Here is a 72,089-nt window from a genome sequence, read left to right as displayed (position 1 = left end):
CAGTACCATGCTGTTTTTATCACAGTAGCTTTGTAGTAGAGTTGCAGGTTGGAGATTGTGATATCCCCTGCCATGTCTCTGTTACCTAGGATTACTTTTGCTATTCTGGGTCTCTTTTTGCTCCAAATGAATTTCTGGATTGTTTTCTCGAGGTCTATGAAGTATGCTGCTGGGATCTCAATTGGAATTGCATTAAATCTATATAGCAGTTTTGGAAGTATGGCCATTTTCACTATATTAATCCTTCCTACCCAGAAGCAGGGGATGTCTGTCCATTTTCTGATATCATCTTCAATCTCTTTTCAGAGTGCCATAGTTTTCAGTGAAGAGGTCTTTGATTTCTTTCATTAGGATGATTCGTAGGTATTTCAGTTTTTTTGATGCTATTGTGAAAGGAATTATTTGTCCTATTTCTCTCTCAGTGACTCTGTCATTTGTGCAGAGGAAAGCTATTGATTTTTGTGTGTTGACCTTGTAAGCAGCTACTTGACTGAATTGGGTTATTAAGTCTAGAAGACTTTTGGTGGAGTTCTTGGGGTCTTCTATATAGAGTATCATGTCATCTGCAAATAATGACAATTTGACTTCTTCATTTCCTATCTTTATTCCTTTTATTTCTTTCTCTTGTCTAATTGCAGTGGCTAATGTTCCAAAATCTATATTGAACAAGGGTGGTGATAGTGGACATCCTTGTCTTGTTCCTGATTTTAGTGTGAAAGATTTCAGATTTTGACTATTTAGTATGATACTGGCTGTTGGTTTTTCATAGATGGCTTTTATCAGTTTGAGGTAGAGACCATCTATTCCAATTTTTTGTAGGGTTTTTATCATAAATGCATGTTGGATTTTGTCAAATGCTTTTTCTGCATCTATGGAAATAATCATATGGTTTTTGTCCTTGGCTCTATTGTTATAGTGTATTGCATTGATTGATTTGCGTATGTTGAATCATCCCTGGATCCCTGGGATGAATCCCACTTGATCAGGGTGTATGATCTTCTTGATGATCTTCTGCATTCAATTTGTCATTATCTTATCAAGGATTTTTGCATCCATGTTCATTAGTGAGATTGGCCTATAGTGCTCCTTTTTGGTTGGGCCTTTCTGTGCTTAGGGGATCAAGGTGATGCTTGCTTCCAGGAATGAATTTGGGAGTATTGCTTCCCTTTCAATTTCATTGAAGAGTTTAAACTGTAGTGGCAGCAGTTCCTCTCTAAATGTCTTGTAGAATTCAGCAGTGAAGCCATCAGGGCCCAGGCTTTTCTTAGTTGATAAGTTTTTAATTACATTTTCAATTTCATTGCTTGATATTGGGTTGTTCAGAATTTTTAGGTCTTCTTCGTTCAACTTTGCTAATTCATATGTATCTAGGAATCTGTCCATTTCTTCTGAGCTTTCCATCTTATTGGCATATAGGTTCTGGAAGTAGGTATTGATGATCCTCTAGATTTCTGCTGAGCCCGTTGTAATTTCACCCTTTTCATTCCTAATTGCATGAATTTGAGCCTTTTCTTTCCTTTTTCTGATAAGGTTGGCTAAGGGTTTGTCAATTTTGTTGATTCTTTCGAAGAACCAACTCTTGGCTTCATTGATTTTTTGTATTGTTCTCTTAGTCTCCATTGCATTGATTTCTCCTCTGATCTTTATAATTTCCTCCCTTGTATGAGCTCTGGGGTTGTCCTGTTCTTTTTCTAGAAGCTTGAGGTTCAGCATCAGGCTGTTTAATTGGGCTCATTCTGTTTTCCTAATATGTGTATTCACTGCTATGAATTTCCCTCATAAGACTGCTTTCATTGTGTCTCATAGATTCTGATATGTTGTATTGTCATTGTCATTTAATTGAAGGAACTGTCTGATTTCTTCTTTAATTTCCTCTGTGACCCATTGGTTATTCAGAAGTGTGTTGTTCAATTTCCACATGTTTTTGAAATTTTTTGAGTTTCTTTTGCTATGGATCTCCAATTTCACCCGCTATGGTCTGATAATATACAGGGGATAACTTCAGTTCCTTTGCACTTAATTAAACATGTTCTATGTGTGAGTATGTGGTCTATTTTTGAGAATGACCCATGTGCATCTGAGAAGAATGTGTATTCTGATTTTGTGGGGTGGAAGACTCTGTAAACATCTGTTAAGTTCATTTGTTCAAGAGTTCGATTGAGTTCTAGTATTTCATTACTTATTTTTAGTCTAGTTGATCTATCTATTTGTGACAGTGGGGTGTTGAGGTCCCCCACTACAATTGTATTAGTGTATATATGACTTTTCATGTCCATTAGTATTTGTTTTATATAGTAGGGCACACTAGTGTTTGGTGCATAGATATTTATGATTGTCATCTCTTCCTCTTGGATTCTTCCCTTTACAAGGATATAGTATCCTTCTTCATCTCTCTTAATCAGTGTTGGTTTGAAATCTACTTGATCTGCCAAGAGGATTGCTACTCCTGCTTTATTTTGGGTTTCTGTTGCATGGAGTATTGTTTTCCACCCTTTAACTTTCAGTCTATGAGTTTCCTTTCGAATTAAGTGTGTTTCTTGTATGCAGCATATTGTTGGCTTGTGCTTCTTGACCCATTCTGCCAGTCTATTTCTTTTGATTGGTGAATTGAGACCATTAACTTTGATGGTTAGAACTGAAACATGTTGACTTATCATTGCCATGACTTTTTCTTTTTGTTGGGTTCTCCCCCTTTACATTTAATTTCTTGTCATGCCAGATGGGTACATTCTGTTTTGTTTCCTGGGGTTGTGATCCTCAATGTCTGTTCCTAGGATATTGTGTAAAATTCTTTGTAGTGCTGGTTTGGTATTCACGAAGTTCCTAAGGTGCTCTTTGTCATGAAAGTATCTTACTTCTCCATCCATTTTGAAAGATAGTTTTGCAGGGTACATCAATCTGGGTTGGAGGCTGTTTTCTTTTAGGGCTTGAAATATGTCACTCCAAGCTCTCTTCTTGCCTTGATGGTTTGTGTTGAGAAGTCTGCTGTGATTCTGATGGGCTTTCCTTTGTATGTGATTTGTTTCTTTTCTCTGACTGCTTGGAGAACTTTGTTCTTCTGTTGAGTTTCTGGAATCTTAACAATTATATGCCTATGTGTAGATTTTTTTTGATCAAGGCTATTTGGAGTCCTATATGCCTCACTTATCTGTATGTCAAGCTCTTTTCTCCTGCTTGGGAAGTTTTCTGCCATTATTTCTGTGAAGAGATTTTTTATGTCATCTGCACTCTCTCCTGTTTCTTCATTGACTCCAATAAGCCTTATGTTGTTTTTCTTTGCATCATATAGTGTAGGGGACAGGGGAAGGGGATGTTACCAGAACCTCTGCAGTGAGTCCTGGTCTCCTGCAAGCCACAGCAGCACATGGTGAATTGCAGGAAAGGTAGAAAAATGAGACTGAGAAGAAGGTGAGCTTTGGGTCTGATCAGTGCTGCTCTGGGAGGCAAAGACAAAAGCCCCCAGCTTACCACACCTTTCATTCAGTACCTTGTAACAAATGACTTGCAGAGAATTCAGTACATCAGGAGAAACAAATGTAACAAATGACTTGCAGAGAGTTCAGTAGTTCACATTGGGATAAACAACGTGTAACAGAAGGCTTGCAGAGAGTTCAGTACATCTTGGGCAAACAAGATGTTAACAGTCCAAGAACAACGAGGAACTGAGCAGATGTTTGTTCTCCCAGGATGTTTCTTGTCCTGGAGAATCACAGCATCACTGGATCATTGAAGTCTCAGTTGTGACCGGAGGCCAAACTGGAGTTATTCTGTAGCTGGGCTGTAGGCAAGAGAACTAGGCTAACCAAATGATTTTTCCCTAGAATTATGTAGCATTGCTCCCAACAATGTAGCAGATGCTGGATTGATTTCTCATGTTCCCTTATAATTTTGAAGCAATTTTTCTTTTCCTGGTCATTAATTCCCATCTTATCTTCTATAGCGGACATTCTGTCCTCACATTGGCTCATTCTGCTGTGTAGACTTTCAGTGGAGTTTTTCATGTCCTGGAAATCTATTTGCTCTGTTTTATGGATTCCATTTGTTTCTTATGTTGGGATTCTATCATGTTCCTCAGCTCCTCTCTAGATTTATTAATCATGTCTTGCACTAGGGGCACAATTTCTCCTGTTATCTGAGAAATTATTTGTGATTTCATTTTTTCCAGATCCCCTTTTGTTGCCAATTCAGTGGGTCCAGGTGGTTGAGTATCAGAGTGTTCCATCTCATTTCCCTTTGGGGTTGCTGTAGGTGATCTAGAAGTCTGGTTTTGAGACTTATTTACATGTTTTCTCATTTCAACTGGGGTGGGGGGCTGTTAGCGCCTGCACTGACTACCTCCTCTGAGCTGGGAGAGGTGGGACAGGGGCCGGGAGCAGCAGTAGAGATGGTGGCCCAAACGTCCTTTCCTGTGGACTGGGAGCAATGGGAGGGATGGTGGCTGGGAAGCCCCTTCCTCTGGACCAGGAGCAGTGGGATGGTGGCTCAGAAGCCCCTACCTCTGGGCCAAGAGTGGTGGGAGGGATGGTGGCTGGGAAGCCCCTTCCTCTGGGCCAGGAGCAGAGGGACAGAAGGTGGCCCAAAAGCCCTATCCTCTTTGCTGGGAGCAGTGGGAGGGTTGGTGGCCAGGAAGCCCCTTCCTCTGGACCAGGAGCACTGGGAAGGTGGCTCAGAAGCCCCTACCTCTGGGCTGGGAGCAGCCAGACTCAGTACCGTGGTCTGGTGGTCTGGTGTCCTCTGAGTCTTTATAGTGTGGAACCAGGTGGATGTACAGAGGAGTGGGGGTGGGTGTCCAGTGGATTGTTGCCAGGGTGTGGGCTGATTCTTCATGTTCTGCTTGACTCGGGACCTCGGTCGGGCATCTCTCCTTCTTTCTTTTTCCTTGCTTCCTGCTACCCTCATACAACGTTGAGTAATTTTCCTTTGCCATCCTTTTCTGCCATATTTCTGCCTTGGAGCTGGCCAAGCCATTGACTGAAAGTTCTGAAACTGTGCGCTTCCTCTTTTAAGCTATGTATTGCAGATATATTGTCCCAATGATAAAAAGGTGACTGTATTAGTTACCTTTTATTGCTGAGACCCAGTGCATGATACCTACAACTGAAAGGAGTCTTAGCTGGGCTTATGGTTTATAGAGTTCAGTCAGTTGTCAGCTGATTCCAGTGCAGAAATGGCTTAATAGAAGGGCCTTGTAGAGGAAGGATAATAATTTCATGGTGACTGAGAAGCAGAGGAGCAGTGCCAGAGAAGAAAAGTCTAGGGACCAGATGTGGACTCCTAAAGCCACTCCTCCATGACCTACTCAGATACACCCAGAAATATACTTTAGTAATCTCCTACATGACTCTGAAGCCAATCAAGTTGACAAGCAATCTTAACTGTTACAGTGATTAATATGGAAAATTGGTACCAAGACATAGGATTATTGTATGGCTGTACTTGACCACATTGTTCACAAGCCTTTGGAACAATTTTGTGGGAAGGGTTTAGAAACATTGTGAGATGCAGGCTAGAGTAACTCTGAATGCTATAAGCAGATCTTGATTGGCTGTTCTGGTGAGACAGAAGAACAGAATATTGATAGGAAAATGGCCAGTAGATGCTGTACTTCTGAAGTTTCAGATGGAAAGGAAGATTCTACTGGAAATTGGAAAAGAAGCCATTCTTGTTACATTCTGGCAAGGAATTTGCCTACATTTTGCCTATGCTCTTACAACTTTTTGTGAAGCTGAGTTTATAGGTTAAGGACTAATTGATCTGGTGGAGGAAATAGCAGAGCAGGCTAACATTTAAGCTGTGGTGTGACTACTGCTGGCTGCTTTTAATTTGATTTATAGTAATAAAAGGCATAGCAAAGTGAACAGCAAAAGTTTTGAAAAACTTTCAGTTGGGCCAGAAAAGAAGCACAGTTAAAGTTGGGCCAAAGGAGGTGTGGTCACTGAAGAGCTTAATGCCATCAGAAAGAAACCAAATACTTTGAAATTGGACCAGAAAAAGGGTTTTTTTGAGGGCAATTTAGAAATTAGCAAGACCTCCTCGATGCAGATCAAGGATACAAAAGTGTAAATCTTTCATTTGAGGAAATAGCCCTGGACTCCTGTTCAACAAAGGCCATGAAGAGAATTCAGTCCTCAGGATTCATTTTACTATGCTCAGCCATCCAGGAACTCAGTGGATGTTGTAATCATGATTCAAGGGTTCCCAGCTACTGATCAAGCTGACAGCAAACTTTGGAGTCATCCATTTGATCCTGATTTTATTCAGGCATGTGGAATGTATGAATTGTGGGATTAAGGAGGTTTCCATTGAGATGTGAAAGGAAGGCCTGGGAGGATAAAATGTTACAGGACCTGAATGTCTGCATGGAGCTCCTAAGAGAGAAATGTGTAAAGCTATGAAAGGCTGAAATTGCAGTGGAGACCCCAGCAAGTTAAAGATGCTAGGAATGTGAAATGTTTGCTGAAGCAAAATGTAGGCAGTGAACAGAGAGTGCAGAGGAGTGGCCCTGTGTGCCACAGCATTATTTGTGTTCACAACATTATTTGTGTGGCCATAGATTTAGAGGACTTAATTTTTGCCTTACTGTGTTTTAGTCTTTCTTTGGTCTAATTCCTTTTCATGCTCACCACCTATTTGAAATGGGAATGTTTTTCCAGTAACACTGTATTGTGGGAATATCCTATTTGCCTTTTATTTTTATAAGAGATTCACAAGTAGGAGTTAGATTTGAATCTCAGAGGCTATTGGGTACTTGAACTTTTGAGAAACGTTGGAATTGTGGAGACTTTGGGACTCTTGGAGGTTAACTGAATTCAATTAGCCAAAGGAGAGAGACCCAGCATTTTGGGGCAAGGAACACAATAGCATATTCACTATTAGAATAGTGTATTTCTCATGTATTCAGAGGTAGAGCTTTTGAAATATGATTAGATTATATTTGCAATAACCTCAGTGATGCCTTAATATGCTCATTTGATCATAATTAAATATGCTGTTAGGAGGTGTGGCCCAGTTGGAGGAAGTAGTTCAGGGTTTGTGCCTTTGAAGAATATATTTCTTCTATTTTCTCAGGTCCTCCCCTGCTCTGTCATTCTTGACTGTCATAGGTGAGCAACTTTTCACTTCCATTCATTTCTGCCTTTGTTCAAGCCAACCATGAACTGAAACCTCTGCAAACATGAGGCAAAGAAAACTTTTCTTCTGAAAGTTATATCTGCCAGTATTTTGACCCTGCAACAGAAAGGCAACCAACATAGCTTTGATAAAGTTAATTTCTAAAAGCACAGTAAGAAAATAACAAGCATATATAATACTAAGACAAACAATTAGGTGAATAAGTATTATAAGTTTGCACTTGGGGCCATTATCAAGTAAAATAAGGTTTTCTTGCAAACAAGCACTTTGCTAGTGGGACAATCTGGTAAGCAACTGAGAGGTTATTAAATGACTTGACAGGGTGATAGCATTAGAGTGTGAATAGACAAAGGGATGATTCATCATTAATACTCAGAACGCCATGTGATTTAAAAATTATGAGTTACTTATTTCTGATATTTTACACTTAATAGTTTTTAAATTGTGGCTGACTGCAGATGGCTAAAAGCATGAAAAATGAAAGTCTAGAAAAAGTGATACTACTATATTCAAAATATACATATTGATTTAAATCCCCAAACATTCCATAGTTCTTAATTGCCAGCAGAGTTAATCATATTGTATTAATCTTAAATTCATCCTATTGGTTCTTACTATGGTAATAAAAACTATGGTCTTGTCATAACCCACGTGGCCCTTGTTCATCCAGTCCCTGGTACCTTTTTAAATCTCAGGTTATTGTATTTCTCCTTCACTTCATTTTCATTATTGCCTCATGATCACTGAGGAAGCTGCTGTAAGGCCCTTGGCCATAGGGACTTTCCAGTCTTTACTCTTTGTACAATCAAACACTCAAATTATCTTCTCATTGCCAATTCTGACTCATTTTTGGCATAGCAGTCACTTATTTGGCACCTCTTTTGGTTCTTACTCTATCTCTTTTTTAATCCCTTTTTATTTTCTTCATATCATGTCTCAGTCCTGTCTCATACCTGTTACCCATGGTCAGAAAATTTTCTTCATTACTTTGCTTATTTGTTTTCTTCTGATAAACCTATCTCTTGTCCCTACCACATTTGGTTGAATAAAAAAAAAATGAATGGATACATCATACAGTGAAGGAGGAAAATTGTGATTAAGCAATATGGCTTGACATCAACTTACCTAGCCAGTCACATATTAACCTTAAGCTAGTTGCCTAACTGATATTTAAACTTCATTATAATTTAATACAAAGGCTTTTAAAAGGGTAATACTGGTGATGGTTAATTTACTCAACAAGTTAGTAGTAAATCTGAAAGTGTGGTGTTATAGAAGTCAGGAGCAGTGATTCCAAAAAGAGAACACATTCAACAACTGGTCAGACTAAGTTGTCAAGTTGGACAAGAAATGAGAAGGGTCCCCAGTAGAAACTAAAGTACAAAAAGAGAACAACTGAGTTCATTTATATTATTGCAATTTTTATTTCTGGAAAAAATATAGAAAAATGATGACGTGTAAGTGGGGAGGAATTTGTACTCTGAGCATTTCATTGTATACTTGAAGAATAGTTACCATTTTGGGATGGAGGAACTGCTACCAAATTTGTTCAATGTAATAAGTCTTAGTCTCTGAGTCCAGAGATTAACATTATATAAGACTTTTTATTAAACTTTCAGGTAACCTCCATTTCCAAGACTGGCTTTTCCAGGATGTGGGTTCCTTTTTTTTTTTTTTTTTTTTTAAATCAATTTCTATCTACTTTTTAAAATTATCTAAGCATCTATATTTTGCTAGTAAATTGCACTTTATATTTAGTTTTTGATATCATGTACTTTGATTATTTTTCTATGTATGTATATACTTCAGTAGGAAGGCTACATAAATGATTATAATCTGAAACCATATTAATTTAGAAGTTTACAAAGATTCTCTTAAGGTGTTTGTATTCTCTGATACTGAGGTTCTTCCAATAGATCATGCCATGATCAAATGTATGAATCATATTTTCTTTTAGTTTTGCAGAAATAAAATTTTTGTTTCCATGTTTGTGGAAGAATAGAGATACTCATTTGTTCAGGGGATGGCAATATTGATTATGGCCAAAGAAGACTGTAAGCAGTGCAGGCTGTAAAGTGTTAATCCCTCATTTGGCTTATTTTAAGAAGGGAGTCTGACTGAAGCTATGTGACTCACAGAAGCACCTCATGAGCATCGCAGTATTTTGCAGGTTGGCATGACCTTCTCAATAACAGCCATAGCTAAGACCAGAGAAATAGCCTGTGAAGCTATGGGGCTCAATATGAGATAACATAGTAACTGAGGTTAGAGGAGCTAGCACCCAAATTCCATTCTCATGACTAAAACCTTCTTGACTAGAAGAATAGAATTTAATTATAACCATATATTTCATCTATTCAGTTCCTAATTTAAGAGTGCTTTTGTCTTTTCCCTTTACACATCTTGCCTGCGTTAATTTCCATAGAAACTGCACAACTGCATGTCCTTGGACATAGTCTCATCCTCGAATGTAGCTTGCCCTTACCCCAATTGATTACTTATAAAAATCAGTGTCTTGGACTGAGCAGTGCCTTTGCTGGATGAGCAACATTAGTCGTCTTGGCTTCCCAGTTTCTCTATCTCTTTAATTTTGTCTTTTAGTTTTTTTCTCTCAGACTTGTGCTGTAGCACCAAGCAGAGCATCAGAAACTACTGCAGAGGTCTGTGATACATTTGACTAACTTTTCTGTGACCTCTGTAGAATATTTAATAAATTCATTTGCAAATACTATGTAATCTACTCGATAATAATAGTTAAGAACTGAAAAAGTACATGGGAGTACAAAGGAGTACATGGGAAGTAGGACATTTAATAGTGCCTCAAGAGTAATTTTTTTTTTTTGTACCAGGGATCAAACGTGGGACCTTGCACTTGCAAGGCAGGCAGCAGAACCACTGAGCTAAATCCCTGGCCCCTAATAGAGATTCTTTTTAACTTTCATCCAGCAACTATGTAATAGCTCTGCATAAGAATTTGGATCAATGTTGACATAATGGAAATCAAAGGAGAGCTGCATAAAATTATTTATCTTAGTCATTTTGAATGAATTGTCTCACCTCCTTTCTGGGGACAGAGGCACATTTTAAAATATCTAGTAACATGTTATTAGGATAATTTTAAAAAAATGTATATAATCCTCACTCATTATTTTGAGTTCAATTATCCTTAATTAATACATTTTAGTCCCTACTTTGATAATTTTATAGATATTTTATAACAATATTATTAGAAGATATGAGACCAAATTGTTAATGGAATAATTGGGTATGAACATAACTGGGTATGAATTGGGACAAAAGAAGAAAATAACCCACCTTGCAGAGTAAGGTCTTTGTAAGCTTTTTTATTATTAAAGCTTTAGCCAATATTTGTTTAAAGATTAGCTTACTTAAATCTCTTTTAAAATTTAAACACATAATTTACTTGTATTTTCAAAAATCTACACATCCTTTTATAATAATTTTTTTAAAATTTTGAAATATATTGCTATTTTTTTTTTATTCCAAGAAACCTTGGATAAACCCAGAAATTAATTGTATTAAACAAATACCAGATGCCTGGTAACAACTTCACTAGTATTTCAATGCTTTTTATTAATTCCAATTTTAGTTATTCTGATTCATATTTATTCAATTTCTGTGCTACTTAATTGGCTAGAAAAATTGGCTGGATGTATATTTTATATATATGGAAAATATTTTTATGAATAATATTAAACTTTAACTTTTAAATAATTTAATGAACTAAGAATTTCTTGTATGTCATTCTCATTGAATGGAAAAATAATTCAAAAATGATATGCTACCATTGTTTATTCTGTTTGTCCCAGATTTCTTTCAAATCAGTTTTAAGAATGAGAAAATTTTTCTTGAGTCTATTAAGTCATAGTATTAAATAGAAAGGAATAAAACTGAAATAGCACATACAGAAATTATTATAAAAATAATATATTTCAAAGAGTAAAATGTAGAAAATTAACTTTTACAACTTAAACAGTGTAACTACAAATACTCTAGATTATCCTCACTATGTGCAGCTCCATGATTCGAGTTTAATATAAGACTATGAGATCTAAACACTGTGAGGTAATATTTTAAATATGTTTACTCTATATCCATTATTAAGGAGTCATACTAATATAAAAACTAAAAGTTTCACAAAATAAATATTCTTTAATTATCAGGATATTAGAAAATAATCCAATTATTTTACTGTGTGGGCACACTATACTAAACAAGCTTCTCAGAGGAGATTACTAATTTCTTACCTGAAACAGAAGCTACTGGTTCTTTGAAGTGCTTGGCTTTCCTTTCCTAGAAAAATACATTCACTTTTCCTTGACATTAAAATGCAAATACCTGAGATTTGTATTATTTAAATTTTAATCTCTTACCACAAGTCTAGTGTTGGTCATTAAAGTCACTTTAATAAATACTAAAATAAGGGCCAGAGATGTAGCTCAGTGGTGCCGTGCCTGCCTAGCAAGCGCAAGGTCCTGTGTTTGACCCCTGGTACTGACCAAAAAAAAAAAAAAGAAAAAGAAAAAAGAAACTCATAAAGTAAATGAGCAGTTTCCTTAGAAAGTGATGATTAAAATAATTAGAAGCCAGATTTCGCACAGGATGACATTAAATATTACAAATCATTATAATAATAGTTTAATAAAAAAGTAATAGTTCTAGGTGATGTAAAATGAGAACAATGATTTAGTTTTGTTAAATAAGAGGACAAAAGAGAGCAATATTTTAATCTAGACCTCTTGTCATGTATTTAATTTATGACAATTATAAAACTATTATAGAAACATTTTTAGTGAACTTTATGTAGAAGAAATGTTAATTCTCATCAAAGACCGACACTCAGTGATCACAGAGCTTGTGTACTACTGTATATGCTGTTCAAGAGACAGGTAAAGATGGGGACAATTGCCTTACAATGTTCTAAATTGAATTATAGAGAGAGTAGTAGGTCTGGCCAGACTGGACTGGAAATGAGGACTAAGTCAGGGTCTTCCTAGAGATCTATGTCTGGAGCCCATTTGTTTCAGAGAGGCATCAGGACTCTCCACAGAGGACAGTCAATCCCTTTCCTGTTTCTGGCTCAAGTGAGGGCAAATCTCCTAATTGGTCATCTGTCATGGCTGATACATCTATTTAAGGACAGTGTGTGTATGTGAGTCTTCCATATAACAAACTTTTAAAAGTTATACTGGGGGCCTAGTGAGAAAAAATTTAGTGAATCCCACCAGTCTCTTCACAGAACACAGCCTCTCTGCAACATTGTTGTAATATTGAAGAGCATAGGTTTCCTTCAGAAAATTTGAACTTCAGGAAGCATATCTTTACAAAAAAGCAAAAAACATGCTGCTATTAAAACGCATGTGGCAATCAGTTCTCTGGAGATTTAGTGGCACTCATTTCTTTCAAAATAAATTCACATTACTACACAGCAAACACTATCTGTTTTCCATATGAAAAAAGAAAACCTTCTGCTTGTGAACAGAATGTCTTTAAAATGTCCTTAGAACAGTTTATATATTTTATTTAATTTCATTTCACTTTAATAAACATTTTTTATAGCACTTATTTTGTGTCAGGCACCTTTATTTGTAAATCCCGCATTATTTAATTCATATGAATTAAATGACATAGCCACATTTCTTCAGGGAAGATCGAGAACTGCAGCCTAGCTCTGTGTCTGGCAGTTCAGAAAAATAGAGCATTTTATTTGATAGAAATTGTTATGGCTTGTATCTAGGTGTCCTCCCAAAGCCTCATGCACTAATAGCTGGGGCTTTTTGGAGGTGTCTGGATCTAGAGTGTATGATATTGGGATTAAGAAAGTTATGGTGGAATTGATTTATGGTGGAATGTTAGGATTAAGGGTATGTGTGCTATCTGCCCTAAGCATGGGTAGCCTGGATAAAATATGAGACTGAAAGAAGGCTGCTGTTTTTGTCACTTGTGGCTTGTAGCTTGCTTACTTGCTGCTTGCTGCTTTCTTCTGCCTTCCCTGCTTTGCCATGGACCATTTTCCTCTGAAATGGCCCTCTGCCATGCCACCCTGCCTTGGAGCCAGCTGACTATAGACTGAAACCTCTACAAAGTGTGAGCCAAATAAATCTTCCCTCCTTTTAAAAAAAAAGAAATATGAAATGCAAATCTGTATTTTAAAATGTTTATAAAAGATAACAATTCAATTGCTAATCCCAAATGGAAATAACAATTACTAATTTTGTTGTGTCTTTGCTCTACTGTTCATGTTAGAGTTTGTGATATAAAATAAACAAACAATACACTTTTATCCTTTTCTACTAAATTTTCAAGTTTCTAATATTCCAGACTATTTCAACTGAAATATAATGCTCAATATAATATAGTCAGAATAAGGCAATATTATTTTATTCATTACAAACATGATTTTTTTTTACCCAGTGAAGGTCTCATAAATGAGTACATTAACTCAGCCTTGTAACCACTTTTCAAGAATTTTGCAAAGATATTCTGTTCAGTTGTATCTTCTATACTAGATGATTTGTATAAAAGACCCAAAAATTATTAATTTTGCTGTGGTATAGGAATAAATCCTCTAAAACTTTCACTTTTTCAATGAGAATCTGTTGTGTTTTATTTAAATGTTTGTCACTAATTACATAATGTACTACAAAGATAGAAGAAACAGTCAATTTTTTGTAAAAATCCCACCTTTATACAGAGATAGTACATATGTAGATTCATCCATCCTAGATTTGATGAAATATGACCAACCCTTGGATCCTCCATAAAGATTTGCAATTAAGCAGATATAGTCATGAGTCTATCCTTTTCTTTAAGCTCTTGAATGCAGACAAGATATAATTAATACATTTCAGACAGACAGAAGTAATAATACTCACAGGTTTTTAATCCCTTCTACAGTTTAATTTCCTATAAATGATAGTCCTACATCTTGCACTCTGAGCTTCAATGATCATGGGGAATCAGAAAAAAAATGATTTTACAAGTAATATTTCATAATATTATTCTGTCACAAGTTAAGATCTTCATGCCCTACCCCGGCTCTTTTATTTCTGAAAATTAGTAGAAACAAGGCTTTTCCTCTAGAGCACTGTTGCCCTAACACCCATTTAATTCTGTATTTTCCTGCACTTCATGTGTTTCAGGGTCAAGCAGTGTGCTCTTGAGGTGATAGGGTTCAGCTATTATCTTTCCAACTTCTTGCAGAGGTCTTGCTGTTTAAGAATTCAGGGCATTCATATCAGAATTTTAAAGTGGATACTGATATAACAAGACATAATTGATACTATTTTTCAAACCAGATAGCAAAGATGGGAATTTTCAAACTACATAAAACCAGTTACTCATTCACTTTAAGGGTATGGAAGAATTGAGAGTGAAGAGGATTGATAAAAATGACAGTGTCTTTGTATTTACAGTTGGCAAGCGGTTTTTGTTGTTGTTGTTGTTGTTAAATTGTTTTTTAAGAATATTAATTTAAGATTCACCAGATAAGTCATGAGACCAATATGATTTTTCATTGGGAGACAGTTGAAATAGCCCTGTGATTAGATGTAAAGAAACAGCAAGAAAAAACCAAGAACAAACAAACACCCCTTCCAAAGTTTTATGCTTTCAACTCCCAAGCTATAATTTTGTCACTATCAACTGCAAAGTTCCTCATCCAGCTCATTCACTGAAGAAATGACATAGTTTTCAAATTCTTCCTTTCCTCATTAATTCCTGCCACCCTTATGGGTTACTTACCCTCCACTGGATTAATGCAGCCAGTACTCAAGCAATTCATTACCTTATCTCTGCTGACCATCTCACCTCCACCTTTTAGATTCCCTTCTCAGCGGTAGCACTTAATGCAATGAGGTCAGTCAAAACTGCTCCACCTTTTAAAAGTTAATTGTATTATCTTACCACGACTTTCTATTGTTCTTTTTAATTTAAAGAAAAAATCCATTTTACTATATATTTATAATCTTCAAAATCATCTTATTGCTCCATAGAAGATCTCTCATCAGAGGTTTTTAAAAAATCTCTTCCAAAATTTTTAAAAATTAATTTTATTGGTACATTTTAGGTATACAATATAATGACATTGATCATTGGAAATGTGCACCTTTACATAATATATTTTGCTTCTTATTTTTTCCCCGTTCCGCTGCCCTCCCTTAAACCCCTCCACCCCTCCCTATTTACAAGGACTTTGTTTCCATTTTTCCTTTTCTCATATTAATTCTATTCCCTTCTTTCCTTTCCCCATCTTCCAAAAATTTTGATTTTTCATCCCATTCAAACACCCTGTTCGTAATGTCTTCATGTTCTTTGTCCTTTGGAGCATTCCTCTCTATTAAAGTGTCCATTTTAGTTGGTGTTCAAAGGTCTCATTTCCACATCTGAACCTGTACCTTTATGGTAAGTGATCACAAGATCATGCAAACTCATAGTCAATACATTCATTGGCCCTCTTTATAACTAGTTTCTTTCCCCTTCCTTTAAAGTATTCATTTCAAATATCCCCATCCTGAACTCTTCCATCTTCCCTTATTTTAGCAGATGATTTCATCTTCCTACTTCACAGATAAAATAGGTATTTACTTTCTTAACTTCCTTTAACCAACTGTGTAATTTCATGTGCTCCCATTTCTGGCTACTCCCTTTTAATAAGGCATCTTTCAACCTGTCTACAGCAGCTACTTTTACCTTTTCTTTGGATAACTTGAAATGTCTCAGACTACAGCAATTTATTCTTCTCTGTTTTTTCCTTTAATCCTTCCTCTTTATTGATTTTATTCTAATTTTCTTTTAATGAGAAACAAGAGGGAGGAAAATCTCCTTCAGCCATGTATTTCCTTTCAGTTTTGCCTTATATTTTTCTTCTCTGGCAGAGACAAATTTCTGTGAGTATTTGTCTTCTCCCATCCACTTTCTATTGACACCAAATTCTACTGCATTTTGCCTCACTTGTCTCACTGTCCCTGAAACTCCTTGTGGCTAGGCCACAGTGATCTCTTTGCTGCTATGTCAGTCTGGCACTTTAGAATATACAAATTATTTTCACTTATTTTATTTCATTTTAGCAATATTTTTCAGCCTTATAGCATAATACTTTTTTTTTCTGAATGAGAAACTGGTATTCTGAAACCTAATTTGCTCACAACCACAAAGCTTATAGTTAGTAAGTGTTGACCTTGGATAGAAGGTCTCTGACTCAGATCCTATACTAAACTATAGTTATATTCTTGTATTCATTATTCTATGGATATTTATAATTTAATCTGATTTAAGTTCATATATTTCCATGGCTTATATTGAGATCAGAGGATCTAATGTCTGAAGTTATTAATAACATAAGGTAACCCAGAAATTTCTAGGGATAAGGAAAGTTAATGAGAGAAGTTTGCCTTGTTAATATCCAAGTAAAAGTAAGGAGAGTAACCATTTTAAAGACATATTATTTTTCTAAGTAATATGTATTAACTCAAACAAGAGTATAAATGGAAATATGAAAAGAGTAAAATATCACCTGTTATTAAGCACTAGCTTGGTTGGCTTAAAAAGCCAAATGCTAAGTGATAGATCTCTGATGTATCTTTGATTTGAAAACAATTTCAAGTGTTTCTCTTTCCCTTCATAACTTTTTTTCCTATTGAAGAACTTACTTTTGTGTTAAAAAATCATGCAGAAAAGTTATAATCTATAATAATTTTCAGCTAATTGATATGTTAGCTATATTACAGAATGTGTAAAATGAATTGACAGCAGAAGGAAATAAGTTCTCAAGGATGTGTTTTCCAGAAGAGATGCCACTTGAACTGACTTGATGGATTTTAGATGTTTTTGAGATGAAGGAGGAAGGGGTAAATAAAAGGAAGAATCAGCATGTACAAAATGCTGAGACATGGAGAGTGTGTTTGAGAACTACAAACAGTTCCAGTGAAGTACTAAGCAAGGCTTTTAAGATTGTAATTATTGGGGAGATAATTCAAAATAGTTTGGAGGAATAAAAACAGTAGAGTTCATTTATTGTTCATTGAATGGAAAAGGATAGAGTAGCAGGTTTTAAGCACAGATGGATCTGATGGTTTAAAAGATGTCACTAGTTCTGTTCTCCTACCTTTCTGTTTCCTGTTTTCTTTCTCCTCTTGCTCCATTTTTCCTTTTCTCCTTTTCTTCCATGGTTGCCAATAAATAGACAGTCCCTTACCAGATACTAAGTTAGCCATCTGCAGTATTGGGCTAAAATCGTCCCCATATTACTGGATCACAAAATGTGCATAGATCTGATGACTAATCTCCTTTTCAGGGAATGAAAAATTTTTGAGAACATGTGCCCCATTGCCTGCCTCATCTCATTTTCTGTTTCCTACGTATATGTCAGTCACATACCCACCAAGTTAATCAACTCTACTCTAGATGAACGAGGAGCCTTTGATAAGAGTGTAATGACATATGAGGAATATAAAATAACTCTAGTAATTATAGGAGTGGAGACTGTGATAAGTTATACATTTTGATAAAGGCAGAGAAGGTTCTCTATATTTTATTGTTTTATGCAATAATTTATTTAACCAATTATATTAACAAATGTAAAGGATTTTTTCATTACTATCAAATACTGCAATACGATGCTTGCATATACACAAAACAAAAGATACTTATTATATTGTAATTTTAAATTCTAGCTATATATTTTAGAGATGAAGCAAAAAAGAACACATAATATTTATTTTAAAATTCGTCAATAGCCTTTGAGGAAAATTTTAGCAATTTTTACTTTTTATTTTAGTTGTTACCACTTTCTAGCATAAGGGACTCTGAAATTATCTATGCTTATCATTGCCAAGATGATAATGAAATTATATTGGAAGATAATTTTTTGTGCACATGTAGACAAAGTAAGATCTATCTGTATTTGTCTTCTGTGTCCATTCATATTTTCCTTAGTAAAGGGTGGCAGAGATGGTTGTTTAAACCTGATTAGTACCTTGTGAGTTAATTTCTAATCATAATATATATTGTTGTACCTACCTGAAGCAACATCACAGGGATGAGAGAATTGATAAGTCCTCCAGTTTAAATAAGCACAATAGATTAATAGTGCAGATAAAATAGGAGCCAAAATGAAGATGGCATATGTTATAGATTATGGGCATCATGTCTCAGATATAATGGTCAGAAAAACAAATGAGAGAACCATTTGGATGTAATTAGAGAGCAGGAGGCAGAGAAAAGAAAGAGAAAGTCTGTAAAATAAGGAACAGATGATGCTTCAGTCATCCAATCTCCCCAAACCTTTCTGTTTGCCTTTCCTGCCTGTTCTGCTGTAACAATACATGTGGACACTAGCTGAAATGTACTCAGCTTTGAGATTATTAATAATTTTGAAATTGAAACCAGCTGCACACAAAATATTGTAAACCACATGCTTGAGTTGATTCTTTTGGCTTTATTCATCCCCGATTAAGACATTTTTCCCACTAAATTGTAGCTTTATTCACAGTGTCCTTAACTAAACTCTCAGCTTCAAAGAAGAGTTCATTTGCACATTTTAAAAGTATCTCTGTGTAGTCTATATACTTCGTGATTAGTGATAAGTTTTAATGGATTCAAGAATCAATTTTTACATCTTGATAAGTTTTTCACCTTCATTCAAAGCAATTACAGTCCAAAATATTATCCGATACCTTTACTATTTATCCATTCAGCAGTGTTATGGTCTGCAGATGCAAAAATTGACAATGGAAATTTCTATGCCTTTAGTATTCATATACCTTTAAGCAGGGTGGGACAGGAAAAAGAGAAAGTGAGAAGTTTGAACAGTTGTATAACTCAAACAAGGTATAGTGCTAGGTACATTATATGGATTGCCTGTTGTCTTAAGTATATCTCCAGGGTGATCCCACTTGGACTTTTAGGGAAAATGTGACTCAAATATTTATGAAGTTTCTCAAAATTTTAATACCAGTAGTTGGAGTGTTTAGAATGTGAATATGTGATTTTATTACCTTGTTGGATATGTCTGGTCTTTCCTTATTTTTTCATCAATTAATGCAATACTGTTCTTATTCTTCTCAATCATGTAAAAATAACAGGACGAGTAGTGGGACTCATCAACACAACTTTCATTCCTAACAATTACAATTAGTAGTAATTCTATTTTTGTTTACTTGAGGTTTTCATGTCTTGAATATGCTTTTCTAAAGTTTTAAAAAATATTTTCCTCCTTCTATATTTTATAGTCTTCCTCCTTTGTAGGTACTTAGCATACTGATAGTTGATACACAGTTTATAATTTCTGACATGAAAGCCTCTTAAATAATTATATCCTTTCCCCCAATAGCCATACCTGAAACTTCTGTCTTCCATTCTCTCACTTGAGTCCTATGGACCATATGGACTGTCTACAGGAGCACTAAGGATATGTAAATGATAAGGCAGATGGACTAGTTTTCTTTGCAGGTCCTCCTCAGAGCCACATGTTCAGGCTCAGCTTCAAAATTCTATGACTATGCCTTAAAGGTCAAGATACAATGGTTTCCTTGTAAAGTACACAACTATTCTAATTTGTCTCTTAAAACTACCTGTCATTTATACATTCTTTCATTCACCCGATACATATTTTTATGGTACCAGATCTTTTATTTACCAGGCATATATCTATGTTTGGAAATTGCAGAAGAAGATGGAGAAGAGGGTTAAGATAGAGAAGAGGAAGAATTGGAAGTAGAGGAAAGTGAAGAAAATAATGATGACAGTGACTGTGCCTTTCAGTATTATATTTTAATAACTGTCCTAGAATAAAATATCCATAAAGTAGAAACAGATACTCTGATTACCATTCTGGTTATTTTTTTCTACTTTTGGTGATGGTGAGACAAGTCTTATAACAATGGGAAAAAGAAATATCATATTCATGCCAATTTATTTGTTCAGTCTTTAGATCATATTTTAAATATGTCTTATTTTGTAGTAGGATGGAAGTCCATGCCAAGTTGGCTATATGCTAGAGTAGCAAGTGAAGGTGTCAAATCACAGAATAATAACACTCTAAACTGGTAATTTCCAAACTTTGCTACATGGTTGAATCACCACTTCAGGTGTTTTTTAAAAATTCTGATTTTCATTTAATACTTAATACCAGTTAATTAGAAAGTCTGGAGGAGGAACCTAGTCATCCAGTGTTTTTGTTTGTTTTGTTTTGTTCTATTTTTAACTCCCTAGGTTACTTTAACACAGAGACAAACTTGACAGTGCTTCCAACACATTTCTCTCAAATTTTAATGCATGTGCAAATCACATAGGACTCTTATTAAACACATGTGCTGGTTTAATAGATCTGAGGTGGGTCCTAGATTTTTCAAGTCTAAGCACTTTTCACATGCTGCTGCTGCTATAAATGTGCACAGCACACATTGGGTAGCAAGGGTCTAAACATTTTTCACCTTGTTGAGATTGTAAAAGATATGCTCTCTTCTGAGTAGTGGTTATCTGTAACCACCTTCAGGATCTGGAAGCATCTGAGTGCTCCAGGCCCACGGAAAGCTTAGAGAAGAGAATTTTCAATGTAGCTTTCTTAGAAATTTGAAAATAATTCCTGGCATGATCCAAATGTCTGTCTTCCTCCAAAATCTAACTTTGAAATCCTGGTCCTATGAGAGGTGGGGCCTTTTGGGAAGTAATTAGGTCCAGGTGGGCTAAGCCAGCACAAGTGACCTTGTCAAACATAGCCAGTTTCCATCTGGGAAAACAGGCTGTCACCAAACAGTGAATCTGCTAGCACCTTCATCTTAGACTTTCCAGCCTCCAAAACTGAAAAGTTTTGTTCTTTGTAAGTTGTCTAGTTAATGGTATTTTTTCATAGCAGCCTAAATATACTAAGACACTCGCCTTTCCAATGCAAACATGACTTCTGAGACTTATAGCTGGGGACACTGGTGTTCTTTCATGTTCTTCAGGAAGCACCACCACCACATATTTGGTCATAGTTAATCCATGGCTAAACTTCTGGGAACAGAAGAAAAAGCCAGGTATCATCTCTTTGTGAAACCCCAGTCTTATAATTTCTTCATATTCCAGATATATTTTATAAATGAATAACCTGAGTACAGGTTGTTCTTCTGTCTAGTGAGTGATTAAACAAATGATGAGAGGGCCGGGGATTTAGCTCAGTGATTCTGGCACCTGCCTCAGAACCGCAAGGTCCCAAGCTAGATCCCCAGTACTAAAAAAAAAAAAAAAATGAGAAAGAAGTGTGTGTGTGTGTGTGTGTGTGTGTGTGTGTACAGGAGATGTCTAGGAATACAATATCTACCTCTATACGTGACTACACAGACTTCCCTTTCTCCATTTCTGTTGTCTTTATTAATTCTGAGAAATTTTTCTTTTTGAAATATATTTTCCTGATTAGATTTTAAATTTGTTTTAGTCAATGTCTTTAGGTTTTTTTCATAGACTAGAATTTAGGACAAAGATTTATAGTAATCAAAAACAACTGACATATACAATGAAATAAAATGCATGTTTAAGAAAGAAACTTGTTTTTCTGCAAAATGAAGAAAAGTAAAAAAGTATTGTAGCAATTCAGTTGGAAGAGTTCTGATATGAATTGAAAACATTTGACTGCACTTGCCAAGTGACATTATACTATTACAAAATATATTCTGTAATATAGTCTTATGTATTATGTATTGGATATGCTAATACCTAAATGGCCAGTAGAAAGTCAGGGCATACTAAATCAATATTGGAATGAATTTCATCTTTTGTGAATTTGTTGGATAGAGTGAGGTGGCTTTTGAATTGAAGTTGAATTGGTGAGAGTAGAACAAGAATTTTTTAAAAATTCCCCAAAGTGTTTGTTTTCAGAGAATTAAACATTGTGAGTCACTTTAAATGATCCATTGATTAAGGAAAGTAATCCATTAGAAAGTCTGTTTTGTCTGCAATAACCTAAAAAAAAAGATACAATTTAACGTCTTTTTCTTATCCAAGCAGCCTTTTATGTAGGCAGTCACAATACATCCATCTAAGTTGTCTCAATTACAAATATTGGTCATTCACTTTATTTCAGCCCAAATTGGGTCTGAGATGAATTTAACATTTCAATACTATTCATTCCAGCTCTAGTCAACCAATAAAGTCTTTTAGAAATATAAATACCTCTATTTTTCTCTTCATTTCTATGACTTTGTTAGTAAAAATAAAATGAACATAGAGTTGAACAGGCAGTTTGGCAGTGTCTGGAACACAGCGGGCTCATAATACGTGACTTTATTTTTCACTTATATTCAATCTAAGATCTGTGTTATTTCCCTTACTTAGCAAGTAATTGGATATGTGTCTAACACCCTTGTTTTGGAAAGAAACATTCAAATATATACTGTAAAGTTTAGTCAAATAAAACAATGCTTTGTTATAATGAGTCAGTTAATCTTGGTCTCCAACGATGCTTAATATATATTTCAGAATAATGTAATAATTTCTATTATTGCTGTTTACAAATTGCCACAAATTTAGCAGCTCAAAATAACATCCACTTACTAACTACCAATCTTGTAGTGGAAGTTTAGTTGAAGGGACTCACCAGGTCCTCTGCTTAGTTTTGTAATGCAGAAGTCACAGTGTCAGCAGGGCTGTGTTTTTAGTTTCCTTTTTCCTTTCTTTTCTTCTTATTTCCTTTTACTTTATCTCTGTGTCTGTGAATGAGTCCATTCCAAGCTCATTCAGATCACTGACTGAGCTGGGAGACTTTCTTAGTTCCCTGAATCTGGAAAATCGCCCTAGTTAAGGTCTGTATGCTAATAACATTTGCAAGGTAAATGTAATTAATTTCCCTTTTTCATGTGGTTTACCATAATCACAGTTGCATGTATTAAAAGATGGACATCTTTGGGGAAATACTCTGCCTTGCCTTCCAATTAGACTGATAGATGGTTTCTGAGAATACTGAGTTTACCCAGTAAAGGGCTAACAGCATGGTAAATAGGCATTCTCAAAGAAGCAGAAAGTGGAAGTATTAGTATTTTAGAATCCTTTCTAGTTCCACGAGACAGATGTTTTGTACATTTCAGACATTTTTACCTTTCTTTTTCATTATTTGCTTTTATTACTAAAATCTTTGAAAAATCTCCAATCAACTAAGTAGCATTTCCCCCCAGTCTTTAGTGGGAAATTTTGTTATGTCCTGGCACTTCAAACAATGTATATTGAGTTAAACATAAAGTAAAGTAAAAGGAATTAATTTGCTTCAAAAGGTTCTATCTCTTATTTGAAAGAATCTTGTAGGCCAATATATATTCAGTTATTCTTCAAGAAAGCTGTACATATGTGTACTACCTGTATTTATAAATGAGTATGGGTATATTCTACAGTTTTTGTAAGAAAATAATCTTTTGAAGGACTAGTTTGAAATATCAAAGATATGTGGGATAGTTGGCCTTGCCAAATGTGAATACTTACATCATTCATGGTAAGTATTTTAGAGGTAAGCTAAATACAAGTTACTAAAATGCTTCTTACAAATGAAACTGTATACTATTGAAAACATGATTGAAAAAATTAAAAAATGGAAAATGATCTCAACATAATGCAATACTGACTTTCTAGCACCTGGTCTATAATTAACATTAGGCACATTCATTTGAATTTTAAAATGTTTAGGATTCTATACTTTAACTACAAAAACGTGATGGAAACTAGTGTCCCAATTTAATAGAGCCATAGGATAAGGGTGGGAAGTTGATGAACAATGTTTTTTTGGGGGGTGTCTTTAGAATAATCGTACTTACTTTTAGAATGTTTAAGGTGTTATTTTTCTTTCTTTGCTTTACCTTACCTTTAAAATACATTTTTCTTATGAAATATCTAGCATTACCTTTTTGGAGTAATTTTTTTCTTCATAATGAGAACATATGCAGTAATTTTGTATGTTAAAAGTAAAATTTCCTTTCATAATACATTTCATCAGATTTTGCAACATTGAAAAATAGCAATTGATAAAATTATATGAAAGCATTACATAACAATTCCCAAAGTCCATTTTACGCTCTTATTAAATCAAAACCTCACACTGCCAAGAAATCGTATTAAGAAAAAACTAAATTTGAAATGGTGTAATGAACGTATATTTGCAAAATAAAAATTAGTGTTATTTTTAAATGCAGTGGTATCTTGGGTCACCAACTTAATTTGTTCCACAATTCTGAGGTAAATGACCATATTTGTGTTTGTGTGGCAAAGATAGGTGCAATCGTCTTCATCACCCAATGCAGAGTCCACAAACAAAAATAAAATTTTCCAAAACACTTTGGTTTGGGAACCAAACTGTTCACCAGCAAAAGCATTCATGACCGAATGCACCACTATATATAGTAAAAGTGTTATTTATGCATAGATATAATCAATAAATACAATCATTATACTTTAAATGAAATGTAAATTTGTTATTTTTGGGAGAGGAGTAGCTGATTCACTGCTGGCTCACTGCCCACTACATGGATGGATGTATAGATAGATAGATAGACAGACAGATAGAAAGACATTGTTTAAGAAATGTTAGGCTTGGGAGCTACAGGGAATTCTAATTTTCTGAATGAATGGAAGATATACATGTTATAAAAAAATCTTTAAATTTTCCCTTTCATATATATTGTAAAGATTATAATCTCCCACAATTTTAATCTCCTTTACTAGTTTCCCATATGTATTACATATATCTAGGTAGCATTTTTATCTGTCATAATGATCTGACCTTTCCTCAGTTGCGTGTTCATGTAGAGTTTCAGGTGGAGAAGACACAGGAGGCAAGAAATATTCCACCTTATATCCAGGTATGGTGGCACTAAGGAGGATGAAGAAGGAAAATCGCTACAAATTCTAGGCCAATCTGAGCTCATAGTGAGTTTAAGTCCAGCCTGAACTACATTGCAAGACCCTATCAAAAAAAAAAATAGTCCACCTTATATATGACCATTTTCATTGGTTCTTCCAAACTGGAGGATAATTCTTTTAAAAATGTAGGGAAGCTTATGCCTATACCTAGCATAATGACTTGCTTGCAATAAGCATGGGGTACAGTAAATATATTTAATAAATTGTTGGTTAATGTATATAGTATTTATCTTTGTTGAAGTTTCAGAGTATTACACCCTACACTGTAAGGAATAAGATAATGTTCTCAAGTTGTTTTGATTTTGAGAACTCCTATTACTTAGTGAATCCCTCCTAACATTTGTCATTCTGGGTTTACTTTCATTTTCCTTACTACTCATAAGCCTGATCAGTTTTTTTCCTTTTTTTACATTTAATATATTTTACTAACTTTTATTTCCTATATAATTATTCCCAATTTGCTAATAACTAATGTGTTTTCATTTTTCTTCTTTGTTCTTCCATTTAATTCCATCGGCCAAAGTTTCTCTATTGTCATTTTCAAACAAATCACATGATGATGAGGTCAGCCTCATAATTGGATATCTACCACATGGGCATGCAGTAATGTTTAGTAAATTGAATAGAATTGACAGTCATAAAGTTGAAATAAACTGGGTAAATTAGCATTGTTATAATTCCATCTGTTTCATAAAATCCAAAATTACAGAAAGTGGTTATTGGTCCAATTCTTTTATGGTTGTTTTAATGTTTACTGAATGAGTTTCTTATCTTTTAAAAATTTGTAAGAATGGTTCAAAAACAAATTACAGGAGCTATACACTTTCTGATCATCATTTGTAGATCAATTCTATATTATCACACATTTTTTATCAGTTATACATTATTTACCTCCTATACTATGCTATAATATATCTAATATTCTGATTTAAAGTTCTATTTTTCACTTGAAGTGACATCAAACCTACTAACCACTATCCTCTCAACACAAATTCCAGACATGAGTAATTGGTCTTTGAAAACACAGACTCCTTGGTCAAAACACTTTTATTTATTTATTTATTTATTTATTTATTCATACTGGGGACTGAACTCAGGTCCTTGCGCTTGCGAGGCAGGTGGTGGAACCACTGAGCTAAATCCCCAGCCCATGTCAAAACATTTTTAAATCTCTACATCATGTCTCTGAGTTTGCTGTTAATAATCTATTTTATTCTTTCTATCCCTTCAGCCATGAAGAACCATAGTACTTGCGGTTTTTCAAGCATGACAGCGTAACTCCTACATGTGTGTCATGGACACTATTTATGCTTCAAATACCCTTCTTTCCTCTCTGCTGATTTCCCCAGCTAATGTTTCTGCTTAAAGACTCAATTTGGACATCACCTCCTCTGAGGATTCAAAACAGAAATCACCTCCAGTGGGAAGCATTTTCTGGCCTTCTAAGATTGGACTAGATACTGTTTACGTGGCATCCTGGGGATAGGTATTTATTATATACATTGTTTTGACATTTTGTTTTCTTATTGGGCTTCCACACCAAAACAGAAGTTTATTAAGAGTTTCTTTTTTTGGTTTTCAGTTAAATCTCTGTTAATTATGGACACTAAAATATACATGGAATCAATCAATGAATTTTTCATATCACCATAGTGTTACTTCTGAACAATAGGGTTATTTTGAAATTCACTCATCTTGTTTTATACTCTTAAAAGAAGGCATTCCTAATTTAGAAGTTTGTTTATTTATTTATTCACTTATTTATTTGAGACAGTCTTGGCCATTCTAGCCTTGAACTTGCCAGGATCCTTCTGCATCAGCCTCCCCAGTACTGGGATTACAGGCATTAGCCACCATACCTGGTTTAGGAGTTTGTGAGAAAAATGTTAATACTCTGAGAACTATTGTGAATAAGTGACATTTAAAAATGTTTATATAGTATATGTATTTATCTATATATTAGTTTTAAAATGTACATGATCTTTTCTTATCAATGATAGAAATAAGTAGAGAAAACCTTATGGTGGATCTTTTTTGCTCCGAAAGTAGGAAGGATTTTAATTGATTTCTTTTCTGCTCTGAATGCACTGGCATGACTGTTAGTTCTCTTTCTTTCAGTAATATCTGTTGACTCTTTGCATGTGAAGGCAGAGATTGTACAAGTCAGCAATGTGGCATTTTGTACAACAGACTGCTATTTTGCCATGAGAAAATCTAGCTGAGAGAGAGAAGAAAATGCTCAGATGTGCATGTCTCTGGCCTCCGTGAAGTGAGGCTGCCAAGTGCTCATGAACAACACCGTGTGGCCACTGCTGCTCTTGCATTGCATTACCCATCGTCTGCCAAACATCAAGGGTCCAAAGTCCTCACCTCACTAAGGAGAGCTGAGAACCCGAGTCTCCAAAAGACAAGATTTCTTCAATCCTCTTTTTACAATTGCTAGTTTAGATATTTTCTGGAAGCACAAATTACCATCCTTCTGAGAGATCTTTCTGCAATCAAGGTACCTTCATGCACTATACTTAACACTGCTTCTAGAGATGTTATTTCATGGTACAATCATGCCTGGTATTTTCATAAAATGCATACAAAGTCATCTAAAACATTAAGTATTTGAATGTTTTAAAATACACCAACACTATAAAACTTTTAAGCAAGTGTTGATCTTTTTTCCTTTTCTTTTTTACCATTATTGATAAAAGCATGACTATAAGGATATTTCTTTTAAAGATTCAATAAATCTACTTTAAAGAGTCAAATAATGTTATGATATGTAAATTGTTTTTCCCCTGTAGTTGAAATTACTATGTTGGATTTAAATTTCCCAGTTCAAAGTAAACGAACATTTTTGTCTGTAGCATAAAGATGTATTTGGTATTACAAAGATCAGAGCAATCTCTTCTTCATTAAATCAGGCAAGGAGAACTCACTGGATCTCAAACTGTTAAATGGATATTAGGATTTTTAATGAATGGAACATTTATTTTTGTGCCAGCTCAACTAACATTGACATGATTAGCATACATTTTGGCAGCTGTTCTAGCACAAGGTGTTAGTAAAAAGGGGCTTTTATTTTTCAGCTTAATTTACTTTAGCTTTCCCTGTTATTAATGTTTTTAATGTGAATGAGATGTTTTTATAAAGAAAATCCTGTCACAAGAAGTTATTCAGAAATACAACTTTTTATTAAGGTTACAGATATTACTCATGCTAGAGATGAAGTTCAATCCCAAAACACATGAACCGTCTTCAAATTTAGAAATGAATAGAATATTTACTTTTGAAATTTATACTGAAGGTAAAGGTCATTGCATTTATGGAAGATTTAGTTTTTTAAAAAAATTAATTACTTGTATCTTATGTAGTATCTTCTTTTAAAAAGGAAAAACAAGTATAATCTGAGTGGAAAAGGATGGTTTCCTCCAATGCTCTACATCTCTGATGAACAAAAAGTTTTGGGGGTTAAATTATCTTAGTCTCTTAGCTCAAATGCCTTTCCTACCAAAAGAATTTACAATAAAAATAAATTTATTTTTGCAACAGATACTGTTGCCAATATGCCTATTATTTTATTCAAATTCTCAAATTGAAGAAAACAAGAAAAGAGAATTAATACAAATAAAAATGATCTTGGATGTTTTCACTTGATTCATTTTTTGGAGTGTATTTTTACTTTTAAAACATAGGAAAGAATTTGTTATATGTGGTAAGAAGGAATGTTCATAATTGATAGTAAATCTATAATAAATTAATATATTTATATATGCACATGCATAAGTGCAAATTTTCATATGAATTTATATTCAACATATAAGTATACAATATTTCTATCTTTATGTCAGTAGCTACCTATATACATAATTTACCCACTGTTTAGTTGAGTAATAAATTAGTTTAATATAAACTTCAGCACAGAAGAATGCTACAGTTTGCCCACATTTAACCCTAAAAACAAACAGATGCCAATAACAGGCACTTCAGTGAATGAATAAGTCCATGTTTAAATATAAAATGGTAAAAATGAGAAAAAAATTATGAAAATATATACCTTTAATTTGCAGACATATAAACACTTTTGGTACAGTACAGACGCATGATGCCAAAAAAGTAAAATGATCCAGTTTAAGCTACCACATTTCTTGTTTATACAGATAATTTTGCTGTTGTTCTCATGTAAAATAAAATTTTTACCTCACACAACAAAGTAAAAATGATAAATCACTGATGAACTAGTTTTCTTCACTGCAAAAGATTCAGTAAAAGTTAAATTTTCAGAGGAATCTACTGCTGGGCTTAGAAATACTCTTGAACCGAAGCCATAGCCAAAAAAAGGAAGCCAGAAATGGTAGCCAAGAAACCTAAACAATGACAAGAATGTGTAACTTTTATATAAAATTTCCAACTAAAACAACCAGTAGTATACACTAGCTTCTAGAATAATTCAATTGTAATGTGATTTTTAAATTTTTCTTATATGACAGATGGGTTTAAGCATAGAGAAATCTATTAAATAACCTAATTTCAAAATAGTGCTAAGATAGTGTGAAAGCACTCAATTGTCATGAACACCTATGAAACAACTAAGGATTGAAACATTTATTTGCTCCTGGCTGTTTTTCTTGGGCACAATTTCTAGTTACATATTCTTTAAGGAAGACTATATATATTTCCCCTGTAATCATAGCAAGTGCAATGGTAAAGCAAACAGAATGCAATTTGCATATACAGAAAGTAAAATACTCTTCAGCAGGTTAAATTAATAACAGAGAGCAATGTTTTAATCCTTACTAAAAAGGAATTGCACTTCTTTTTAATGCCTTCTCTTTCAAACTATACATAATGTACCTATGAGGTAATAAACATTTTGCATTTTATCATAAGTTTAAGTAGGGCAAAATTCAATTTAATTTCATATTTGCTTAATGTTAAAAACAATATATTTAAAATATACTCTCATTAATTTCATGTACAACAACTATCATGTATAATACTTCAAACATTTCCCTGCAAAGGAGCAGCTGATGCCCTCTTGTGGTGAAAGAACTTTTAGACCCAAAAAGGACCATTTTCTTACCTTATTCTCAGGTTTTGTCAATCATCTGCTTGGTGTATGAAAGCTGCAAATCATGTCCAAGCTTCTTTTTTTTTTATAAATAACAATTCTATTTCTGTTAGTACTAATTTTCATTTAAAAATGCTGTACACATTATATAATCTCTGAATTTGAATTTAAAAACCCATAAACAGCTATTTACAATGTACTACAAGTTATAAATTAGTTGTCCTTCATTGGATCTGCATCAACACACTTGTTTGGGGGATGAAGACTATCCAAAGTCATCTGAGACATCTCTATGCATAAATCCACAATAAAATATCAAATATTAGAAATATCTATTGGTTTCCTCTCTCTTATATGCAAGTCAATTTTTCCTTTTAGTGGGATTTGCACTTCCAGATTTTCATCTTCCCTGTGATGTTTTTTCCCTTTTCGTAAGCAGATGTATATGCCCAGCCCTGTTACTAGTGTGATGGAACCCAAGCTTATTACAGACAGAGCTACTAATGTGGGCATACAGGACACAGATTCAACTTTCCTATGAGTTGGTTCTATGGAGATCTGTGGTTCTTTCTCCTCTACATTAATTTCTGGTTCTTTTCTTAGAAGACTCTCAATATAGCTCTCGTTACTGACTGTGTCATTGACAAACAGATTCACCATGACTGTAGAGTGGAGGGGCTCAGGATAACCATGATCACTCACTTTCACCAGCAAGCGATGCAGTCCATAATCTGTCTGCAGCAATGCCTCTTCCAAAGTAATATTACCGGTTTTAGGGTCAATCCTAAAGGATTCAGGCCTGGGACCTCTTCTTCCTATGATGCTGTAAGCTATAACAGCATTCATGCCTGTGTCTTTATCAACAGCATAAACCTCTGTGACTGGGGAGCCAGGGAGAGTAGAAGGCAGTACCAATAGATAAGACATATTAGACTGAGGAAATAAGACAAGAGGAGGGTTGTCATTGATATCAAGAAGAAGAATTGTGATTTTTGTGGAAGAGGAGAGGGCAGGCTCACCCCCATCAACTGCTTCAACCCACAAAGTATAGGAGCTTTGCTGCTCTCTGTCTAAGGAGACTTTAGCTCTCAACATGCCCTTTCCTGTATCTATGACAAAAATGTCACTCTGGTTCACCACTGAGAGTGCCACCCATCCATTTTGCCCAGCATCAGCATCTGTCACACTAATTACACCAATTTCGCCATATCCTGGGAAGTTTTCTGGGACAAAAAAGCTGAAGTCCTTGTTGATAAACCTAGGACTATTGTCATTTTTATCCAACACAGTGAGAGCCACAGTGGCTACTGATTCTCTGGGCGGCTTTCCACAGTCAACAGCTCTCACTGTATACCTGTACTTTTCTTTCTCTTCTCGGTCCAGCTGAGTGGAAACTGTCAGAATTCCTGTGACACTGTCTAAGGAAAAATATGATGGAGCATCAGGTCCCAGGAAATATGAGACCTGGCCTCTCTCTCCACTGTCAGCATCTGTAGCGTACAGCTTAGTCAAAAAAGCATTGGGAGCATTGTTTTCTTCAATGGTTAGTTCTACCAAGGGCTGAAGGAAAACAGGAGCATTATCATTGTCATCTAGAAGTTGCACTTTAATGACTCTTTTGACATGAAATCCCTCTGAGTTCCAGGCTACCACAGCTAGTTCATAGGACTGCTGTAGCTCATAGTCCATAGGTTTTGTGGTCTCCAGCAGATACTCATTATTGTATGGTTTGTAGGGTGATAACCTAAATGGCCCTTCACCGTCCAGGTAGCAGTTAACCTTGTATTTTCCTTCTGGATCTCGTATGGTAAAGAACGCAATTGGAGTGTTAACAGGTTCCAGTTCTTTCAGATAAACAACATCATCTATCTCATTTGCTATATAACGTGGGACTATTTCAGGTGGTCTGAAAATGACTTTGATAATGGACACCAGAGCAGTAATCACAGCAGGGATGCAGCCTGGTCCATTAGCAAGGATAGTAAGCTTGTGTGTTTGTAGAACATTTCCTCCAATTTTATTGAAGAGTTTAATGACTCCAGTAGTTTCATCTAGGTGGAATAAATCCTTGGATGCTTGTGGAACTTTCTGGCTGTAAGTGTAGGTGATCAGAGCATTGGTTCCCAAGTCTCTATCCACAGCTTGGACAGCTGCAATTGGAGTGCCCACTGTAGCATTCCCATACACAGTCACATTGATTTGTGAGTCTATGAAAAGAGGGCAATTGTCATTAATGTCACTTATGCTAATGGTGAGGGTGGCACTGCCCGACAGTGGTGGAGACCCACCATCCTCCGCTATGATGATGCTGACGTACTGGTCTTGGGTTTCCCTGTCCAATGCACCCATGACAATTAGGTAGGGGGTGCGCTCTCCATTCTCATTCTCCTCCACATCCAAGGTGAACATGCCCTGGTAGTCCAGTAAGCGATAGGTCTGCACCCCATTAGTGCCTATATCTGGGTCCACAGCAGGATGCTCTATGGCCATCCTCGTGTTCACAGGTGCATTTTCTGGGACCCAGACTGAGATCTGGGAAATAGGGAACTGTGGAGCATTGTCATTGATGTCCCTGATGGCAATTTTCACCTTCACAAACCTAAAATATTCCTGAGGTAGGACCAGAACATCCAGAAGCAAAAGGCAAGAGTCCGAGGAAGGAGAGGAGGAAATAGAAATGCTGCTGCTCCAGGCAGCCCCTCCACCTCCTTCAAGACATAGGGCCTCTCTGTCGATCGCCCGTGAAGAAGTGTGCAGCTCTCCAGAACGGTTGTCTAGGGTCACGTACTGGCCACTCAGTCTCCCAGAAGCCAGGCTGAAAGAGAGAGGGGGGTTCCACTCAGCACCAGCACGCTCTGGTGACTGTGCCTTCTGGTTCTGTCTTCCTGAGGCTCCAGGCACCAGCCTCAGGTCCTCGGCCAGGCTGCCGATCAGCACCCCCGCGGGCAGTCCCTCGTTCAGGCTGTACAGAAGCTCCGTGGCCCGGCTGTAACTCGCGAGACAGTGGAAGGGTCCCACGAAGAGGACAAACAGAAACACATGCTGGACAGGAGGGAGGGGAGAAGGTTCATTACACACAAGCCTAAATAGAAGCCAGTGCTCCCGCTCCCCTTCGGTGCTGCCCTCACCCCTATTTCCACGAGCAAAATCTCTAGTCAGAATGGGATGAAGAGGACATTTGCTTTGAGACGAGTGTGGGGCATCGCTGTCGCCAGAACTTTTTTCCCCTTCATTTTCTATTCCCATCCCCCAGGTTCCCATCACCATCCTCATCCAGCTATCATTTGGAAGCCAAACCATAAAGCATTCCTGGAAATACGCGCCAGAGTGGAGGGGACTCCATCCAATTCGGGACTGCGCAACCCGGAGGGGTAACCGCCATAGCTAGAGGGAGGGGCCAGAGAGTGCAGAGCATGGAGAGGGGGCGGCTTATTTTCTCTTTGGAAGGATTCAGTCCTTAGTCCTAGACTATTAAACGTATTACGTTCCTTGCCATGAGACCAACGAAAGCAACAATAGCGATGATAACAATAACAATAATAAGAATGAAAACAAAACAACATTCCCCACCTGCTAGCCCCCCTCCCCCCAACGCTTTAGGTCGGAAAAGTGATTTTCATTTTACCACACATGTAAAATCAAATATAAATGACCTCCTACCCAGATCTGCACCTCCTACCCAGCCCTCAAAAATTCCACTCCTCTGGGGGGGCAAGAGAATTAAAAGCGAAAAATGATTATGCAAAACAAGTTGTCAACTGCAGCAGACTGCCAGAGCCAGATGCCGGCAACAGGAAACGATCTCCAAAGCCCGTGCCTACAGCGGATTCAGGGCACTCTTGCCTCCCTCCAGCTCATCTGACTGTATTTCTGCTTCAGAAACTTCCACTCATGACCCAGGGACTCGGCTATTCCTTGCTAAAATGTAAACACGTTTTCCCAAACTCTCTTTCCCTCTCTCTATGTTTTCCATGAAGTTTGGATTAAGGCAAAAGGTTTGAAAAACGAGCCAGGAGCAGGAGCTGCTTCATAGTACTGCAACTTGTCTGGGTCGCGGGGCTCTTGATTCCTTACCTGCAGGTTCCTGTGGCTGGTGCTGCTCCTGGGACGATGTAGACTCCCCATATCCAGGCACGGGTGCCAGGTCGCCGGGCGCCAGCTCACTGCTAGGGCCCTCGAGCTGCGCAAATTCCCTTGGCCGAGCATTCCCCGGGCGGCTGCAGTCGGCGCGCTCCAGAAGGGAGGGCGGCAGAAGACACTCCCTCTCTGTTCATGCAAATCGCCAGGGAACTTCAGCCAATAATCACTGCCTTGTCAATAAGGACCGGAATTAAGGGGGAGGGGTAGAAAGGCGAGGGAGTCTAAGGGCAGGTTTACAGTTTCCAACCTCACTGGCCAGTCCGTCCAAAACGCTCCAGAAGAGCCAGAATGTGGGACTTGCGTCTGAAGGCTGCGACGAGATGCCACCGGATCGGGCACAAGAGTGCATGCCAGCCTCCCTCCTCCATGAACCAGTCAAATCCCAAGTGCACAGGTTGCAGCAGGAGAGCAGACAGCGAGAATTAAAAAAAATAAGTTAGCCTGCGTGTGTGAGTGTGTGTGTGTGTGTGTGTGTGTGTGTGTGAGAGAGAGAGAGAGAGAGAGAGAGAGAGAGAGAGAGAGAGAGAGAGAGAGACTGACTCTATGTCACAGCAATCAGAGGCGAGGTCCCCTAAAACCCTGCTTTGCAGAAAGCCAATGCCTCCCAGAGACTGCGATCCTGCAGGGTTTTCACAGAAAGAAAATGCACTTTTCTTGGAGAAGAGGAGTCTCAACTTCTTTGTAAGGAGAAGTGAGCCGGAAAAGTAAATATATGAATTTAGTGAATTCAGTGAAGTAAATATATGAATTCAGAAGCTTCAGTCTTGAATCTTCCTCGGTGCTGGAGCCAGAACTTCTGCTAGTTCCCTACTTTTAGGAACACATGTACCTGGGCGTCTCTCTGCCTTTCGGTCTTATTTTACAGGATCCAAGTCTTCTGAATGAAAGAAAGAATTGGGGGACAGTCTGTGAGGAGGTGCTGTTGTAACCCAAGTGTTTCTGCCTGCAAGCAACATCTTTCTCTAATGGAAGCAAGGACACTTCCACATTTAAGGAAGCGAGGACACTCACTGAAGCTTAGGTTTAAAAATGGTCACTTTTCAAATTATTACTCCACTCCCCATTCCCCTGAATGCCTACTGGGAAAGTGACCCTTTAGAAAGAAATCCTGGAAGAATGTGATGCAAAATGCTTGGATAACTTTTTTGGGGGGCTCTAATCCTAAATAGCCTTGTGACCCCAGAATCACCTAACCCCTGGGCTTGCTCATTTATGAAATCGTAGTTGGCAGGACATCCCAATGCATTTTTGATCTGCAGGTTACCATGCAGCTTGTACGTAATGAAAAAAATGATTCAGCCTTTCCCTGTACAGCCAATTCTCTTCATTGCTAGTCTTTCAGATATGCCCTTTACTGCCCTAAACATGAAACATTGCCTGCTGAAATGATCAGAGGCAGCCTAGAATAGGAAAAGTCTTCCTCTTGAGTTGGGAAAAAATACAGTTCTCTGTGCTTTCCAAACAGAATATATTAATATTCTACCATATAATAACTAGAATATAAATTGTTTGGGTGAGATAATTGTTTTGTTTCTGGCCCTTCCTATTTTCTCCACATTTCCACAGATCCACTAGAGGCAGAGTCCCAAATACTGACAACACACTACATCAGAATATCCAGAAATAACGTTATTGAGCAAGTGTCGGTATGTATGAAGTTGACAAAACTGTAATACAAACCTGACCTATGATATGAACCTGGCTCATAAAATAAGCGCTTTCAAGCTCTTTGGAGTTGAGGTGAAATGCTGAAATGAGATAATTCACGTACATACATGGACATGCACATCTGTGTTTAAGGCCATTATGTAGGCGGTAATCAAACCACAGTCAGGAAGGCGTGATTTATCCTTCTTTCCTTTTGATTCTTCATCTTCCAGTTCTGCCCTACAGCTGAACTTTGATCATTATTGGTAAATATTTACTCTGAGGTCTGTAGTCGAAACATATCTGACTCCAAAAATAAGTAACAAGCTGCTTCTGAAGTATATTTAGTTTATATCTTCAGGCAATACCATACCTTCTAGAAGTAAGGGGCACATGGGCAGAATTAGGCAGTTGATAAACAGTTAGGGACTCTGTAATCCAAAGTAATTATGCATCTAAACAAATAGCAAATACACTGGGCTGTATATCCCCACAGAGCTCATGGCTTGTCCAAGTGCTTATGGTCACCCTGGTCACCCACTTCTCTTGTATGTGTTGGAAAAGGTAGGGAACTTTTTTCTTGTTTTTTTTTCTTTGTAAGGATGTCACACAGGAATTATTGTTTATGAAGACAGAAGACAGTCTGACTAGTGTAACATTCTCCCTTTGTAATTATATTCTCAACTGTCTAATCATTTTCCTGGACTCTTACACTTTCTCTTTTCCACATCGCAGTGGATGGTTTAGTATGGATAAATATTTTAAAAGTGTCTCTCCCACCCTATCATGGCAGAATCTTATCTTCTGACCATATCAACCAGCTGCCCTCTATGGGAAGGGTTACTACTGCTCTTCTCCTTTGTTAAGTTGAAAAGAAATCTACCTGTTCAACCATAATGTTTTAGATTGTTTCTTAAAAATGTATGAATTATAGCAAAAGCTATTCATGTACATTGAAACAGAGAAACAGAACACATTGTGGAAATAATGTTGGAATGACAATAACCACCTTTGTTTTATGCTACTATGCTGCTTGTAAAGACCCTGAATGGAAGTTTGTCATCAAGACTGGTAGATCTTGGCACAATGCTAGGCAGTCTTGCATTCCAAATGTCAAACTATTAACTGAACTACTTGGTATTTTCCTCTTTGAAGATCCGAGCAGAGGTTTCATGAAGCTTTATGTTTCTTAATTGGACTTAAATAATTATAAAAAGACCTATATTCTTTTCATCTATAATCTTCCTGGGATTGTGAAATCTTTCCTAAATTCCCCTTTTTTATGATGTCAGCCAGCCATCTGGTGACCCATAGTTCTTTCTAAAGATGACTTAGAGAGCTTGTATGTTTTTATGCTGGTGGTTCCTTGAAAATAATACTTATGAACTTCTCAGATATCTCAATTGCTCTGGGCCTGGTTCACAGGTGTTTTGTAAAAACGAATCTAAAAGAATAATTAGACTATGTCTCCCAAGCCTATTTTTTTCTATGGACAAGGAAAACATGATACAATCAATGGTTGGCATTCTGAACTGAGCTAGGAAATTTGTATTCCATTCTACAGGTTGTTGCTAAATTTCTGTGTGACTTTAGGTAAGTCATCCCACCCGTGTTTCAATTTCCTACAAAAAAAATTTCCCAAGTACTATATGCATAACTATATATGAAATGGCTTATTTTGTATCTCTGTATTAGATACTCCATAATGATACACAGGTTAATTTGATTATTATTTACTGCATTATATCACTAAGAGTTAATAATATTTATCATTTACTGCAAGCTTTTTCTCGGTTTTATGTCATTGTAAAAATGCCTGCATGATTATATATGTCTATCAAGATATCACTTTTAAAATTTGTACATTAAGTAAATATACTTTCAATTATAAAATACCTAAAGTTTTGCTATTATGTTTTACAAGCAGCTTTAACATATATTTTCATTAAATTTTCATTGTACCACTTAAAGTATTTTAATAATTGTATGATATTGACGAAGCTCTTCACAATTTATACATTGATAATTAAAATTATTGTGCACTAAAACGGTATATGTTCTGTTTAATTCACATGCAAGCACATATAAATTTAGAATATTACCTTGTTTTAAGGCTATTTCATTTGTCTGTTAATAGAATTATGAAATCAGAGGTCTCTTTTACATGTATAATATATACATTACACATATGTATGTAATATATGTGTAATGTATACATATTATATAAGTATAATGTGTATAGTATAATGTGTATAGTGCAAAATATGTATAATACAAACAAAATTAAAATGTAAATATATAATTCTTTTTCTGACTTAAGAGTAAAGGATGATGATGTTTCAATAATTAATACAATGTTTGAGAAATGAAATAACACTTTATGGAGTATCTCATATTTCAAACAAGGTGCTGGATGGTTTATACATTATTTACTTACTCCTCATAGTGGTCTTATAGTACAGTTTTTCCACCAATTTAATAGCCATACATTACATGCTTGTCCATTGTCTAAGATAGATATGTGGCAAAGTACATGCCTGATATTTCTACCCTGGTATAGGCATCTCACTTGAATGAGTGGATCTAGGGCCTGTATAAATTTGAATGTATTTCAATTCAGTAAACATTTATCATATACCTACAGCAACATTATTGGAGACATAGATTTGTGATATGTTGAATTTTTTGAATGGAAAGCTTTTTGGTTCATTATTATCCCTAAATGGATTATTACACAGCAACACAAATTACCTGTGTTCGGCTAGCTTAGCTCTCCCAAATTGTTGACTTCAAATATATTATGTGCTTATGTTTGTATTTATACTTGAATGCATTTCAAAGTTCTGAGTAATTTTGAGGATCACAAAGCTATTTGCATATTAGTTGACAGTAAAAGAGACAATGCGTAATCAATTAAAATTCTCAAAATTCTCTTTGAAAAATAGTACTAGATTTTGGTCTTAGGATTGATATTAGAATATTTGATATTAGGAGATAAATTAAGAAAAGCAGCATTTTTTCTGCCATTTATTGCTAAGATCAAAAGCCTTGATGTTTAGCATTGCTGTTCCATTTACTTTTTTTACATTATTTTATTAATTTTTCATATGTAAATATTTTTAAAGAAATTACTCATTTGAGTAAATTGTTTTTCAAATGTAATAGGCAAACTTAAAAAAACCCCATTTCGTTTACCCTATATAACTGAGAATTTTTTGGAAACAAAAATTGTATTGGTACATTTTAGATATACATATTAATAATATTCACTATAGGAAATTTGTACCTGTACATGATATATCTTGCTTCTTTTTTTTTCCCTATTCCCCACTTCATCCTCTCTTCCCCTCCATATATACTAAAGCTTTATTTCCATTTTTTACTATTTTCTCTTTCCCCTTGTTTCCTTTCCCCCTTCCACCTCCCTTGTTCCCTCTCTCATTTTAATATTTTCTTCCCATTTCTCAATATCTATTATACATTGTGTTCCTTATTTCACTTTCTTTTCTTTCACCAGAGAAACAATGTGATATTTAAACATGTGTGTTGGCCAGAGATGTAGCTCAGTGGGGCCATGCCTGTCTGGCAAGCACGAGGTCCTGAGTTCGATCTCTGGTACCAAAAAACAAAAAACAACAACAAAAAATAAACATGTGTGTCTGATTTATGTTATTTGAGATTATTTTCTCAGGGTGCATCCATTTAGACAGAAATGTTTCAAGCTCATCCTTCTTTATGGCAGAATGGTATTCTGTTGTATAAAACTCCAGATATTCTTTATCCATTCATCAGTTGGTGGACATTTGGGCTGTTTCCAAGATTTAGCTATTAGAGACTATAAACATGAGTGTTCATTATTGTTGTGCTACGATGCTTTTAATTCTAGAAGGGGAATATCTGGGTCAAATGGAAACCAACCGTACTTTTAGGTTTTGAGGAATTCCCACACTGATTTCCACAGTGGTTGCACCAGTCTACACTCCCACTAACAGTGGATAAGGGTTCCTTTTCCCTACAGTTCCTTCAGCATTTGTTGTTGGTTCATTTCTTGATAGCTACCATTTTTTCTGGAGTGAGGTAGAATCTCAGTGTTGTTTTCATTTGCATCTCTCAAATGACCAGTGGTGTTTAATATTTTTCATATATTTATTTGTGATTTCTACTTCATCTGAGAAGTGTCTATTCATTTCCAATGAACATTTTTAGATTGGGTCTTTAAATTGGGGGGTCTGTTCTTTTGAGTTCTCTATTCTAGATAGTAGTCCTTTGTAGGAAGAACAGTTGGAAATTTTTTTTCCATATTGTGTGTTGTCTCTTCACTTTGTTGGTGGTTTCTCTTGCTGTGAAAAAGCTTTTTAATAAGATGCTATCCCAATTATTGATTCTCTGTGCTAGTTCCTGGGCAATTGAGGTTTTGTTCATAAAATATTTTCCTAGGCCATTGTCTTCAAGAGTTGTACCTATTCTATCTTCCAGCAGATTTAGTGTTTCTGTTTTAATATTTATATTTTGATCAATTTCAATTTTAGTTTAGTGCATGGTGAAAAATATAGGTCTATTTTAAATCTACAGCAAGTGAGAAGGCAGTTTTTCCAGCACCATTTATTAAAAAGGGTATCTTTCTTCCAGTGAAGGTTTTTGGCTCCTTTGTCAAAGATAAAGTGGTTGAGTGTGTCTGGAGTTGTTTCTGCATCTTCTAATCTATTCCATTGATCCTCAGATATGATTTTTTTCAGTAACATGCTCTTTTTATAACAGTAGCTTTGTAGTATAATTTGAATCAGGGATTGTGATGCCCCCTGTCTTGCCTTTGTTGCCCAGAATTGCCTTTGCTATTCTAGGTCTCCTCTGGTTCCAAATGAATTTTTAGATTATTTTCTCTAATTTTGTGAGATATGCTATTGGAATTGTGATCGGGATTGCATTAAATCTGTGTAACAATTTTGGAAATAGGGACATTTTCACTATATTTGTTCATCCTACCTAAGAACAAGGGATATCTTTTCATTTTCTGACATCCTCTTCCATCTCCTTTTTCAGAGTACTGTAGTTTTCCATGCAAAAGAATTTTACTTCCTTCTTTTGACTGATTCCTAGATATTTCTTTTCTTTTCTTTTCTTTTTTGGATGCTATTGTGAAAGGTGTTGTTTCCCTAATTGCTATCTCAGTGAGTCTGTTATTTATGTACAGGAAGGCTACTGATTTTTTAGAGTTAACTTTGTATGCAAATATGCTACTGAATTTGGTTATTAAATCTAGAAGTCTTTTGGTGGAATTTTGGAGTCTTCTATGTAGAATATTATGTCATCCACAAAAAACGATAATTTAACTTCTTCCTTTGCTATCTTTATTCCTTTTATTTCTTTTTGTTATCTAATTGCTGTGGAAGTAAGCATTACCCTGATGCTCAAACCAGAGAAGGATACAACCAAAAAATGTGAACTACAGGCTAGCCTCCCTACCGAACATGATGCAAAAATCCTCAATAAGATACTAGCAAACAGAATGCAGCAAATCATCAAGAAGTTTATATACCATGACCAAGTAGGATTCATCCCAGGGATGCAGGAATGGTTTAACATATGGAAATCAATAAAGGTAATATACTATATTAACAGAGTCAAGGACAAAAACCATATGATCATCTCAGTAGATGCAGAAAAAACATTTGACAGGTTCTACAATCCATTAATGATAAAAACTCTACAGAAAATTGGAATAGATGGAATATCTCAATCTGATAAAAGCCATCTAGGACAAATCAACAGCCAACATCATACTAAATGTACAAACACTGAAAGCATTCGCTCTGAAATCAGAAACAAGACAAGGATGTACACTGTCACCACTCTTATTCAATATAGTTCTGGAAACAAAATTAAGAAATTAATTGTAGGGCTGGGGATTTAGCTCAGTGGTTCTACCACTTGCTTTGCAAGCACAAGGACCTGAGTTCGATCCCCGTTACCAAAAAGCAAAACAAAACAAAAATTAATTGTAAGACTTAGGGAATCAACATATTGGTTCCTTTGCTAAAAATGTTGTCTGGTTAATTTATTAAATAAATCTATGTTTTCATTTCTTGTAGGAGGAGTATGCAAATAAGCTAAACTAATGCCAGACAAATTTGTATTCTCAAATACATTATGGTGTGTGATGCGATTCATAAGAGTGACTCTTATAAGCATTAAACTGCTCTAATTATACCTCTTTTAACTTTTAGAAAATATTGTATTAGTAGATTAAATTTCGCATTTCTCCTCTTTCCATATATATTCCAAGAGGAAGGGCTACAATAATGTTGAGTGATCCTTTTATTTTCAGAATTTAACATCACTTTAACAGGGATAAGTATAGTTGGATGAAGTCACTAGAAATTCCCAGGTTTAATTTTAGCGAACATTTTCAACTTTCTCTCCTTAACCTCAAAATAAATTCTAAAAGTCATTTTCATCTCATTTGAATTTCACATTCTTCCTTCTCACTTCTGGTAAAGGTGATAATGAGCAGGGAAATTATCAAAAGAAAGGTAGTGGGATTGAGGAGGAGAAGAAATGAAGGGCATGGAAAATCCACAAAGTGGATCAGCAGTTGATGAATAATGAACACTGAACTGAATGCAGTTTGTGGATGATGCATGTTCCTTGCTCCCTGGAGCCAGTCCCTTAGAGACTTGAAAGAAGGGAAAAATATGGGCTTTGCACAGGATAAAGCAATAGCAAACCCTATAAATTAGCATGGAAATTAGATCAAGGCCAAAACAAATCCACTGAAGGAGAGAAAGCATTTTAATTTTTTTGTAGGGCAGTGATTCTGTCTTTCTTCAGATGTCTATTTTTCATTCTCAGAAACTGAAGTATTACATATGGGAAAGTGTAATGAAAATTTATGCTCAGGTAATATTATTACACAAATCACAAGTTCTTTTGCCTGGTTTTATAAAATCTCTTTTTATTTTATTATGCAAATCTAGGCAGAGTTGTTAAAAACTGCACAACTGTTCTGATTTCAATGTGTATAATACATGAAAGCACTGGACAAGTACTGTAGGATCAATGAAAGCTTTCAATGGTGTAATTAACATTTTTATCGTGGTATAACTTTGATCGCTAGCTCTTTCTGGAAATCTCTGCAGGAAGATTAGAAGTTGCTGATCTCAGTTTGATTTACTGTTAATAGCTACCAATTATGTAGAAACTTCTTGCCAAGTTATGATTCCATTTCACAGATGAGGAATCTGAGGGTTTCGGAGATGAAATAGGTTGTTGAGATCACACAGCTAGGAAGTGTCTAAGGATTCAACAAGGGAAATTTGAGAACATTTATTATGTTAGTGAGTCCTTTTTTTGTATATAGTGTAGTTATTCTAATATTCACTGAGGCAGGCACATTTGCTAAATATTGATATATGCCTTTCATAAGCACAGCATTCAATCTGATGGAAATTGTCATTTCAAAAATGTCCAAATTCTGGAAAAAATGGATAATTATAGATATTCAATAATATATATAAGTATACATTATATTTATGAAAGAATGAATATTTTCTTCTTTCCCAATTACTTAAGACTATGAAGAAACAGACATAAACCAGGCATAGTGCCCGTGCTTGTAACCCAACTACTGGGAAAGCTGAGGTAGTTGGGTTCAACTGTCAAGGCCAGCCTGGAAGGAAGGGATAGCTGGGAGAGAGGTCAGTGGTAGAGTACTTGTGCCCAGGCCTGATATTCAATCCCTAGTGACACATACACATGCACATGCCTTCACACACAAAGTAGAAAAGGGAAATAAAAAGATGTGGATTTTGTATTTTTATTAACTATTTAGAACTACAAGACAAAAAATTTTATTTGATGAAAATAATGTGCTTCTTGGAAACAAAACTATACATATCCCAAAGACCCATCAATTTTTCACTTTAGGTAATCTTTAAAACTGGGCAAGTTGATATCAACTTTATTTAACAATAAAAATAATTATTTTCGTGGAGTTTTCCTTGTGTCTAACTAAATGCTTCATTAGTTAGATTTAAATGAAATTGACTGCTACTGACAAATTTTTATTAGTAACTTCATATTAAACATTCATAGGTACTTTCATGATTTAAAATAAGTCAAATGAACATAAATAAAATAAATATTGTGGACAACACTTGTTGCTACCCAGAATGTATACCTTGTGCAATTCAACACATACATAGACAAAAGAGAAAAGAAAATGAGAAAGAAGAAATGTTGAGGAATTTATGTGGAAAGTAATATTTTCATGGTAGTTTTTATTAAATGAAAAGATTAAAAATTTCTTGAATGTACCAGAAGAATATTCTCCATAGGAGCAGTTTTCTTTATTCTAAATATGGATTTCCATGTTGTACATTTTTAAAAAAAACATCAAGGTACAATTACTACCATTTCCATATTCCAATAGCTCTTAGGGGTGGGGGGAGCCTGAATCAGCTAGAATCTTCCCGAAGTTTGTTAAACTATTCAGTAATGATTGCAAAAAGCATTTTATGCAAAATGTCCACCAGTAGCAAAGATCAGAAAACTCAAGTATCTGTGCTATCTGTGAGCAAGAATATTTTAGCCCTTCTGTGGGATTTTTGAATCAAGATTAATTATAAGTGCCATCTCCATATAACAGGCTAGTCATGGATCCTTCTTATCTTCATCATTCCCAAAGGTTCTTTGAGATATTACCCAACAGGCTACAGTTAACCTCCTTAATAACACAGCCAAAACAGCAGTGCCCCTCTTCACTGGTCAGTTTTTGTTATTTTTTGCTGTTGTTGTTTATTTGTTTTGTTTTGTTTTTTGCTTGAATTCTTTTATTGGTACATTTTTGGCATACAATATGTTTACATTTATCATTGGGTGCTTGTACCTGTACATGATATATCTTGGTTTTTATTTTTTCCCCATTACCTGTGCACCCTTCACCCCCTTCACCCTTCCCTATTTACATACTTCATTTCCATTTTTTTTCTTTTCTCCTAATTTTTCCTTTCCATTCTTTCCTTTCCCCACTGCTCCCACCACCCCTACTCCTTTGGACCTTTTCCTATTTTAAAGTATCAATTATTATTTATTAATCCTTTTAATCCTTATTTACACTCTCATTTTCTCACACTAGAGAAACTATTTGGTATTTACACGTGTGTCTTATTTATTTCACTTAAGAGTACGGCCTCAATATGCATCCATTTAGCTATAAATAATCTAGTTTCTCATTCTTTATGGCTGAGTAGTACTCCATTTTATAAAAAAAATACATCTTCTTTATCCAGTTTCCAGTTGATGGGCACTTGGGCTGCTTCCAAGCTTTGTTTGTTTGTTTCGTTTTGTGTTGCTTTGTTTTTTACAGAAAGAAAAAGTTTTTCACTTACCACTAATCATTCATCATAAAATATTAGAAATATTGAGTCATCTTTATATTTTTCCCTTCACTGGGGTGTGGAAGATAAGTGGAATTTTCCTTAGGAGAATCAGATACTGATGAACAGCAGTAACAACCTAGTAGGTGCGTGGTACTTACTATTTTTGTTGTTGTTGCTTTACTCCTTTATGCCATCATAGTTTACCTTCACTGACTTCTGTGACATCACACTTAACTGAGTTTTGTACATTATATCTCTGTACTATGTTATTTTTGCTGGAGATTTTGTTCCTCTTTTCACTTTTTAGTTATAGGTTCTTCTCAAAGGTCTCTTCTGTTTCTGTCTATATTCACTCACCTAAGGAGTACTTTCATTATAATTTGGCCACCCCAAATCTACTTCCAAAGGCCTCAAATTCTATGCATCCTTAGATTTTACTTTCATTAGGAGAAATTATTTTCCCAGGTGATGAAGTTCTCCCTAAGGGTATTTATTTCCTCTTCTACAAAATAGTCTGTTCTAGGTGAAACAGTATGCGTGACAAGCCTTGTAGCAGAAAACAGAAACACCCATAGTCACAAATGTAATAGATACTGAATGGTAATTCAATATATTTATTTCTACATTGAAACTATCAAACCAGTAACTATTAGTGTCATCTTTTGGTAGAACACAGAAGTGAAATTCATACCTTTGTTCGCACCATATTAATAAGTAGAGAATTGACTGTTCTTGGAACACAGAAGATGTAGAAGTTTGAAGAAGGCACATAGGGGAATAGGGCACTGTTGCCTGTGAAAAGTAGGCTGCCTGCTTCACAAGAGGCCTCAGAGACTGGCATTACAATGCTTAGAAAGTGATAACAACTACCAAGTGTTGAGTATTCATGAACTCTGTGTGTTTATAAATTCTTACAATAGTCCTATCAAATGTGTAGATTTATAGTCTAAAATGGGTAGATTATAACTATGTGTTTTATCCAAGATCATATAGTATTATTTAAATCCTCCCAAGCATTACCTTAATTCTGGCACTATCATTCTGTATATACTAGTGTCCTACAGGTGAAACGTCTAATTTGGGAAAGGAAGGAGGATAAAAACAGTATTTTCAAATCTCAGCTATTAACTTATATTTCCCTAGCCTGACTGTGTTCTTTGATTTTTTTCCAGGACATTTTGTTTGGAATGTTTTCTCAGGATATTGACAGTGCCTCTTTTACTCTTATGATACTGTAGTTTTGATAATAAAATATGTGGTCAACTTCAGTTAACCATATTTACAAGAGTGGTACAGAAAACCAATTTTTAATGAAAATATAACCCTTCTAAAAACATCCATATTTATGTGACACGGTTGTATTTTTTTCCTCTGAAAATAGATAGAAGTGGGGAATAAAAGGGGAACCAGGAGGATCAGATTGTAAAATGAATGAAATGTTTATTCACAGCAGGCTGAGCCTGAACAATCCAGCCAATGGAAATGAAGTATTTAGAGCCATTTTGCTTTGATTCCCTCTGCTGCTCTGCTGTGTGCTTCCATGCATACTTCCTCTGGGATGTTCATTTTCTGTTTCAAAAGCTAGCCAGTCTCTGTCACTGAACACAAAATCTCTAAAAGCACAGAACTTTTCTCAAGGTATAGAAACCCAAGTGCTGAGAATCATTCTCTTTCACTGACAAGTACTTTCATGCTTTAATTCTGATAGTGTATCAAATTAGGGGACAGGGACTGTTTCCTCACTTTCACATCAGGAGAGGACATTTTACTGTTGTCTGTGGATATGGGTGAAGAGAGAAAGCATCTTCTTTATGAGACTATCTTCCATGATCCAAATGACATGGCTTCAGTTCCCTATTCTGAAAATTACTAGTGGTGGTACCTTGAACATTACTTAGAATTTTGAAGATGCAGTTTTTTCATTTAATCAAAGAAGTTGAAAGTTTTTGGCACTTATCATTTGCTAAGAATTTTCCCAAGCATATTGCAAATACTAAAAATAATTTTCATAACAATCATATGAGCTAGGTACTGTTATTTTCACTTTTAATATGAGGTGTAAAAAATCTATGGAACTTGCCTGAGGTTAAACTACGAGTACTAAGAAGCTGAGATAGGCTATGTGGCAGGTTACCTTCACAACTCTAACTCACCCATTCCTCTGTACTTTGTTCTGTAAAACAAGATTATTAATACTGACCAACTTCTGAACTAGTGGTGCACATTTAAGTAAGAATCTATGTTTAAAGTGTTTTATCATAGTTCTTGACACTGAATAATGTTCAACAAATGCTAGTCTTAATATTATTTGTATTCTCTCCTCCTCTTTCCCATTCATTGTCATTTAAATTGGGCCATGATTCTTTTTACCATTTTGTATGGAATTATAGCTATTTATGTACCTTTTGCCAGCACATTTTTCTTCAATTAAAAATTCACATATTTCCTGCTTAGCTTTTTCAAAACATAGTTATTCTCCATATGCCAGAATATGAGTTTTATAAAAGTTTTTGCATGTGTTTTCATATTCTTTTATATCATTTCTTGGTAAAGTAGATTTTATTCATATATGTACACCACATTGTATAAGCATTTTACCTGTATTAATATTTTGTACAAATAATTTTTCTGCAAAGCTTTTTGCATCCACATCTTTGTAAGTATTTATGATTATCATCTTTCTTGTTTTGGTAATGTAATACTCCAAACACGCAAGTTAAAGGAAAGAAGTTTTATTTTGTTTTATTTATTTGCGGCACAGGAGATCGAACTCAGGAGCTTGTGCTTACTAGGCAAGCATGGTGCCACTGAGCTACACCCCCAGCCCCAAGAAAGCATTATTTTGGTTCAGTTTCAGTCCATAGTTGGCTGGCTCCAAGGCAGAGTGGCATGGCGGAGGAAGCTTGCTTAGGACTTAAGCAGGAAGCAGAGAGCAATCAAGGGATGAGAAGGAGGGAGATAGACCTTTTCTAGGCTGCGTCCCAAGAGAGCAACCTCTTCTGACCAAGTTTCACTTCCCAACATCACATTTAGCTATAAACTCATCAGGGGATTAATCCACTGTAAGTATTACTCCCCCATGAGCCAATCACCTCCCTAAAAACCCCACCTATGAGAAAATGAAGCCTCACAAGAACATCTAGCTATAACCATAGCAATTATTAATCCAAAACTACTACTAAATATTCAGTAAGTATTTTAAATGAGATGAAAATTTTTAAGGTTTTGTGATATGTTTTCAATAAATGACCTTCTAAACATTTCCTTTGGAATTTGCCATATCCCTATCAGTGTATAAATGTACAATGATATTATCACTAGTTAATATATTTTAAAATTTATGATATTTAGTGTGATATGCCCAAAGAGTCCTTATTATTATTTTTGTGAGAGATAATGGTTTTGAAATTAAGAAAGATTTTGCCATGACTTTATATTTGGGAAAACTGATAGTTTTCCTTATTGCTTTATAAAGTTTTTTTAACAAGGACTGTTGTGGATGGATGTGGCTCAGTGGTAGAGTGCGTGCCTAGTCTGTGACAGGCCCTGGGTTCAACCCCCAGCACAGAAAAAAATACATACATAAAGTTTATTATACAATATAGGTGCCATTTTTTAAAAATGTTAGATAAATCTCTTAAGAATTTGCTCTGTGTTGCATTACATTTTTCCATCAAAATAATAAGCTATTTAGGAGTATATTAATTATAAACTGGCCAGATATCTAATGTTCAAGTAATAATTTTTAAATGTCTGGCAGCAATTATCTCTTAGATCTTAACATTTATAAAATATTTGATGACAGTTAAGCTTAATTGTAAATTGGATTAGATTAAAAAACTCATGGAGAGCTAACTGGATCATGGAGGATTATACTTATTAGTTGGTTAATGTATTGATGTCCATAACTAAATTTCCTGTTAGGAGGTTGGGCCCAGTTGGAGGTTGGCCTCTGGGGGTATATCTGTGGAGGTATATTTCTCCCTGGCTCTGTTACCCCGATTTCTGCTTCCAGCCACAATAAGGTAAGAAGCACTTCTCCATCAACTCCTAATGTCATGACTTTCTGCTTTGAAGCCATCCAACCATGAACAGAAAACACGAGCCAAATAAACCTGATCCTTTTAATTCAGGTGTTGGGTATTTTGCCCTGGTAAGAAAGATAGCCAATACAGAAAACAGGTACCAGAGAACTGAGGTCATTGCTGTGGCTATACCTGATGATATGGGTCATAAGCTTTTAACCCTGGTGTGCAGAAATAATTTGGAAAGATTTAGAGATGGAGGCTAGTGCCCTAGAATACTCTTAGGAGAGCCTGATGGGCATTTCTGATTGTAGCTCAGAAGATGACAATGAAGCTAGGAATGTGGACAAAAATGGCCATACTCATGAGTTTTGAGTTGGGAACAATCACTCTATTGAGAATTGATCTAGAAATCATGCTTTGGAAAAAAAAAATCTATGTTTTACCCATGTCCTGAGATTTTTCAGGAGGCTGGAGAACTAATTGATTTGCCAGAGGAAATTTCAAGACAGCCCAATGTTTAGAACTATCAATGGGCACCACTAGCTGCTTTTAGACAGATGGATAAATGAGAATCAGAGAATCAGGAAGAAATAGTACAGCATAAATATTTTAGCCCCAAATAATGACACATAAAATTGGGGACAAAGAAAGTGTGGTTGCCAAAGAGATCCATGCCATTAAAAAGAAACCAAGGACTTTGAGAGAAGAAAGACATCCTGAAGGTATCTTAGGAATCAGATTCAGCTCATGTCAGGCTCAAGGATGCAAAAGTGTACATTTCATTTCTGAAGAGAGCGCCTGCTGCAGAAAGTTTACCTAAGGAAATGAATTTATAGGATTTATTTCTCTATGGTTAGCCATCCTGGCATTCAAGGAAGTTGCCTTGACTCATCTTCAAGCTGTTGGCAGACTGTGCAATCATTCATGTGGTCATTTCTTTTTAGGCATGTACAATGCATATAATGTGGGTCATAGAGACTTCCACATATGAGGCTTATGGAATCTATTTAAGGTCTAAATATTCCTCCTCTGTCTCTAAAAAGGCTCAGGTTAAGCTCATTTTTAAAATGCATCTAGCCCATCACTTAAGTATTACCAGCATTCTAACAGTTACTACAATGCTGATATGTCCAAGTTCAATGTCTTCTCTGAGATTCAAGAGAAAGTCTGAGCTAAAACTCTGTGAAAATCAAAAAGAAGGTTAAAAACTTCCAAAGATAAAATAGTACAGAGTAAATGTTCTCATTCCACAAGGCAGCGATAAGGTGAAAGAAAGTAAGCAGAAAATAGCAAGGCCAAAACCTGACAGGGCAAACATAAAATCTTAAAGCTCCATGTCCAACCCCTTGGGACAGGTTGAGGTGAGATGTGAGCTCCAAAGGTCTTGGGCATCTCTGCTCTATGCCCTTGTTGGCTGTAGCCCACTTGTGCTCTCTCTTGGGCTGGCTCTACTTGTTACCTGTGTTTTTGCAACAGACACTCCATGTTACAGTCATTTTTAACTTTTCAGGATTTTCATTGCAGCTTTCGCTTCTTTCTCACAGATTTACACATGACAATCTCATTGTCCAGGAGAGACTGTGACCCTGTCACATATTGTTGCGTGGTCTCACAGGCCTTCTTGTAGAATATGGGTGGTGACCTTTGTTACCTCACAACTCTTGCATTCTGTATGACTGTAAAACAATATCACATGGATGGTGACGAGTTCTGCTGTGAGCTTGAACAGTTGTCAGTCCCCTTGGGCTGTGGCCCAGCAGCCTTTGCATGCCTGGATCACTGAACTCCTGTAGACAGTCCTGAATGACTAGGGCACACTTGGGGCTGTCTTCTTGATGTAAAGTCTTTCAAAGGCATACTCTTTTACACCCTTGAGCCTGGAAAGGATGGGGTCTGGTTAATTCCTGAGATGCCATTAAACCATTTTTCTCATTGTCCTGATCTAAAGTATTTGGATTCTTTTTAAAGTTAATCTTTTCAGCAACCATATCATCCTTGCCCCAACTTTGCATGAACTACTTTTATGCTGAAACTGCAGACTTTTCACATCTTTTGGCTCTACTTTTTGCTCCCAATTCTCACTGCAGATCTGGTGAAAAGCAGAAATACCCATACCACAAGCTGAATGTTGGGATACTTTAAAATTTTGTCTGCTGAATCAATTAGCTCACTCACATTAATCTCAGTTTTCTGCAAATTCTCAGGACATGGGCAAAATGTAGGCAAAATTTCTGCCGGAGTGTCACACACACGTCTTCTAGTCCAATTATCAGTGAGTTCCATGTTCCTGACTGAAACCTTCTGAGCCTGGCCTTTACTGTTTGTATTTGTGTCAGCCTTCCGATCTTCTGAACTCCATCCAGAATCACTCATAAAGTGCTTTACAGTGATCTAGGGCTTCTCTAACCTGCACGCCCCAACTTTTCTGAACTTCTCCCACAAACAAGTTCCAAAGTTCTCTGAACCACATTTTCAGGTATAGTTAGAGGAACAGCTACACTCCTATGTCAACAATTTTCTGCATCAGTCACTTTCCTTGTCTCTAGGATAAAGTACATGACACCCAGAATTTAAAAGAGGAGAATTTTAATTTGGCTGATATTTTGGGAGTCAGCTAGCTCCAAGGCACAAATGGCATGGTGGAAAGGCATGGCAGAAAAAAGCTGCTCAACCAAGAGAAGCAGAAGTGTGAAGCAGAAAGTGAAGGGAGAAGCTGAGGAGGAAGATATATATATTCCAAAGGGATGTCCCAGTGACCCACCTCCAATCAGGTTCCATCTTCTAATAGCACATACAGTTCATGAATATAGTATCCCCATGAATCAATCACACTTTAAATGACCCACCTATGAAGACATGTGAGTTTGGGGGTATATTTTACATCTAAACCATAACTGAGATTATGCATAGCTTAAGGACATATATTTGGATGTCAAGTCAACCAGGTGTAGAATGTGACAGTTAGGCTTAATTGTTAACTTGTCCTGTTTATAAGACTTCTGGACAAGTAATACAATCAAGGGGGCCCTACATGAATCTTTGGATTAATCAGAGCTAAAAATGCTGTTAGAAGGTGGAGAATAGTTGGAAGTTGGTCACTGAGGGTGTGGCTTTGGAGGGTATATCTCTCATTTGTGCCCTTCCCCTGTGCTTTGCTTCTGGCCACCATGTGGTGAATAACATTCTTTTGTCAAACTCTTCTGCTATAATTTTCTGCCTTGGAGCCAGCTGATTATGGAATGAAACCTCTGAAATCATGACCAAAGTAAATCTCTCATTCTTTAAGATGTGGGTGGTAGGTATTTTGTCCCAGCAATGGGAAAATGACTAATACATATTCTTAAAATATCTTCATTTCCTCAGCACTAGATACAGAAGACTATATTTATATAGGTAGCACCTGCCAAAATACTATTTTTAATGGTTATAATTATGTATAAACATGAAAGTTCTTTGCCTGTAATATATGGTATATAGGTCTGTAATGTAATAAACAATACAATTAATAATATTTTACCAGAGTTAAAATAAAACATGGTTAATTTCATTCATGGAGGAAATATGAAACAGTTTCTCTCAAAACAAAGTGAATTGCAAACATTATATTCTCATTTTCATCTGTGCTGAAAGGATCTCCTAGTATTTAGCAGTTGTTAGCCCATGAAATGTGTTAATCCATTTTTTTTCTTACCTTGATCAAATTCTTCCCTGGAGTTCAAAAAAGACAATAAGTAAAACTTCTTTGCTCCTCCAAGGAATATTATTATTATTATTATTATTATTATTTTGCCTGGAGAAATTGTTCTTTTCATATGTGAGCTAGTTTAATAGGTGAGAACAAGCAATAGAGGATTCATCCTAGCTGTTTCATGGCTTGACCCAGTTGTACTCACATCTCTTCAACTCAGCTCATTGGCCACAGAACTCATTATATTCCTGCTAGTCTTTCAAGAAACACAATCCTCCCTTTTGTGCAGAGAAACAATGGTAGTTAAATTTGAGCAGTAAAGATGATTTCAGCAGAAAATCTAAGTATCCTCTTCAATGTCCAAGGGCTGGTCATCAATGGTGGGACAGAGATTTAAATCCAGCACTCATAACTACCCAAGTATCCTTAAGATCTGGTAGGAAAATATCTGATTTATCTTTATGTTGAATTTTTCATTAGAAATCATAAGATGTTTTATTTTGGAATAATTTATTTTAAATATCCATTCCATTAAAAAAATAAAGGACTGCTTAAAAACAGCTTTACTGTCATCTAGCATACATCCATAAAGGACATAAAGGAGTGCAGCCATTGAGTATGTTCTCAGGAAATACATCGTTCATAGTCTTAAATACATACACATTCAAATAATAATATATTATAGATATATAATATAAAAGACATATAATATACCATATAATTATATTTATATATTATTGTAGAATATAAACACTATTATATATGTATATCATATACAAGGTGTTATAAAGAAATAGGTCAAATGTCTAAATGTAAAAAACATTGCTCAGAATTTGGTGGTATGGATGAAGTTTTAGACCCATCATCTGTATGAAGAAAGGCATTACCAAGGACTCTGACTTAATTACTTGATCACCATACTCAAGATTTAAAAGTTAGTGTTCTCCCTTTTGTTTTCTCTACTTCCTGATTATACCAAGGTCATATTGTGGCATCATTTTTCACTTTTATTTTCAAGAAATGATTTCAAGGTTTTGTTTTGTTTTTAAGTTCAACTGCCTTATTATACAAAGGAACAAATGAAATCTTGGGACTGTAAGTGACTGGTCCTTAGTCACTCTGTACCTAGTGTCAGAGAGAGTAATCATTGACTCAGATATTCTGGAAGTTGGTCTGATATCTCTTCTATTAGAAGTTTTCCCAATATTAGTCTCTCAAAGGGGTTGAAAAGAAGGAAATAAATTTATCAATGGAATCACACAAAGCCAGTCAATTTCAGAGATTTCAACTTCATCCTATAAGACCTCCTTTAAGACATTTCTCTGTCAATTTGTCTATCTTTAGTTTCTCTCTTTCTCTAAATATACATATATAAATATATATACTTGTATACATAATAAACAACATTTTTTTCCTTATTTAATTTCCATCATATTATTATTCAACTACATCCCTGATCCAGTCATTTTTACTGCCAAAAGTTAAGGAAAATAATCTATATCCATTATCTCCACTATCATATTTCTCATTTATTCCTCAGCATATCACAATGCAGTTTCCATTTACTTCAATCTTCAAAGTTTGAACTCAGCAAAGTCACATATTAAGAGAGAAAGCAAATATTATTCTTATTAGAATTTCTATTAGATACTACTCACAATGATAGGAGATTATATATATATAAATATACATATATAAATATATATATATATATTAATTCTTCCATCCAGAGTAACTTGAGAATTATTTATAATTCTTAGAGGAGAAACTTGAAGTGGAACTATTTTTCTGATGTTGAAATACTGCTTAGTTTGTCCATTATTGTTCAAGTTTTATATTTACAAATTATTCTGACTCTTATTTTTGCCTTATAACTTTCTTTGTAATTTCCTACCTTCAAAATACATTTTATAAAATATTTTCCATAAGTTTCCCAAGACTTAATAAATTTCTTCTAAGACACTGAACTTCATTTTGCTAATTGCCAAATTGAATGTTTTGATTTTTTAATTTTGACTTGTCACTATATCTCCTTGATAACCTTTGGCTTTTTGGCTTTGGACATTAGCAACTCCTATTCTGGAACAGAAGGCACTTAAAAGAGTGTTAAAAAAACTTACATATTACTTCTTAATACTGTTGGGAGGATAACATGAGATAGAATATACAAAGAGCTCAGTATACTATCTAAACAGAAGAATTCTATTAATGATACCTCTTATTCCTGCTTAATGCTTTCCTCCTTTGTCTTCTTTCCCTTGGTTTTAAAAATCCCATTTTTTTTTTTGTTGCTCTCTCTCAACCTTTTCCTGGGGATTACTTTTTATTATTGGAATTCAAAGTTTTCCCTTTGACATTCACTCTCATGCCATTAGTCATCATTTATTGATGATTTTCCAAAGCCCATGGTTTCACCTAACATTAAGTTGTGTTATGTACATTTATAAGTAGATTTCTAAAATCACCCCTTTCCAGAGATTGGTCTTTAGTTCTAACTACTCTTAGAAAGCATTCTCAAACAAGGATTATGAAATCCAATAAGGCAACTGACTGTCACTTTTATGCCAAGATAGACAAAATAGAAATCATAAATCAAAAATTTCATCCAGAAATTTTTTCAACTACTTAACAGTTACCATCTAAACATGTTAATATAAGACACACGTACCTCAGACTTAGTTTTCTCCTCTGTTATTAACCCAGCCCACTAGTCTACTTCAAGCCCTCAATTCATCATCATTAGGCAATTTGTCCTCTCAAAAGTGCTTTACTTTACCACTCCTGGACATCACTAACCATGCTGTTTTCTCTACTTCTTTTCTGCCTGGTAAATTCTTTTGTAATACCATATTCTTAATGATGAAGTACCCTTCTTTGTTTTCCTCTATAAATTCCCCAGGACTTAATGGATTTCTTTTGCAAACATTTTGCAAGTGTTTCTCAAACAACATATTTTATAATCATTTCAAAAGAAATCTGAATATTATTCACTTTGCTGTATCCTCCCAATCTCTGATTTCCTTTAACACTGAGTCATTGAAAGATAATTTATTCCAAGTTATAATTTTTGTCCTTGAAAAAAACCAAACTCACTGTTAGTATGACTTTTTGTAATACCATTTCCGAGATAAATTCTGGCAAATTACAAGTCTGTGCCACCATGTCCAGTTGGCTCATGGACATGCACTATTGCAGGGTAAAGTTTCAGAAGTCAGTGTCCCATGAGGAAATTATTTTTGAACAAAATAAAAAATACAGATTTCAAATCATTATAAATATTGTAAAATTAATACAAAACATTTCTCCATTATGATAAGATTTATGAAGTCTAATTTGTGAGTCTTTAGAAAAATCACTTCTTCAATTAAGGACATATTCCAGCTACTTACCAGTTAAAAACACTAGAGTAATGATTATTATTTTTTATTTATATTTACTGCTCTATCATACACATCAGAAATTTATTTCAAAACAATAAGAACATTCAGTCTATAGAATACACGCTCTCTATGTGTTCCATTCAAATAATAAAAGTATGATTTTTCAAGCAACAAGTTCTTCTTTGACAGTATAATTATATGGCTTATTTAACATATTCAACAGTTGCCTAAAAAATAAATTAGAATCTTACAAAGTGAAAATTGAGTTCATTTAAATAAATATGTACCAACTTACTTAAATAAATATATCTTTTTGAGTATGTGAAACTCAAGATTTAGCCACGATAAGGGAATGGAGAAAGAATTTTGTGCTGTCTTGGTTTATTTTAACTCCACTACATAAAATGGTCAAGCTATATAATTTTTAATCCTTTGTTTCATATTTTTTTGTTAAGAAAAGTTATTTTGTTTATTTATTTTTGAGAGAAAGGGTCTCTCCATGAATTCCAGGCTGATCTTGAACTTTCTATGTAGCCCAAGCTGGCCTCAAACTCAAAGCAACCCTTTTTCTCAGCCTCCTGACTGCTGAGATTACAGATTTGCAATATCATGCCCAGCTCTTATTTTAATGAGGTGATTATGCACCTGTGGAGTTTTTAATAAAATTAAAGTTTGCTTGAGGCATATGTGTCTTATGATTATGCTTCCGTGTACTTTTTAAAAACAAAGTTAAAATTAAAGCACAATATTTTAGCAAACACATTGTGCATTTGTTTACTTTGACAATTTAAAAAATTTAAATAAACCTAATAATGATTGTCCTTTAAGGGTTTTTTGATTCCTTGTGTGTAAAATAACTTATAAATTGGTAATTATGTCTCTATTCCTTGCCATTGACCTATTCTTGTTTTATTTTAATAAAACAGCAAAAATGTAATTGTCTCAGGCAAGAACAACCAACCGAAATGATAGGAAAATTGCTATATGAAGTCAACGTTTTCAATTTATTTTTACAAAAAATTCTCTAAGCTATATAGTTCGTTTTTACAAATCTTAAAGGAAAAGAAGTGCTAACAAAATATTAGCATTAATCTCCAAATTCTAGGAAAGACAAGAACCCAGATATTCAAATCCAGCACCAAGTTACATTTGCTTTGAGGGCATTTAGCTATCTAACTCAAGGGGCTGTGAAACTGAACAGTGTTTTGGGCAGCTTCAAGAGAAAAAAAGCTAAGAGGATTTTTCTCAAATACTCAGGATTTTCACAAAGCACAGACTCATAACTTTGCTAGGATCCTGGTTTACTACAACTACCTGATAAAGGTTAAGTAAAATAGTCAGGATATCACCATTAATAGCCATCTAGATTTCTGTCACCTGAGAGGTACAATGACCTTAACATGCTGTAACTGGACTAAATATGTTTCCTGAAATTATAGTGCCCGTGGAATTCTAAGTAAAGCTAATGAAATTCTTTTCAGGCAAAATGTTCTCTCTAGGCCTCAGAAATGTCCCTTAAATAAATTTTTAAAGATTATCTAAGCTGCAGCTCAATATAACTAGGCATACAGGGGAAGAAGACACAATGAATGAAAACTAGTACAACAATAAATAAGAGACAACAGCACAAAAACTACAGATAGTAAAATTATGAAGCAGATTTTAAAATACCTGGACTTAATACTATCAAATGGTATAAGAAAGATTTTGAAAATATTTACAAATAACAAGAAACTCCCAAACATGAAATTCCAATTTGGAAAATAATTAAATAATAATTTTAGAATTGGATAATTTCATTTGAAGCTACAAATAGCAGATCATACTAGATTAGAGCTGAGAAAAATTATTGAGGAATATATCTACCATAAAAGACAATAGAATGGACAAGTTAATTTAAAAATAACCTGTAATACTTTACCCAGTGATATATACATTTCAAAATCACAGCAAAAATACATTCTCAAGCAAAAACGTAAGTTAACTGCACAGGGAGCTATTCTAAGGAAATGAGGACAGACAAATTTCAGTCTAAAAAAAAGAAATTCTCAAATCAAAGATCAGTGTGAAGGTATCAAGAGCAAAACAAGATAAATACATGGCAAAAATGTAACAAATTAACATTAACTATAGAAAATTATCAGGAAAAGAGGCAGACATTTTGATTTTTTGGTATTGTAAAAGATAAAAATGCAGATATGGTACACTTTTGATATTTTAAAGTAATTATTTTACTGAGTAAGAGAGCAAAGGTTTGGATAAAGTTAGATTTTTAGTAGTAGTATGTTGACAAATCAGATAAACTGATTCATAATATCAGAATTTCATATCAAACTGATGCTGCTTATCAAGCTTTACTATTAATTTCAGGGTCAGAAGTGATCTCTGGGCAGAAGGGTGGGTCTCCAAGTCTTTCCTTCACTTCCAGGGCACTCAGCATCTGGCAGAGTCAGAGTTCTCTGTCAGAAGTCTATGACACATAGACTCACATAGCTAAGAGTGTTAATTCTATGAAATATATGCATTTCACATCCCCAACTTACATGATATATTCTTTTAGAATAATGCTTCATAAATCCATGGATTCCAAAAAGTTCATTACTATAAGTAATCCTTTAGCTTGGAATTCCTATTTAACATATTAAAATTATCCAAATTTACCGCTCTGCACATATCATTTGTCTGTTTGCCTAGTGATCTAGATATCATGTTGATAAAAAAAAATATTCCAGGACATTTGCCTTACTTTCTGCAGGGGCTTTCTTTCAGTAATTTGGGAAGGAAAGAATTAGAGGTTAGTTGTTTAAGTCTTTCTTTTCCATTGTGATAATCAATGAAATAACAGACCAAATATATAAATTCCATAGTGGTAGGACAAAATAAAATGAAAGCAAAATATTTATTCTATCCTACAGAACAAAACCAGGGAAATGAAAGAGAAGGAAAAAGGTAACAAAATATGATGGTATAATTAAATACAAATATTAGAGTAATCATATTTAATCTTGCATACTTCATTTCAGTAATAATTGTTTGATTAAAAAGTAAAATCCAATCATTTACTGTTTATTAAAACTCTGAAGTGTAGTAATATTAAAAGGTTTAGTATAGCATTTGCAATCTGATTGAAATGTAATACAATCCAAAAGAAAGCAATATGAAGTACATTGATTAAGTTCAAAATATTCTTAATTGCAAAACTCATTGCAAGAAATAAAAAGTTACTTCACAATGATAAACAGATTCAATTTCCTAGGGAAGTATGCTATTTCAATTTGTATGTTTCAAGAGTTTTCTTAAATTGTATTTAGCAATTGTAATAATTAAATCTGTTATAGTAGTTGATTTTAATTCAAATGTATTTCACTCATTGTGAATCAAGCCAACAAAAAAATAAATTAATGTATAGAAGATCTGAGAGACAGTTGAACCATTTTGATTTAATGGCATATATAAAATATTTCACCCAACTGTGGAATATTTTTATTTGAAGTATATAATTATAAATATTAAGTATGTGTTAGTCTGTAAATCAAGCCTCAGTAAACTTCAAACAAATCCAATTGTACAAGGTATATTCTTTGACAACAATGTGCTAGTATAGACATTTATAATAAAAGATAATTAAAAGTTCCTATGTGTGTTGAAACTATGAATTCTGAATCTATATTTATAAATTAATCTAAAACCTAGTCACTAAAATCTAAAAGATCCTCGGTTTGGATTGACAGGGAAAGTGATGAAAGAAAGAAAAACAAATAAAATTTATTTTCATATAAAGGCAAAAATGACAGCCAAGAGAACAAAAATTGATTTTCAACTCATAAATTTATTTCCAGTAGAACTATGAAACAAGTGTAAAGGCAGAGTAAGCATGAAAAGGTTCATAAAATTTACCTCCCATGCACTCTTCCTTACTATGTAATGCAGAATGTACTCCACAGAAGTAAGTTAATAAACCAGGTAAGGTAAAAAGCTGAAATATAAGACACTAAATAAATGAATAGAGTAGTGAGAAGACATTACCTGATGGACTGTAAATCTAGAGGTGAGGGAAAACTGAAGATTAGAGATAAATGATTCCAGGGAAACAAAGTAAATGAATAAATGAATGAATGAATAAATTATAATTTAGGAAAGAACCTTAGTATACCAGATCGATGGCTATGAACCGGTACTGCTTTTCACATGATCTTAGAGCCATCTTTAAAATAATAGTAGCACCAAGAACAAGTAGAAAACTTTAGATTGAACAACTGAGTGGTGGATGAGTGGGTTTGGGGAGAAGGTGTGTTTCACAGACAGAAGAATGCGTTCCTCATCATTTTAGGGCATCATTATAGTTAGTCCTTTCAAGATCCCACTTTTCTTACATGTGTGTGCCACACTACATTTCCTCTCCCACTGCAGGAAACCATTTGACTTATTTCTTATGTATTATTTGAGTCTATAGTAAGTATTCAACATAGATATTCTTGTATATGTGTTTTATTAATGGAAATGGTGAAGTCATATATGTCATTCTGCTTATTTTTGCCTCTGAGCACTGTGCTATGAGTCCACTCTGTTTTTCTGTATTTCCTCACACTTGTTTTATTGTAGTATGTACAGTTCAAAGAAATCATCAAAGAATTACTATTTCTGGTGATTTGGGGACAGTTTTTCTGTTGGGTCCCATTATCTTACTTATGTATGCTTTTGGATAACAGGTCTGTAGCAGCTGAGATGCCGAGACCTCTGTTTCCTTGTGGTCTTTCAACTGGGTTTCTTCACATCATGCTGTTTGATGGTGTCCAGAGAGCAAAAGGAAATGCTGTGATGACCCTGACAGGCTGGCCTAAGAAGTAGAACAGTGTAATTTCTTTTATGTTCCACTCACCAAAACAAGACAATGTCCAGTTCAGATTCATGAGGTAGGGATTGAATAAACTAATGGGAGGAGTAGCACAATAAGTCATGTTGCAAAGAGAATTGACAGAGAGGAGCATTCTTCACTTGGATTATCATTTTAAACATTAGCCACAGAGGAAAACAAACATAAGTCAAAGAAATATAAGAAAGGGTAAAATAAAGAATAATCAGAGACTGCTAATTCATTCTGAACATAAATACTATTTTAAGTAATGTGCATGATAACTCTTGGAAGGTTAAATGCTTAACAAATAATTTTAAAAATCAGTAAATTAAGGAAAAGTACCACGGTATATTATTTTTAAAAACTGAGTTGAACATTTGAAGGAATGACTTGAAGAATAAAAAGGTGTTGCCTGTGAGTAGTGATTTCGGATTTGAAAAAACATGGCAGGAACTCCTACTTTTTACTGTGGACTTTCAGTCAATTTTTTCATGTGTTATAGCATTGTTATGATTAGATTATAAAGAGAATTCAAAACAAAAAAACTAAAGCAAAGTAAAAACAATCAGCCTATTTATTATTATTATTATTATTATTTTGCTTAAAATGCCACCAAATTGTCCTCACTAGAACCAATTCTTCAAACACTTAACTAATCTACTTAGGAAGATCCAGAATACTGTACAAGAAACCCTCTACACAGCATAAACTAGTATTTAAAATTAGTGTATTGTCATACTCCAGGAGAGGGTGCTACTAATTATAAGAGTAAGGAGTCTGCTTTTTAAAAAAAGGTATATCTCATGACTTTAAATACTTATCTCTTCTTTATCAATATCTGCTCCTTGGCTCAAAAATTGACTGAACTCAGAAATTTAACCTGAAAGCTAAGCAGATGTTTCTTCAGACAAGGTGGCTGCATTTAGATAAGACAGCCAGAGAGTAACAAGAAATCTCTGTGGTTGTGGTAAACTATGAGATGGGAGAAGTGAGGATTCTCAGTTGTGCATTACATTTTGCATAAGTCCCAATGAGCAAAGTGCTTTAGCATGATTGAAGCCAGGAAAAAAGCCTAGTAACACTGTAAATTGTTTTGCATTTAGTTTGCATAGAACTGTGTATTATAATTTTGTTTTTTATGAATCCCTTTCTTTTTGAATATCAGTGAACCAACCATGCACAAAAAGAATAACCTATTGCAATTCAGGTAAGTGATAGTAAAAGAAAGATTGCATGATATAGGAGTTTGAGATGTCTTTGTAAGTTGTAGATAAAAAATAATTTGAGTAAAACATTTTTTGCATAGAATGAAGTCAACAAATAATATATTCACTTTTAAATTCTCATTTTTTATTACATTTATGGCAGATACATATAGCAAAAAGCATATAAGACTATCTCTGTCATTTTAAGGAAAGTTGTATCTGAGTTGTAGTATTCTGGATTTCTTTTCTGCCTCTAATTATTTTTATTTTCCATTATCACCAGAAACAAATGGTATAGTAGGAAAAAAATCTATGTTAAAAAGGATTTAATAGGAGAGTGAATATTTTAAGGAAAATACTACACTTGATCTTAGCCAAAAGGCCAAGAAAAGATTTTTTTTAAGGAAAGTAAGGAAAGGAACTCTAAGAGAAATTTTCATACAATTTAGCAGAAAATTTTATGTGATAGCAGAAATAAAAGTCAATAATTGTAAACTATAAGAAACTATCAAATGATTTCTTTTTATCTATCTTCTTTTTATTCTCATGCATTCTTGAATACTTCATTATGACTATATCCAAATTTTTGAAATTCTGTTTCTGACTTTTATAGTTTAGTTCCTCCTAAATATGTACTCAATATGTAGTCCATTTATATGTCCTTTAAAAAGTGATAGCATTTTGACTATGTACATAAATATTTTTAAAGCTACACAATTTGACCTCTTTAGATAGTATGGATTATTTATTTAACATAACTTAAGCATTATAGGTACAAATTCAATATAACATAATAATATTTTAAAAGTAATAAATATATTTCATTAATAATCTTGCCTTCCATTAAAGGTAGAATATTTTCCTACTTACTGACTTTGGACTCGACAATAATTTATTTAGACCAATGAAATATTATAAGATATAAACAAATCATCAGCTTGAACTGTGCTTTTCTATGGTTGGGTTTGTTCTTGCACCTCAATTGTGCCATAAATAAAATGTTTAGAGCTATCTCACTAGGCAAAGGAGGATTAGAAACATGTAATAGTGCTGCTCGTGCTGCCCCAGATCGGTCTTGTCTCAATCAATCAACTACCCAGGCATATGAGCAATAATGAATTATTTTTAACTTAAGTTACTGTGTTTGAAGATGTATCGCTGTACTTGCATAGAAATTGGACAAGCGGGATGCTGTCAAAATAATAATAACGGTATATAATAAAATGATAATATAATCTGTATGATATTTGTCCAAGATTTGCCCACGAGTCAGTTTTAACACTGAAAACAACACATTTAAGAAACCTTTTTGTTCTGGGAAAACTGTTATAGTTGATGTTCCTAGTACCATATGACACATTTGAAAAAACTTAAGCATATTATAATAATTTTCTTGTATCTTATAACAGATTTCTCATCCCACTTTCCAGATATAAAGACAATATGTATGTATATATATGACAATATATGACTCTATCTGAATTACATAAGACCAATATATGACTATGCTATGTAGAGAAAATTATACATTCGAGAATATTATAATATAAAACAAGAATATTAATTATTAATTTAATAATTATTGGTATAAAATGATATGGTATATTTCATTTTTGGTTCTTTTAAATAGGATTTTTTCTTGTAAATGTGTAAAAAATTCATTTTCTTTTTTTTTCTTAAAAACCAAATTTAACCAATGACAAGAGACAAAATTTAGTGTATATGCTAAAATCAATGAATGAAAAAGTGTTTTCCTTTTAGTATGAAAGCATTTTGTAATTCTTCACTATTATGATACAGATTGGACTGTAAATCAATACAATTTATGGAGTGCTTTTCTGAATCAAAATATTGTGAGTATAAATGAATGCTTTCTCATCTTTTGAAATGTCATTTAAATAAAAGATGCTGAGAGAAAACTGTGAAATGAAATTGCCAAGTATTAGGGATACATGCTACATGTATAAATTCCATTTGTAAAATCTTATTAAAATATCTAAAGAGTGGAGTGAATTTAACTCAGAAAAACTTGCTGTGGTTATTTCATTATTCTGTATTTATGCCATTATTGTATAAAGACTGTTTAATTATCATAACTTTGTAGTGTATTTTTAAATCAGGAAGTGTGATGCCTTTAGCTTTGCTTTTCTTTTTTAATATTCTTTTTCCTACTCGGTGTACTTTGGTCTTCTTATGAATTTTAAGACTTTTTCTATTTTTGTAAAAAATACCATTGGTATTTTGATAGTGGTTGCATTGAATCTCTGGGTAGCTTTGGGTAATATGGACATTTTAACAATATTAAGACTTCCAGTCCATAAACACAGAATGCCTTTCTGTTTATAATGGATTAAAGAAATTATTGTATTTTTATTCATTTCTTTCATCAATGTTTTACAGTTTTAAGCATATAAGTATTTTACTTTCATGGTTAGGGTTTTTCTCTTATTTTATTCTTTTTGATGTTATTAATATTATTGTATTTATTATTTTTGAGACAGTGTATTGTTAGTATATAAAACAATTGGAATTGTTTTTTATTGATTTTATTGGTGCACTTTAAGTATACATAGTGACCACATTCATAGTGGGGAATTTGTACCTGTACATAATATATCTTGAATCTTCTTTTTTTCCATTCATCTTCCCTCCCTTCATACCTCGTTCCCCTCCTTCTGTTTTTTGGTGGTTTTTTGGTACCAGGGATTGAACTCAGCCCCTTGTGCTTGCACAGCAGGTGGTGAAACCACTGAGCTAAGTCCCCGCCCCTCCCCTCCTTATGTAGAAAAGCTTTGTTTTCATTTTTCTTCTAGTCTCTTTTTCCCTTTTCCCTTCCTTCCTCCTCCTTCTCTCAATCCACTTTCCACTTGAACAATTTTGAAAGTGTAAATAAGCATCAAAATGGATGATAGATGTTCAGAAGTAGGAAGAAAATGTTTAAAAAAATAAAAACAACTTGGAATTGTATGTTGATTTTCATCCTGAAATTTTCTCAATTACTTTATTAATTTTAATAGTTTCTGTGACATTTTAGTGTTTTAGATGACATATAATATGTTATCTACCAACAGATGACATTAATTCTTCTCTTTCAATTGGGCTGTCTTTCACTCTTTCTCTTGCCTACTTGCTCTGGGTAGGACTTTCCCGCACTCAGTATTAGTGACAAGCATGGACATACACTGCCTTTTTCCTCATCTTGGAGGAAAAAATTTATTTTTCACTGGTGGGTGTGATGTTAGATGTGCACATTTTAGATACGGTCTTAATTATGTTGAGATATTTTCCTTCTATTTTGAGTTTTGGAGATACATTTTTAAATAAAACATTGTTGAATTGCTTGTATAATTTTTCTGTACCTATTGAGTTGATCATGTAATTTTATGCATCATTTTGTTAATGCAGTATTTTGCATTAATTTATTTCAGTATGTTGAATCATGTTTCTATCCTTGGGATGCATCATACCTGGCTATGGCATAAGAGTTTTTTTTTTCTTTTAAAATAACTTTATTATCAAACACACACACATACAAAAAATTAAACCATTCAAAGAAGAACAATGCAAGGGGGAAAAAAACTACAATAATATTCAAATACAGTAGAATTCAACCAAAACTGAAAAGCACTTAAACATTTTTCCATATAACTTTAAAAAAGCATCTCAAGCACCAAGACACCAGAGGATGTGATTTGTTTCAGAAAGATCCCCAAAATCAACATTGAACAAATAATGATCTGGAAAAAAACTCCAGTTAGTTAGCAGACTCCACATAAGCCAAGGTTCTCCCTAATTTAAATTTCGATGCAGTCATATGACATGCGAAGGAAACACAATCCGAGAAATCTGTTATTAGGCCATTTCATCCGTGTGTATCCTTAATTACACTTTCAGTTTCTCACACTAGAGAAACTATTCGGTATTTACACATGTGTACTATTTATTTCACTTAAGAGGATGGCCTCAATATGCATCCATTTAACTATGAATGTCTCTAGTTTCTCATTCTTTATGACTGAGTAGGACTCTATTTTATAAAAAAACCACATCTTCTTTATCCAGTTTCCAGTTGATGGGCACTTGGGCTGTTCCCAAGCTTTCACTGTTACAAACTGTGCTGCTATAAACATATGAGCTTTTTAATGAACTGTTGAGCTCAGTTTACTAATATTTTCTTGAGGACTTTTGCATCTGTATTTATCAGGGGATATTGACCTGTAGTTTTCTTTTCTTTTAATGTCTTTTTTTGACATTAATGTAAGGGTAATGTTGACTCCATAGAATGAGTTTTAAAGTGTTTCATCTAATTCATATTTTTGCAAGCATTTCAGAAGTGTTAATATTAATTCTCCTTTAAATAATAGAATTCACCAATGAAACTGTTATTATTATTATAGCAGATTAAATTAGATTCAATGCTCTACAAAACTCTCTGCTACCCATGTATATTTAATGTTATTAATAGAACAATTTTTATCTTAGTATTATGTATCTACTAATGTATATTTATCACTATTATTATTTTGTATTTTATTTTTTAACTTGTATACAATAACAAAAAGTGACTGTCATATCATAATTCAGGATTATTCTATATTTGTTTATATATTTACCTTTATTTCTGAGTTTTATGTATTCACATGTTTTCATACTGCTCTTCAGTATTCTTTGATTCAATCAAAAAACTGAATTTGGCAGTTTCCATAGGGTGGGTGTAGTAATGGCAAACTACCTTAGTTTGTTTGTCTGGTAAAGTTTTTATCACCTTCAATTTTGAAAAAATTCTTTATTCACAGAATAGTATATTTTCTTGGCAGTGTCTGTAGGGAGAAAGAGAATTCAGGATTTCTGATTCTGCCATCTTGTTGATGTTATCTATGCCATACTTATTACAAAAGTTATAATAATCTGAAATTTATAGCTTTGATAATGAAGGAATCTATTTAGGATGGTCACAGTTCTCTGTCATATAAGGACTAATAGGTGAAAATAGAGACACTTTTTCAGTTGAGAGATTGGAAATGGTAACTACATACTCTCAAATATATTGCCAGGTAGAAGGAGTTGTAGAGGTATGCTGTGTGACTTTAGAAGTCAAATCACAGCAAATTTAAGACACGGTTCTGGGCACACATTGTGGTTGGTCATTTCTACCTCCCGACTTTTCCTTGTACATCTTCTTCCTTGTGCAGTTTTCTTAAGTCATGTTATTTTTTTGGTTTCTTTAATTCTGTAGCTGCCCTCCCTCACCAACACACATGCACACCATTTTCCTTATCCTCACCTCTGAGTCTTTTCCTCTCTTCTCCTCCTTTGAGCATAGCCCATCTGTGTTCCTCAACTCAGGCTCACATCTTCTAGAGGGATGTTATTTGTGAGTGGAGGAGAGCATCAGGTTTTCTGCCTCAATATCAATATCAACTTCTGTATATCATTCTCTGTAATTAATTTATATTTGTCTAATTACATATCTAATTTATTAGGCTGTAACTTCTACTTCTTTTACCTGTCAGAATATAAGTAAATAATTATAGCAAGAACACATTTATATAGGGAACAATTTAATAGATGGAAATTTAATAAAAACTGCAGCTGTCCAAATGCATAATGGTTTGCATGTAAATTACAAAGCTTGTGATCACTTGACATTTTTAACCAAAGAGTGCATAACCATCTGTCAGTGATAAAGAAGTTCCAGAAAGGTTTATACAAATATTGGAGAGGGGAGTTGATGGCCCTAAAGTCATTTTTGACCTTTATATTCTGTGACTTACAAATTTATGTTGTTGTTCAACTTGCTCATAAGTTAGAACTACCAGTATTTTATAAAGAGTTTAATCATTCTGTAGTATCACAGGATAAGATCCATAGATTACTTCATATTAAGTTGATGATTAATGATTGGGTAAAATAGTGAGGTTGAGGGATGGTTTTCTTCCAGACAAAGATTTGAAGGTCCTTATTAAGTCAACAGGTATCAAACGTAAATCTTGAGGCAGATTTTAGGTTTATTTTTAACTGATATATAAAAATATAATGTTGTTCATATCAGTGGGATAAAATGAAATGTTTCAATACATGTACACTTTATACAATATTTAAATGAAGATTGTCACTTTTCTACCCTACTTAAGAGAAGCATCCAGGTGAGAAGGAGAGAGACATTTAATTACTACAGTGACAATAACCTAAGGAAAAGCAGTGGAAAATGATACATCCTTCACTAGCTTAAACTTATCACTCTGTATATTTTATTCATATGGAGAATTATATTTTCTTCATATATTTTTCTATTAGGAAAAATTGTTACTCAATTTCTTGTCTTTAACTTTGATTTTATTACATTTCTTATATTAAGATTTATAAAAGTGTCTAATAAGCACAGTATAAAATTAAGATTATATGATTGAAGGGTTTTAAGAATGATTTTAAATGAATAAAATGGCATGTAAAGTTCACTTCAGAGTTTCTATGAAGATATTTTTATGTAATATTATGGCATATGAATAGTTATGCTCAAATGTTATTAATGTTACAAGATACTGACAAAAGTATCAATATTCACTGAATAACCAGGAAGTTTTCACATTCAAAATATTTTTAAACTTTTATTAGTACATGTTTACAGTACATAATGAATACATTCATTGCAGGTCATTGGTATATGTACATAACACATTTGAATTTCCTTCTTTCTCCCTGCTCCGTCCACCCATTTTGATTTTTCTGACATCAGATTCATTTATTTATAACACCTTATAAAGTTAATTATCATATATGCAGATTGAAAATGAGACTAATAGGCCAAAGAACATATAAAACATATAAGAAAATTGTACTGTCAAGGTACACTTTTAGATACGTTGTTTGCACTAGATTACAATACCTTTTCCTATTTTTTCTACAATCTGTCTTTTATTTCATATTATATATATATATATATATATATTGAGCTTTTATACAAGCTTGAACATCACATGGTTTCTTTTAAAAGTTTTTTGAAAAATAACTTAAAAATGACAACAAAATGTAGAGATTAAGTTATAGATTGTCTAACACCTTATGATAAATGGACCAATCACTAATAATCTGACATTGCTTTCACACACAAATTACTTGTAAAACATTTATATACACTTGTTTATGCAAAAATAATGATCACTTTCATTAAAAGCCTTTATTGGGTATATGAGGTACATGGGGTGTTCGCTATACTCACCAGTGGATTAATTCATTGACAGCTTTATTTCTGAATCTGTTATTAGGAAGTGAGGCCTTGTCTGAAGAGGTGGGTCATTGGGGGCAAGACATTGAAGGGTGTATTTTTGTTCCTGACTTTTGCCTTTTGACTTTCTGCCTCTTGGCCACTATGGGTCTAGCAATTCTCCTTGCACCTTGTCATTTCCACCTTGGAGCCAGACTGTATCCTCTGATACAAACTTCTTTGTAAAAACATAAAAACAAAACCCTAAAAACCTACTGAGCATGGAATTTCTAAATGTGAAAACAGTTTTTTTTTCAATTTAATGTTCATATTATTACCAATCAACCCCATATTCAAGCCATCGAACTATCCATATATTCTGAAGAGAGCTCTAAGCACTCAAATAGCAGGTATCACTGTTCACACTCTGCCTTTGACTTTAACATTAACCCCCCCCCCCAAAAAAATGCATCTTTCTCTCTTTTAGGTGAAATTTTCACTACCTATTCTGAGATAACAGTTACATTATTGAAATCATTACTATAACAAAATGAATGTTATTTTGAAGAATTTTTTTTTATCTGTCAGCACTACTAATCTGTGAATTTCTAGATGGCTTAAGTTTTTATTTATATTTGCAACTATGCTTCCCAGTCAGAGTAGCAATTCTAAAACTTCTCCTTTTCATAAAGGCTGATATTATAATGTAACTTTTATAGTTCTCTAAACAAATAGACCCATTTGTGTGTGTATTTGCATGTGTATATTTCTTTTTACTATTGTGCTTAGATTAATATGACCATATATTAGTGGAAATGAGGGAAATTAATAAATATATATTAATATGTAACAAAAAAAGTAAAAAATGTCCACATCAATCGCATTGGTCTACTTGTGGGTCCTCATTATCCATGCAACTTCCATTTCTGGCCTCTGCTTCTTGAACTCTTAGAAAAGTAATACTCTTCAAGATTCAACTCAAATTCTATTGTTTTTGTTTTCTTCCATGGTTCTCCCAAATCTCAGTGTATAACCTAGATGGTATTTACCAAACCTGTACTTAACTGAGAATGCCTCTTCATCATTGCTTCCTCTGCTCCATAGCTCCTTTAAAACAATAACGCTCTAGGTCATTGTAAAAACAGAGAATAACTGACTTTAGAGTAGGTTGGCTAAATATTTATCTCTTATCCTGATTGTTCCTGGTAAGTTTAGGCATGATTAGAATAGGGAATATTTGGTTGAATTTATTTTTAATATTTATGCTATGAGATTCTCTTTAGAATGGTCTCAGGGCTTCATATTTATTTTTGGAAGTGCATGCATTTTAAATATGTTAATATCTCCCTTAATTTGCTAACAATTTTGTGTTTAAGCTCAATTCCACACAGGATTTGATGGATATATATATATATATATATATATATATATATATATGGATATATAATGTGTAAATATATACTCATTATATACTATGTGCATATATAATAAGGACACACACATGGAATATGTATGTATACATATAATATATAGCTATATTATATATTTACACATATATATGAATATATTTATATATGCTTATCTTACAATTGTATTTATGGGGGCAATAATATTCAAATGGTTATCTTACAGAAAAATAATATTTATGGTATAATAATAGACTATAAATTCAACAATTAATAAGGCAAATTAGACATACTTGAGGTAGGGCTAATTATATTTTGAAGATAGTCAAAGAGTATACAAGACGTGCATGCGTGTGTGTGTGTGTGTGTGTGTGTGTATGGTAGAATAGTAAATACAAATCAGATAATGCTAGAATTTAAATGAGTTAAAAAATGTAGAGTTAATGACAGAAGGTGGCTCATATTGGAACAATAAGACCAAATAGCATGATGATATCAGGTAAGGAACCGGTGAAATAAAGTATAACAGAACTATCAGAACAGAATATGCATGCCAAGAATTACAGTTAGAAACACAATGTATACATGTATGTGTTTAGACAAACAGAGAGACAAAATTTAAGAATGATTCCTTATTTTGAGTTTTGGAAACTAGTTTGAAGATGGTGCCCTTCTGCAGACAGTGAAATGAAAAGGAGAGGCTAAATAGTGAATTCTATTTTTGATATGCTGAGGATGAGATATCTCTGGGTAGCCAGTAAACATGTAAATATTCCAGTTCAGGGGAAAATGAGGTAGTATAAAAGTATTCATGGTGAACATACAGTAACATATGAAGTGACAGGAATATATGTGAATGCAGGGAGAAAATCATTGGTAGGAGAGAAGAACTTGGTAGAAATCCTACACTCTAAAATAATTAGAGCATTTCATTCCCAATCTCTCTTTCTTCCTTCTATCCAGGTACTCATTTTCTCTAGGGATGCTGAAGGTCAATATAATATGGCTCTATCAGCACTGAGTGACTCATTTATCTTCCATTCAAAAGCTCACCTTTTTGTCTCC

General features: G+C 34.4%; 1 protein-coding gene and 1 pseudogene across 1 annotated transcript; both read right to left on the bottom strand.

The window, feature by feature from the left end:
- Positions 1 to 28,195: 28,195 nt before the first annotated feature.
- Positions 28,196 to 34,815, bottom strand: Pcdh20 (protocadherin 20). The gene is made up of 2 exons (XM_004844282.3): positions 34,169 to 34,815; positions 28,196 to 33,136 (listed from the first exon to the last, which is right to left on the bottom strand). Exons 1-2 carry the CDS (start codon positions 34,298 to 34,300, stop codon positions 30,410 to 30,412), a joined length of 2,859 nt encoding a protein of 952 aa, XP_004844339.1. The 5' UTR covers positions 34,301 to 34,815; the 3' UTR covers positions 28,196 to 30,409.
- A 27,918-nt stretch (positions 34,816 to 62,733) lies between these two features.
- On the bottom strand, positions 62,734 to 62,808 carry LOC147822239 (U2 spliceosomal RNA; annotated as a pseudogene).
- Positions 62,809 to 72,089: the final 9,281 nt, after the last annotated feature.

The sequence above is a fragment of the Heterocephalus glaber genome, unplaced genomic scaffold (assembly GCF_053883595.1).
Source record: "Heterocephalus glaber isolate CG9 unplaced genomic scaffold, H.glaber_assembly_v1.0 deba00001666, whole genome shotgun sequence".
In the NCBI taxonomy this organism is placed as follows: Eukaryota; Metazoa; Chordata; class Mammalia; order Rodentia; family Bathyergidae; genus Heterocephalus; species Heterocephalus glaber.
The sequence above is the reverse complement of the archived record's forward strand: the minus strand, read 5'-3'. Positions and strand labels throughout refer to the sequence as shown.

What these genes read in the sequence shown, in the direction of transcription:
- Pcdh20 (XM_004844282.3), bottom strand. Translation starts at nt 34,300, where the DNA reads ATGCTCGGCCAAGGGAATTTGCGCAGCTCGAGGGCCCTAGCAGTGAGC. An exon ending in CCAGCCACAGGAACCTGCAG is followed by an intron (nt 33,137 to 34,168) that starts GTAAGGAATCAA and finishes CCTCCTGTCCAG; the next exon opens with CATGTGTTTCTGTTTGTCCT.